The sequence below is a fragment of the Callorhinus ursinus genome, unplaced genomic scaffold (genome assembly GCF_003265705.2).
Source record: "Callorhinus ursinus isolate GAN/ISIS: 27379988/994484 unplaced genomic scaffold, GSC_fseal_2.0 scaffold4, whole genome shotgun sequence".
Taxonomy (NCBI): Eukaryota; Metazoa; Chordata; class Mammalia; order Carnivora; family Otariidae; genus Callorhinus; species Callorhinus ursinus.
The window spans coordinates 122910300-122976714 of record NW_027397066.1 but is presented as its reverse complement, the minus strand read 5'-3'; the positions used below and the strand labels follow the sequence as shown (position 1 = coordinate 122976714).

Sequence of the window (66415 nt, the reverse complement as noted above, 5' to 3'; positions counted from 1 at the left end):
TAAAGATTTATTTATTTATTTTGAGAGAGTGAGAATGAGAGAGAGAGAGAGTACATGAGGGGGGGAGGGTTAGAGGGAGAAGCAGGCTCCTCGCTGAGCAGGGAGCCCGATGTGGGACTCGATCCCGAGACTCCAGGATCATGACCTGAGCCGAAGGCAGTCGCTTAACCAACTGAGCCACCCAGGCGCCCTCTTCTTCTTTTTTTTAAACATATAATGTATTATTTGTTTCAGAGGTACAGGTCTGTGATTCAACAGTCTTACACGATTCACAGCACTCATCATAGCACATACCCTCCCCAATGTCTATCACGCAGCCACCCCATCCCTCCCACCCCCCCCTACTCCAGCAACCCTCAGTTTGTTTCCTGAGATTAAGAATTCCTCATATCAGTGAGATCATATGATACTTGTCTTTCTCTGATTGACTTATTTTGCTCAGCATAATACCTTCCAGTTCCATCCATGTCATTGCAAATGGCAAGATTTCATTTCCTTTTGATGGCTGCATAATATTCCATTGTATGTATATATAATATATATATATATACACATATATATATATATATACACCACATCTTCTTTATCCGTTCATCTGTCGATGGACATCTTGGCTCTTTCCATAGTTTGGCTATTGTGGACATTGCTGATACAAACATCAGGGTGCATGTACCCCTTCAGATCACTACATTTGTATCTTTGGGGTAAATACCCAGTAGTGCAATTGCTGGGTCGTAGGGTGGCTCTATTTTCAAATTTTGAAGAACCTCCATACTGTTTTCCAGAGTGGCTGCACCAGCTTGCCTTCCCACCAACGGTATAGGAGGGTTCCCCTTTCTCCACATCCCCGCCAACATCTGTCATTTCCTGACTTGTTCATTTTAGCCATTCTGACTGGTGTGAGGTGGTATCTCATTGAGGTTTTGATTTGGATTTTCCTGATGCCGAGTGATGTTGAGCACTTTTTCATGTGTCTGTTGGCCATTTGGATGTCTTCTTTGGAAAAATGTCTGTTCATGTCTTCTGCCCATTTCTTGATTGGATCATTTGTTCTTTGGGTGTTGAGTTTGGTAAGTTCTTTATAGATTTTGGATACTAGCCCTTTATCTGATATGTCATTTGCAAATATCTTCTCCCATTCTGTCGGTTGTCTTTTGGTTTTGTTGACTGTTTCTTTTGCCGTGCAAAAGCTTTTTATCTTGATGAAGTCCCGATAGTTCATTTTTGCCCTTGCTTCCCTTGCCTTTGGCAATGTTTCTAGGAAGAAGTTGCTGCAGCTGAGGTCGAAGAGGTTGCTGCCTGTGTTCTCCTTTAGGATTTTGATGGGCTCCTGTCTCACATTTAGTTTTTTCAACCATTTCGAGTCTATTTTTGTGTGTGATGTGAGGATTATTCACCACGACCAAGTGGGATTTATTCCTGGGCTGCAAGGTTGGTTCCACATCCGCAAATGAATCAATGTGATACATTACATTAATAAAAGAAAGAACAAGAACCATATGATCCTCTCAATAGATGCAGAAAAAGCATTTGACAAAGTACAGCATCCTTTCTTGATCAAAACTCTTCAGCGTATAGGGATAGAGGGTACATACCTCAATATCATGAAAGCCATCTATGAAAAACCCACAGCGAATATCATTCGCAATGGGGAAAAACTGAGAGCTTTCCCCCTAAGGTCAGGACGGCAGAGATGTCCACTCTCACCACTGCTCTTCAACATAGTACTAGAAGTCCTAGCCACAGCAATCAGACAACAAAAAGAAATAAAAGGCATCCGAATTGGCAAAGAAGTCAAACTCTCACTCTTTGCAGATGATATGATAACTTTATGTGGAAAACCCAAAAGACTCCACCCCAAAACTGCTAGAACTCATACAGGAATTCAGTAAAGTGGCAGGATATAAAATCAATGCACAGAAATCAGTGGCATTCCTATACACCAACAAGAAAACAGAAGAAAAAGAAATTAAGGAATCGATTCCATTTACAATTGCACCCAAAACCATAAGATACCTGGAATACATCTAACCAAAGAGGCAAAGAATCTGTACTCAGAAAAGTATAAGATACTCATGAAAGAAACTGAGGAAGACACAAAGAAATGGAAAAACGTTCCATGCTCATGGATTGGAAGAACAAATATTGTGGAGATGTCAATGCTACCTAGAGCAATCTACACATTTACTGCAATCCCTATCAAAATACTATGCACTTTTTTCAAAGAAATGGAACAAATAATCCTAAAATTTGTATGGAGCCAGAAAAGACCCCAAATAGGCAGAGGAGTGTTGAAAAAGAAAAGCAAAGCTGGCGGCATCACAATTCCAGACTTCAAGCTCTATTACAAAGCTGTCATCATCAAGACAGTATGGTACTGGCACAAAAACAGACACATAGATCAATGGAACAGAATAGAGAGCCCAGAAATGGACCCTCAACTCTATGGTCAACTAATCTTTGACAAAGCAGGAAAGAATGTCCAATGGCAAAAAGACAGTCTCTTCAACAAATGGTGTTGGGAAAATTGGACAGCCACATGCAGAAGGATGAAACTGGACCATTTCCTTACACCACACACAAAAATAGACTCTTCTCAAACCCTTTACCCTACCTCTTCTCCTGTCACTCTTGGCAACACATCTTGCCAGTACATCATAGAGAAAAGAGAAGCAAGGAGAGAATTTTTTCAGTTCCTAAAACATTTAAAACGTGATCTATATTCACATCCATCATTTCTCTTTCCTCCTGTTCCAGTGGAAGATGTGTCTATCCTCCAAGGCTGCTTCCCCCGTCTGTGCTCTGGATCACATTCCTTATGTCCTCAAGAACTGCTTTACTGATGGTCTCCTCTCTTCTCTATCTTCCACGTAGATGTAACATGTTCCATTTTCTTCCTTTCTGCCAAACAGTTCCTGCCTGGGCTTCTGACCTCGCTGCTCTGAGCACTTTCATCTCATATCTGGGCTACTATAGTTCATATTTTCCTATGATTTACTTTTAGTTTGTTGTCAGTGTTCTAAAACAGAAATCTATTTTCATGGTTCCCCTGTTTAAAAACCTCCAAAGTCTCTCACTGCTGTCAGGATAAAATTCAAAATATTTAATATGGCTCGTAGGGTCCTTTACAACGTCTGTCTTGCTTACATCTCTGGCAACCTGAGCACCATCCCCATCTTCTACACTCCATCCCACCTCCACCCCTACTCCCCCGTGACCTCCCACCAATGTACATAGTCACACACTTGTAATTTCTGGAATGTATCTCTCATCTCTAGGGTTTTGAAAATACGTCTAAGTCCTGATTAGAACATTCTTCTCTGTGTTCTTTACTTGGATAAATTCTTTTCATCCTTTATGTTTCAGTGTTGATGTTTCCCTCAAAAACCTTTCCTGACACCCCCAAGACCTTGTCCAATATCGTGCCCTCATAGTTCCTAGTACTCATCCTCTGTCACAGCCTTTAGCATACTCCTGGGACTCCCTGTTTACTTGTACTCACTAGGACATCCATGCCTCAAGACAGGGTCAGTGGGGCCTTGCTTGTCTTTCTCTTTCTTTCTTTTTTTTTTTTTAAGATTTTATTTATTTATTTGACAGAGAGACAGCGAGAGAGGGAACACAAGCAGGGGGAGTGGGAGAGGGAGAAGCAGGCTTCCCGCTGAGCAGGGAGCCTGATGCAGGGCTCAATCCCAGGACCCTGGGATCATGACCTGAGCCGGAGGCAGACGCTTAATGCTGAGCCACTGAGGTGCCCCAGTCTTTCTCTTTCTATTGCTTAGTTCAGTAGCTTGCACAAAGTGGATGTACGCAGTAAATGTTTATTGAACGAATGAGTGAATGAGCAGATCCATGTGAAAAAAGGATGATATAATGTCGGCAAAGAAATTAACAGAAATGTTAAAGTTTAAAAAGTGAATATATGTCCAGGAAACAGATTCAAATGCAGGGAAAATGCATCCAAGTTGGTGGGCAGAGGCTACCTGTTGAATATAGCAATACTAGTAACTAAGGGAAACCATCTCATTTGGGAGGATCGTGTTGTGGAGACAATGAGGATGGAGAATAGAGAGAGGACATTGCTTAGATACTATTTTAAAGCCCTATTTGGAAGTTTCTTTCTTTATCTTTACAGATTAAAACACCTGTTCAGAAAATAAAACAAGATGAATCAGAGAGGGAGACGAACCAAAAGAGACTCTTAACCATAGGAAACAAACTGAGGGTTGCTGAGGGGAGAGGGGTGGGAGGATGGGCCAACTGGGTGATGGGCATGAAGGAGGGCATGTGATGTAATGAGCACTGGGTGTTATGTAAGACTGATGAGTCACTGACCTCTACCTCTGAAACTAATACATTATATGTTAATTAATTGAATTTAAAATAAAAAAAAAAAAACCCGTTCAGAAAAAGGATAAAATAAGTTCCACGTTAGCAGCATTCATTGAACTGTAATAGAGTGATGAGTGGGACTTAAGTCCTTAACATGTTCATATTTCTCCTGTCCTACCAAACAGTCCCTTCCTTGGCATGACACCACGTCCCCATCTGCTTGTGTATGGGTTACTGTGGTCCACATGTTCCTGAGATCTATTTTCAGGATATGTAACTTATTTATCTTTATGTCTGCAGTGCCCGATGCAGTACTTGCACAAGTACTTGTTAATCAACAAATGAAAGAGAGTAATAGCCTCTTTGATCCAGGCCTGTAATTTTTCTTTTCATGTTATTCTTCATAAGGAATTGCAATCCTTTTCCTTATCATATACTTCCTCTTGTAAGCTTTTGGAAATATCTAGATGCTTATCATTATTATCACCTTGTATTTTTGTACATTTCTATTGTATGGTCAGTGGTAATAGATCATTTTTATGAGAAACTCTGCTGGATACTAATATTATCAGATTCAGGGTTTTTTTTCTACCTCTAGAGAAGCATTGATCTCAGAAAATGGTGCCTCCTGTAAGCTCTGTTATTATCATTTTTAAATGTTTTTATCAAAATACATTTGACGTACAACATTTTGTAAGCTTAAGGTGTACCACATGTTGATTTGATATATTTCTGTATTGTAATATGATTGCTATCATAGCATTCATTAGCATCTCTCTCATATCACATAATTACCATTTTTGTTTTGTGGTGGAAATAATTAAGATCTCTTAGTAAGTTCAGTGATTATAATACACTATTGCCATCTGTATCCCCCATGCTCTGCATTAGATCTCCAGGGTTTATTTGTGTACTGGTTGCAAGTTTGTGCCCTTAAATAGCATCTCTCCTATTCTTCCAACCCTCCCCCCTCCTTGGTAACCACCACTCTACTCTCTGTTTTTATGAGTTTCATTTTTTTTATGTTCTGCATATAAGTAACATCATACAGTATTTGCCTCTCTTTGTTTGACTTAGCACAGTATCCTCAAGGTCCATCTATGTTGTCAGAAATGATGGGTTTCCTTCTTTCTCATGGCTGAATAATACTCCATTGTGTATCTATACCACATCTTAATCCACTGACGGACAGTTAGGTTGTTTCTATATTGCGGCCATTGTGAATAACAGTGTAGTAAACAATGGGAGTGCAGATGCCTCTTCAGTATCCTGTTTTTATTTCCTTTTGAGTATACACTCAAGAGTGAAATTCTGTAAGCTCAATTATTTATGAAATTGGAGCCAGTCAACTTCCTTGCTTTTTCCTTTATCAATAAATTTGACATTATCTGCATTTTCCCAGAAGTGACCTTACCATGATTTTTCCCTCTTATCTCCACGAAACGTATTTCGGTGTGTTTGCTCACCCAGGCTCCTTTCCCAGTTTTCTTCCTCTCCCATTGACTGATCATGAGAGCAAAATCGCATAAGGCTGAAACAAGCCTAGCTCCCAGAGCTGCTGACCAAAAGCAGCTCACAGCCCCGGAGACATCTTCTCCCCAGTGCTCAAACCTCACATTCCATTCTGGTCATGCTTTCCCTTGTTAATCCTGGCTCCACATGAAACCTGACTTCTAAGCCAAAGATTTGTTAAGCACTTTTCCAGTGACCAACTTTGGCTCTGATCTTTGATTGCAGATATAATTTTCAACCTATGTATATGAGTCATCTAAGTTGGCTGTTTGTCGAAAAGTAAGGACACGATGTTACTTTACTTAACAGTTATTCATGAATTCCTTATAAAGTCATGACTATCTAGCAGGAAGCTCTCAGTCATTTAATACATTAAGTAAAAATTATTTATTCTCTACTTAAGGAAATTTCTTAAGAGTTTGCCTAGAAAAGTAGCTAAAACTATACTGAATATGTCAAAGACACAAACAGCCATTTGGAGAAGTTCATTTCCCTACAAGTAAAGACAAGCATAGCTCTCTCTGTCAGTAACTGTGCTTTCCCTGGTGAAGTTCATAAAGGCTCATAGCACACCCAGAAACATCTATCAGGATGCCCAACCCCAGATACACCCTTACCTGAAAGTGCCTGCCAGCTAGTCTTGTTACATCTTCCCATGGCTGGGCCACAGGGGCTGAGCTTAGTGCTCAGTTTTCTGTTTTTGTGCTGTTCATGGATTCATTCAATACCATATTTATTTTTTTCTTGCTAGGTCGTAATTACTACTATAGGTTCTGGAGATACAGCAGTAAACTAGTAAATTCCTGCTCATGACAAGTGGAAGGAATTGGAAGAGAGGAAATTAATCAATAGATAGAGAAAATGCCAGATAGGGAAAGTGCCATGCAGCATGTGTTAAAAGGGGATCTGATAGACAATAACGGAAGGTCTGGGGAGGAGGGTTCTTGGGTTGTGTGGTTGCAGAAGGCTGTCCTAAGCAGACACTTCAGCTGAGAGCTAAAGACCAGGAGGAGTCAGCCACCGGGAAGATGGGGGAGGGCATGCCCCACCCTGGCCCCGAGGCGAGGTGTAAATTTGGTGTGTTTTTTAGGAAAGAAAGAAGGCCCCTGAGTGTCAGGAATGTGCTAGGAAAGGAGGAGGTGGCTTAAGATGAGGAGAGGTTTTAAGAAGGGCATATCAGGCGGGATAAGAAGATTGTTTTTATTCCAAGGCTCTAGAGACCCTATGACCTGCTGGCTTGGGGGAGATTGGAGGCAAGAGGAAGAAGGGAGGCCACTTAGGAAAGCACTGTGGGGGTCCCGGCGAGAGGGTGGTGGCGGTCAGGATGGAGAGAATAAGCAAACTTGGGGAACATTTTAGCGGAGATGTCAAGAACACTTACTCCACTTACTCTCAGGTAGGGTGTGGGGAGTTGGGAGGGGGTCAGAGATGATTTCTAGAAATGTACCTCCTTTCCCTTCAGTATCCATGTTGACTGTGGGCAAGAGAGGCACGAAGCATCCTGTCCAGGAGTCAACAGGCATCCAGTGTTCCAGGAATTAAGCAGAGGGAGGCTTTTAAATGTAGAGGCCTGGGAGCTGGTGTTTATCTTTCCCTCCAGACTGGGGAGGTAGCAACTTATTTTTATTCATTGACATTCATTTCAGGAAAGCTTTTTCGTTAACATAGAAATTATTACAAGCAATTAATAACAGCTTCATTTTTAAAGTTAGGTTTTTATGGAAAGCTTCTAGCATTTTAAAACAGACTAAATCGGTTCTCTGTCCTCAGCTCTTTTTGATTAAGGAGAGGAGTGTGGTTAACATTTGTTTGGTTGGGGGTTTTAGCACTACTATGGTTACAATGTGATGGTTGAAAATGTTCTGTCCAGCACATTATTAGTTATTCCATTTCTTGATAAAACAGACATTTAAGAACAAGGCAGAGTCTGGAAGTGCAGTGGGGGTGGGGGAACCCAAACTCTGTGAAATGTTTAACCTTTTAACATAGTTCAACAAAGTTTAGATTTCTGGCAAAACGCCTAGACTTCATAAGGCTGTGCATGGTTGCAAAACCCGACAAGACTTTAGCACTTAAATTATTCTGGCTCAAAGTTGAGACAATGTGAAGAGAGCAAAGGGGAAAAAACCCACACCCTGATAGTTACAGCTGGGCTCATGGCACAGAGTGATTTGGGAAAAGGATGCTGGGGGTGGTGATTACAACCTACGGTCCCTCGGTTCCTCGAAGCTGTATCAAATGCTTCTGCTGAGAGAGCAAACTGTCCCCAAAAGGAAAGCAAGCTTGGCATTAAAGGTAAAGAAGGATCTTAAGAACACATGACAAACCAAATATGTCATAGATTAGCAAGAATTGTCTGTTTCACAGAATCACAGCAATTGCCCTTAGAGAGATCAGTGCAATGACTAATCAAAATACTGTCTCTCAGGCATGGAGTCTGGAACAAGTTTCTCCATCTAGAAATGCACATGCAGGTTACCATTGGTGCCAGGATCCCGGGCCGCATCTTCTAGGCAAAGAAAATGGGGGAATTTGTAACTAGCCAGAAGTAATTGAGAATTTCATTACCACCCGCCTTTGTTTGGTATGTATTGACATAGCTGTTGATTTAAATTCCCTGAAGTTTCTCTAAATTTTTTTGGAACATATGGGTTGTTTGCAAATAAGAAAACATAAAACAATGATTGTTAAAATAGTTATGGATACAGGTAGTACACAGTGTTTCCTACGTATGGTCCTCAGAACCCTAATTCTGAGAGGTGGACAGTAAGTAGGTAAAGGGAGTGCTTGAAAAATCAGTTCAGTGGCCCCAATGAGATTGGGACGCGTCTGAATGATACCCCAATGGCTTTATTATAATTGTTCTTTTTTTCAAAGGCTGCAGTAGTCTTGTGTATATTGCAAAGCTCTAGAAGGGGAATAGAGTATCCAGTTTTCCAATATATTTAATCGTAAAATCAGCCTATCCTCTGCCCCGTCCTCTTTTTTTTTTAATGAAATATATCATCAAACACATATTCTGATCACATTCACTAGTAAACACTGATTATAGAATATATATGTCTGCAAAATGGACCTATTTTCACACATGTGGCTAAGAATAGTGGATCAGACAAAGAGAAAAATGTCAAAGAGAATCAGACAAAGAGGAAAAGAATCAGAAAAAGAGAATCAGATGGAGAAAAAAACCGAATCAGACAAAGAGAAAAGCAAATGAAGGAATAGACCGAGGTAACAGAGTTTGGCAATAAGAGATAAGTTTGGTTGTAAGAGATAAGAGTGCTATAACCTACAGAAAAATTCAACCATGTTGACTTAAGTAAGAAAACTGAAGGTAGGTGGTTTCTGGTTTTATTTCAGCTTATATCCAAGATTCCTGCATTTTTCTTGGCTATTCCCTCATACTTGCAGTGTGCCTGCTGTGACTCCGACTCTCACGTTGGCATCCCAGACAGGAAAAGCAGCAAAGGTTTAATCAAGAAGATAGAGACGTTTTTAGGAATACCACTGCACAGTTGTGAATATGTCTAATTGCATGGGACCGTGTCGCATAGCAAAGAGCTGTGAGAGAGATAATTAGAATTTTATATTGATCGATTAGGAATTTTTTGGTGACTTAGGCAGTTACAGAATGGAAGTAAGCAAAGACGTTTGGAATGATTTATGTATTTTGAGCTGTAGAAATCTAGAGGTAAAATGTGTTATTTTAGACACATTCCTTTAGGCAAGTCCTTTGAATTACCCAGATCCTTCTGGGGAAAAAAAAAAAGGCAAAATATCCCACCTTCTTTTGCCTTTTTGGGAATAGTTTACTCTCTTAAATTCACACACACACACACACACACACACACACAGCTTTAAAGTTCGGTTGAGAGCAGACATGCCCCCCGTCCCTGGGGACACCATGGGAAAAAGACCAGAATACTGTCTTGCCATCCTGGTCTAAGACAGTCATTAGCCAGAGGACAAAATGTTCTGGGGCTTTTTCTCAGGTAACAGCAGGCTTTGTTTCTTTTACTCCATTGGATCTTTTAGGACCTAATCCAGCCAATGGCTTAAGGCATGAAAGCATTTAGAGAGCTCTAAAATAATTACCATGTTTTTTCACTCTCTGGGCTCTTAATGGGGATAAATATACACCAGGAAACAAATTGGTTCAGTTTGCTTTTGAAGTTTTCTTTGGTAGCGAGACACAGGCATGTTGGTACAACACGTTCTCCGTGGAATGGAATTTATTAAAAGAAAAGCCCATGATGAAACCCATAGGAGGGGCTATCAATTTTTATTCTATAAACTACACAAAGAAACATTTGCTATAAAATGGTTTCTTCTAAAAAATAGAAATTATGTGGACCTCAAATTCATGTAATAACAAAGTCCTTCTGATATTCCTTTGGTATAGAAACTCAAAGTATGTTTCTTATTATGTTTTATTATTACTTTTTTCATTAGAAAAGTAATATAAACCTCAATGTTGTTTTGAAAAAAATGGAAAAACTACTACTGTAAGTCCAATAGTGTTGAACATTATTGTGAAGTCTTCTCTTTTTAATAATTTTCATTAAATATATCGTTGAACTTGTAGCATTATACAGCATCTCCCTTCTTTACTCACTGCTTTATTCTAAGCATTGTTTTAGTGATACAACATACTTTCACACCACTATATGAACAATTAGGCTGTTTCTGCCTTTTTCTCAAAGTGATTTTTTTTAAAAAAGATTTTATTTATTTATTTATTTATTTATTTATTTATTTATTTATTTATGAGAGAGAGAGTGTGTGCATGTGCACATGTGTGTGCTAATGGGGGGAGGGACAGAGGGAAAGGGAGACAGAGAATCTCAAGCAGGCTCCATGCCCAACACAGGGCTCGATCTCACGACCTGAGATCATAACCTGAGCTGAAATCAACAGTCAGATGCTTAACTGACTGAGCCACCCAGGCACCCCTTTCAAAGTGCTTTTGAACTCATATTATCATTTCTCATATAGTAATAATGTTCTTACCCATAGACACAAAAATTTTCAGTTGATATATCTAATCCTTCAACTAGAATATTGATTACTTACGTATGTTCAAGAAACCATGGGGAATACAAAAGAACAATAGTGGTTTTAACTTCAGGAATATATGGGTGAAAGTTATACCTAGGTATGTCCAAATGGATTTCACAAAACTAGCCATTTACAGGAGGCACTTATAAACGATAATAGGGGCTTCAGGGCTCGGGAGGAGTCGGGGGGATACAGAGACTGGAAATGGGAGTGCCGTGCAGCCTGTGTATGATGTGGGTGTAAGAGGTGTGGATGAATGGGCTGGAGTGTGTTCCATGTACAGGTGGATAAAGGTGGGAAATCATCAAGTGTGGGTGAGAAGTGGTTACATTTATCCCCGGACTATGTAGGGGAGTTTATTTTCATTTCTATTTCCTGTATTTCCAGAGGAAAATGGTCTGGAGACTATCTGCTGAAAATGTCCTCACTTATATGTACAAACTTGATCAAGGAGTGTGTGTGTTCGACAGCATATAGACACAAGTTGTCCTTTTTCCTAGTGTGAGCTGCTTTTCCCAGACTCACACACTTTGCTGTCATGTCTTGAAAAATCTGAGAAAAAAAGGAAGCTTCATTTTGAAGAGAAAAATCAAAGTTGTTTGTACCTTTGCATACTGAGCCTTACTGGAATTTTCATAGCAAGTCATATTTTGGGTAAAAGCTAGAGTTATTATTTAATCTGAAAATATCTGCATTTTACTTTGTGAGAACATATTAAAATGTAAATACATGTTGGGGAAGTTTCAGAATCAAAGTGTTAAATCTGGAGAGGCCTCATCACAGATCACTCAGATCACCTAGCCGGTGTTTTTCAACACTACATTTTTTGTTTTTGTTTTTTAGGTGTTATATTTTCCTATTAAATGGAAGCCTTACTTTTAAGTCCAAATGCAAATTGTATAAAACTGGATCCTCTTCTTTAAGCACAATATCTGAGTCCCTAAATTTTCTTAGAAACCAGATTGAGAAACATTTGCTTTATCTGTCTGCTCAGTCATTTTACAGATGGGAAAATTGAGTGCTAGAAAAACAAGTTCCCTGGACGATCTCATGCCTTGAGCTCCATCATGAAAGCAGGTTTATTTGGAATTCAGAGTCTTGGTGGGCTCTTAGCCTTTAAGCCAGAGGTGAGTGCCTTGGGCTGAGCCATAGTTAGGGCCTCTGCTCTTATTCTCCTCCTCTCCCTACTCCAAGGGGGGGAAAAATGATCTTTTCTAGGTCTAGGAAGCAGGGACAGCAAGAAAGTCACTCCCAAGTCATCAGCCCTGTCCTCTACTTTAGTTCCTCCCCAAACAGCCTCAAGAGAGCCAGGATCCTGGGGGACAGCGAGGCCCCTGGTTCAGGGAGGTGTTGTGGTTCAAAGAGCACCAACCAAGCCTGGGATCCAGGGCAGTAATTCTCATTCTTAAAGAAATATTGGCATTGGAAAAAAGAATCAATGTTTATTTTCTGAAAAGCTACTTGTTCCCAGTGCTAAGCCTTGAAATCCTTCTAGTGACTTGGTTTTATTACACATAGACAATTATAAAAACAATATTCAAAATGAACTGGCTAGAAAAGACTTTCCCCGTCGGTATTTGTACTGTTAGCTAATGTGCCCTGATACTTCGCAGGCAAGGATGTTACAGGATAGGATCACCTTTCCGGTCATGCTGATGGTTTTTTGCTTAATACCCACAGGACAAATGGCCACGTTTATGACACGACTGACCTATGTTAGGTATGTCTTGCCTGGACCACACATTGGTGAGCTGTGAGCCCAATGTGGCCCACAGATTTGCCTGGTGTGGCCTATGTGATGTTATGAAATTTTCGAATAAGTTGCCAAAACTGAAAAATTAAGAGACTTCATATAAAAACTCAGATGCCCAGCTTCTCTCGAAGAATCTAAGGATTGAACAATACTGTGTTCACAGTGTCCTTGCAGGATGACTGACATGTTAACATTGGCCTGAGCCCCTTGGTGTCTGCCCCCTTTATTTATTTATTTATTTATTTATTTATTTTTAAGATTTTATTTATTTATATGACAGAGACACAGCGAGAGAGGGAACACAAGCAGGGGGAGGGGCAGAGGGAGAAGCAGGCTTCCCGCCGAGCAGGGAGCCCGATGTGGGGCTCGATCCCAAGACCCTGGGATCATGACCTGAGCCGAAGGTGGACGCTTAACGACTGAGCCACCCAGGCGCCCAGTGTCTGCCCCCTTTAGATGGGACACGCGTTCTGTAGTTTGCAACCATTTCTGATTGTGGAACTGGGTGTTTTTCTCATGGTAGACACTATTCCTTTGTATCCACATCTCTATTAAAAGTGAGGCAGGAAACATTTGACAGAGGGCATGTGCTTTTTATATAAAACTGGACCCATGTGCAGAGTTTAATTGGCTCTGTGGGCCTTTGGGTTTGCTACCCCTAGAGTGTATGAGCACATTATACAGGGCTCTGCTAATTCTAAGAAACATTTTCCCACGTATCTTCCCATCCCTCAAATCTAGAGACTTCGCAGAATTGCTGCCAGCCAGGCAGCAGTCAGAGGGAAGGGGACGCTGCCGGCCAGCTTGGTCATAATTGTTCATGTTAGTGCTGTGCCGCTCGGGTTTGTGTGTGATGGGGGAAGATGTGTGTCGAGTGTGATTGCCACTTTAGAAGTTTCCAGCAAGAAACCCGTTAATTCAGCCCGGACCTGAAAAGGGGCTGTGTACGCACAAAGACAGCAGCTGGCCATGAACAGGATGCTAGCAAAGCAAATGTTCTTTGTCGGAGAGGTGACTGCAATGCCTTCTTTCCTTGGAAGGAGCAGCCAAGTGCTTGAAGAGACCTGGAAGGGAAAAGCCTACAGGTCCATGAGGCTTTGTTACATTTTGTTACTGAGATAAGTGCAAAAGAATTCTTACTCCAGGCCAAGCAGTGCAAGAGAAGGCAAGAGAAAATGGCAAATAATCTGGAATAGATAAGGGAAGTTTGCGGGCAAAGAAGGCTGTGTGGCCCACCCAGACTTCAGGCAGAACTATCATTAAGGTGTATCACAGATTGGCTGAAAGTATATTCCTTTTTGTATTGGTACATAAAATGGTGACTCGTACAATCAGCGCTGTCTTAAATGAACTAAAATATGGTAAAGCGAAGCCAGACAAAAGGGATGACTTACCGTCTGTGCTAGCCGTCGGCACGGTCCCTTCACCTACAAACTCTGCCTCTTTCGGGATTGCTTCTTCTCTCTTTCTGACTACCATGTGAGAGAGAAATGTTGGCAAGTGAATAAATGGCATAGCTCTTACGAAATAGGAAATGCTGGGGCGCCTGGGTGGTTCAGTGGGTTAAGCGTCTTCCTTCGGCTCAGGTCATGTTCCCGGAGTCCCAGGATCAAGCTCCCCATCAGGCTCCCTGCTCAGCAGGGAATCTGCTTCTCCTTCTGCCCCTCCCCCCCACTCATGCTTTCTCTTTCTCTCTCTCTCAAATAAATAAACCTTTAAAAAAGAAAGAAAGAAAGAAAAAGAAAGAAAGAAAGAAAGAAAAAGAAAGAAAGAAATAGGAAATGCTGACGAAGCATTACATAGAACCTGAAATTTGTGCTCGCTTGTGTTAAGTAACAACAGCCCAAGCTGCCTCGGAAACTTTAAAGGAAGACCAACTGAGACCAAAACATCAGAGAATTGTCTTCCCAAGTCTTTCCTAGTTTAAAAAGGGCATTTTTAACCCTAACAGTTTCATAGGAAGCCACAGCTGAAGGGCTAGGTGAACTTGCCCTCCTGCCTTGAAAGGCACCGAAAGCTGCCATTCGGGACAATGACACATCCATCCCCTGTCATGTGTTATTACTTACAGTACATGTCACGGGACAAATGTTTGTTATTAGCAGAAGTTTCATGGACAAGTTTTATCATCCGTTTTTCTGGTCCACTCCAATTTAACAACAATTTTATATTTTGCCTGAGGGCTAGAAAGCTGAGTTTATGCCAAAGACATTTCTATTTTAGCTGTCATGGCCCCAAATGAACATTTTGTTTTTAAAAGGATCTGGAAAAATACATTCGAGAAGGAAAATCTAATTTATTTTTTGACGTTTTCTAAAATAATTTAAAGTAATTCCAATCAACAAATAGCCGTTTGGTTCAGTTATCTTTCCAGACAGTGAGTTACTGACTTTGGTTTGATTAGAAATAACAGGAAGGGAAAAATGAAGTGGGGGAAATCGGAGGGGGAGACGAACCATGAGAGATTATGGAAAACAAACTGAGGGTTCTAGAGGGGAGGGGGGTGGGGGGAATGGGTTAGCCTGGTGATGGGTATTAAAGAGGGCACGTTCTGCATGGAGCACTGGGTGTTATACGCAAACAATGAATCATGGAACACTACATCAAAAACTAATGATGTAATGTATGGTGATTAACATAACATAAAAAAAAAGAAATGACTCTAGTTCACTCTGCAAAGATCTGTCTTGTTAATGTACATATTTGAGGGGGAAGAGCGGTTGTTCAGTTTTATCTTTGTTCTCAAAGATACTGTGAAACAGCCGTGGAAGGTATGCATTTACTTGATATTTTCTGTTTCTCGCATTTTTAAGCCGTGGTATCCATCAAGTAAATTGCTAATTGGGAATGAGCTCATCATTTTTCTTTTAGTAAAATCCTTGACTTCTAGGCTTAATTAGCACATCTTTTATTTGTAAAATGAGATGGAAATGGCTGTTCACAAAAATTAACGACACATTTCAGAAGTTCACAAAAATTAACTACACATTTCAGAAGTTAAATAAGATTTCAAGGTAAAGATTACTTTTTCTAGCGAATTTCTGCTTTCACTTTTAAATTGCTAAATAATTTTGCCTTTGGGTTGACATTTTTCATACCTTTTACAATTTTCTAATGGTGAAGTTTTGGTGATTGAGTTGTGAAAGTGTCATTGCAACTTATTGAAAGCCCATTGAAAACAGCTACTGTTCATTGCTAAAAATTTTGCATTTGAATAGCATTAGAGCCAGAAGGTGTCAGAAGCTTAGTTGGGTTGGAACACATCAACATAATTTTAATGTTTTAAATTCAGGGGGTTTCCAGCATTCCCAGATCAATAAGACACACTTACCAGATCAGGAATAGTTGGTGTTTGATACAGAGTAAGCACTTAGTATTTGTTGAATGAACCCTATAGCATATATGTGCACAAAAGCTGGTATGTAAGCTCTACCTAGTATCTTTCAATAAAATTCAAAATTAGGACATGTCCTACAAGTGAAATATTTATGATTACTCAACAGATAAACTCATTAATGATAGCCATGATAATAATGACAATTTTTATTATAAGTGAGTTATTATTAATAATAAATATTATTATTACTAGCTATCAAGTTCATTTTCCTCTTCAGCTGTCATCTCCAGCTCAAATGCTCACTTCCAGACCTCAGTAAACTGTAGGGAGATGAGAAGTCTCTAAAGCAGGGCGCCTGGGTGGCTCAGTCGGTTAAGCATCAATCAGCCTTCGGCTCAGGTCATGATCCCAGGGTCCTGGGATCGAGTCCCGCATCGGGCTCCCTTCTCAGCGGGGAGTCTGCTTCTCCCTCTCCCTCACCCAGTTTCCTCCCTTCCCCACTGGCTCGTTTTCTCTCTCCCTCTTAAATAAATAAATAAATCTTTAAAAAATAAATAAATAAAAGAAGTCTCTAGAGAAATCCTCAGGCCCAAACAAAGCATGTCGGGTCACAGAGAGCAGTGTCTTCATCCTCTGCGAGAACGGGGACCAGGAAGGACCCTTGCCCCGTTTTACCTGGTCAGGAGGAGAAGAACACGAAGACAGACTGCTCATTATTCATTGATATATTCCAGATACTTATGCAGAAAGGGAAAATTATATAAAACTGCAGGCGATGGAAGAAAGCCATTGACATAGGTACCAGAGCATCCTATTTCAGTTACACTTAGAAATCCTCAAGAAATTCTCAGTGAATTAAATTTATTTCGATTTGGGAGGAATTGGAAAACTCTAAGGGTCTAAATCATATTGACAGGAGGAGTCAATATGCGGCAAGCCAGCTACAGGACAAGTGTAGTTAGCCAGAAGAGGCTAACAATGAGGTGGCTAAGCTGACTTATTTAGATGTAAATATTATCAGAGCTTTCTTACAGACTGTGATTTAAATTGCTCAGTTATTAACTCTATATTAAATTCCAAGTCAATCTAAAGTATATAGAGATGGTAGCCTATGATAGTTAATAATGGATAGTTAAGACTCTATTCACAGGTTTAAATTTCAGGGAATGGAAAATTCTCTATTGGCCCATGGAATGTCAATAATAATAATAATAACTGCTATCCTTTGTAGTTCTGTATATTTTATTTTACGCATTTATCTGTTGGTTTCAACAAACGGTTGAAGAAGTCCCTGACACAAAAATGTTTTTAAAAAACTGAAAGCCTGGATTCAGTTTATTAAGATAACTTTTAAAAATAAAGTAAATCAGGAAGCCAGCATTCTACATGCCTTCGCTTGGTAGAACTTTGAACTGATGGTCAGATCAGTGACTTCCTTTCAAGACCACATTGGATGAGATAAGTTGAAGCATGAAACAAGTTAGTGTGATATAAATCTGGAATGGGAATTATGGGATTTGCTGTCCAGGACTCCACCTAGAGCAGTTTTACAATAAACCATAACCTCATTGATTTTCAAGAAAGCTCAAATTTGGACATGAAAGGGAAATTGCCAAAGCTATTAAATTTAGCTCCTGGAGAATAAATGTCTCAATCATGCCTTGTAGTACAATGCCATGGGTCCTGTTAATTAATTGGGGGAAAATGGTTTGCTTATTTGGGGACCAAGGATCTAACTGTTACACATATTCACAATTGGATGCATAAGAAGAGAAAGGAGATAATGTGAGCTCTTCATTTTTTGTTGTTGCTGTTGGCTGACTGAATATTGGATTGTTCACTTTATTGAGCAACTATTTGGCCAGGCACTGTGCTAGCTTCTGAGGAGGCTATAAAGATAAAGGAGACAATTTCTTTGAATGAGTACATCACTTGGACACAGACACAGGTCATTATTTCTTTAGAACATGGATATTTTGCTAAATGGCATTGTTATGACTTTAAACAGTTAATTCTACTTCCACTAAAATTTCTTACCATCAGGAAACAATTGGATTAACTAGCTTTCCTTTCTCCTAGAATTTCCCAAACTGTTTAATATTTCCTGTCATACCAAGCACCAAATGTGAACTCCCTGAGGAGGGCAACACAGAGAAAGGGCTAGATGAGTGGATTAAGTCATTAGCTATCTGTGATGCCTGGCCTAGGGGACCTGGAGGACTCTCTTGACCCAAAAGATCTCTCCTAGATTGCCTACGATAGTTTGCTTCATATTGCTGTGTAGCTCTGCATCAAGGAATCATTGGATTAATAAGCACTGATTATACTTCCTGCTGGTTCATTGAAACCACCTTCCCTGAGACAGCAGAAGTTTTGACAAGGTTAGGGATGGATAAATAAGACACTAGAGGAGGTGCAGTTAAAGCAGATGGAGATGGGTGTCACTGCCTGTAGCATGCATCATGGAGGCTGGAGGGAAACCTACCACCTACCTGAGGAAAAATTTGACCCATTCCCAAGAGTGACCTTGGAGAGAGACTGCCACGGAAGTGACAATGAGGCAGCTGCCTTCTGACCCCACCCTGTCCCGCAGAAAGTCTTCTTATATGTGTAATTGGGTGCAGGGGGGAGGGGGGAGTCAAACTCATAGAAACAGAGAGTAGAATGGTGAATGCCAGGAGCTGATGGGGGTGAGACATAAGGAGAGATTGTTAAAAGGATACACATTTTCAGTTATAAGTCAAATAATATCTGAGGGTATAGTGTGTAACATAGTGACTAGAGTTGATAATACTGTATTGTACAATTAAAATTTTCCAAGAGAATAGAACTTAAGTGTTCTCACACACACAAAGGTAAATTTGTGAGGCGATGGATGTGGTAATAACTCACTGGAGGACACTTTCCAAGGTATATGTATATCATATCATTATGTTGTACACTTTAAATATATTATAGTTTTGTCAGATATGCTTCACTAAAGTTGAGGGGAAAAGGGGAATAACAACTTTTTCTTCAAGTTATGGTCTAGCAGCTCCAGTCTAGCTGCTCATGGAGGGAAGAGGCCATCCTTCCTCCTTCACCTGAAAGCATCCTCTGGCACTTCCAGTCCCATCTAGGTTCATCGAGGTCTCGAGCACAAAAGGAATCCTGGAGAGAAAAGAGTAATCACTCTTGTAGACTGTAACCTTCTTGATGGCAGAGAACACATCTGTGCTGCTTAGATTCCTTCACTGAACAGTTGTTCATTGAGCTCCCACCCTATGGCAGATGCTTGGGATACATGAAGAAACCTAAGAACCATCAAAACAAAACAAAACCAAAAACCCCCACTGTCATGAAGCAGCAAACAGCCAATAACAAAACCTAATAAGTAAGTTTTGATAGATTGAAGGAAGTGCCATGGAGAAAAATAATCAAGTTAAGAGAGGTTGAAAATGGCAGCAGGGAGTTTGCGTGTTTGGGCTGTCTCTGCAATACAAAATGGAGTAGCTTGAGGAGGCCTCACAGAGAAGGAGGTCTGGGAATTGACCATGTGAATATATGGGGGCAGTTTTCCAGGCAGAGGAATGAGCCAGTGCCTAGAGGTGGTAGCATGCCCAGTTTATCAGAGAAAGGGTGCAGAGGCCAGTGTGGCTTGAGGAGCGTGGGCTAGGAGGGGGAGGATGTGGGATGAGGTCAGGTAACCCAGGGCACGTGGTCATGGGCGCCTTGAGGCCACAGTAAGGACTTCAGCTTTTCTAGAGTGAAATGCAGAATCACTGGAGGGTTTTGTGCTGAGGTGTGGCATTGATTTGGACTTAATTTTTATCAGAATGGTTTGGGTTGTTGTACTGAGAATAGACTACAGGGAAGCAAGGTGAAAGCTGAAGAACTGGTTTGGAAGGTGTCATGATATTCCCGTCGCGACAACAGGATCCTACCAGGATGAGCTCAGAGGAGGTAGGAGAAGGGGCCAGACTCTGGATGTACTTTGAAGGTAGAGCCAATGGAATTTACACTGAATATGGAGTGAATAAAAAAGAAGAGGAATCAGGTCTTCAGGTTGAAGCCACTGGAAACAGAGTTGCCATCAGCTGATGTGAGGGAAGGAGCATATTTAGCTGTGGACACATGGAACTGAAGATGCTGTTTAGATATCCAGATGGAAACTCTGAGTAGGGTGTGGATTATGTTTTTTTTTTTTAATTTTATTTATTTGAGAGAGAGAGATGGTGAGTGAGGGAGAGAACACAAGCCAGGCCAGGGACGGGGGGAGAGGCAGAGGGAGAAGCAGACTCCCCGCTGAACAAGGAGCCCGATGTGGGACTCGATCCCAGGACCCTGGGATCATGACCTGAGCCAAAGGCAGATGCTTAACCCACTGAGCCACCCAGGCGCCCTGTGGATTATGGTCTTGAAGGAGTTCAGAACATGCAACTCCAAAATATGCCACACTGGCATATTGGTTATTTTGGGTTAAGGGCACTTGAATGACAGCAAAAAGAAAACACTTTGTCTTTATTTTTCTTAAAAACAGAACATGAAATTCCTATATGAAAGATGCCCTCCCTATACCAGAAGGAAAGTCACACTCTTATCAACGATGAGAAGTTGAGACAGAAGAATTCTACACAAATGGGCCTTGTGAAAATATATATATTTTTTTATTCAGAACCCTCCCCATAGTATAGTCACTTTTCCAGAATTGTTTCTCTGTTCAACCTAATATAAAAAAGCAAATAGGTTTTGCCATTTCTTTGTAACTTCATTCCTTACGAAGGCTTCCACATCCTGTAAAACTTGCATCATTTAATGAATTTGTATGTCTTTCTCTTATTGATTTGTCAATTTGAGTCTCAGGTCCCGCCAAAAAGAACCCTACGAAGGTGAGGTAAAATTTTGCCTCCCCCGTCAGTCTCTAGTTTGGGCAATGGTTCAGGCTGGAGAACACTGCTAGGTGTGCAGCATGCACTCAATAAATATTCATCGAATGAAAGAATGAATACATTTAGGGCCTGTCTTCCAAGGTCCAGTTTTCTATCGAAGGACTTTTCTCTTTCCAGGTAATTATCACAGAAACATTCATTCTTTTCAGCAGAGACATTAATCTTTATGACATCACAAGACAATACTGTCAAAATAGAGCAGAGTAAGTCTACCATGTACAAAAATACAAATTTATATTTATATATAAATTGGTTGGGTGTGGATGGCTGTGTTGATTGGATGGGTGCCTGTTCTAATTTTTACAAGGCCGTTGCACAAGAGGTTAGGGTAGAGCCAAGGAAAATGACATGGGTATTCTCACACATACAGGGGATACTTCAAAATTTTGCTCAGAATTGCCTTGGAGCAGATTGAGAGACTTACAAGCCAGTATCATGAAACCAAAGACCTCTGAGAGGGCCCATAAATTACTGTTTGGCCTGAAAATGTTCCCAATAATTCAGAGAAGGCAGAGGTGAACCTCTGGGTTTTAGACCCTAAAATCCAAACTTTCTTCTTTTCTAGTTTGCTTCATCTACTTTTCTAGAAAATTTGTCCCTGTAGGAGATTAGCTATTGGAAGAACTCACTTCAATAAACTGTAGTAATACTGTAACACATTTTTAGTTTTTAAAAATGAAAATTCTCTATCCAGTTAGGAATCATGTAGGCTCTTCCCTACACAATACATTTCTACAAAAGTAGTTAAAAAACATGAAAGAATCACCAATTTGGTGGAGGGTCTTTTTAAAAAGCCCCACTAGTTTGTTTATAAATGTGATTTTCTAGAGTTATGCTTAGAATTCTTTGCAAATAAATATTTGCATGATATTTTTGTAGAAAGAGTAATTTCTCCTGGGATAAAATGAATTTTTAGAAATGTTTTTGTGCTTTGCTTCATACTGCCTTTCAGTCGTATTAGGAATTTATAGAAATATTTCTATTAAATGGAAATTAGTATAGTTGAGTGTTGTTATTTTGGTGAACTTGATTTAAAATGTGGGCCACATGCAAACTGTGGAGTGTGCTGCTTTAATAATTCACAGTAGAGATAGAGGAAGACAAAAATACATCTAGACTGCAGTCAGTAGCTTAGCTGACCATTTTAAGAAATCAGTCTCACTAGTAGCTAAACCACCTGCTTTATGAGATGATAATTTCTGAAGCACAAATCCCGAGTTCTAGTGCATGCATCTGGGAGTGGCTGTCCATCTGGGACATTTGTTTTTCTTTTCCTTTGGAACAGTTTTAAAAAGATAATTCATCTTTTTCTAAAAAGAAACACAAAAGTAGTTGTTGGACAAGGCTATTTGTACACAAAATATTGTTTTCTCACCTTACCAGGAAAGACTTTAAAATTTTGCATCGGAACCTCTCTGACCTGACCTATCCTTTTGTTTTCATCAGAGTTATCATCGATAAGTGTTTTTTTTACTTGGCCTGATGCTTTATATTATTTTAAATACTTTACATTATGTTTATTTCCAGACATCCTTATTTATTGTTACATCACGGGTTTTTTGTTTGTTTGTTTTTACTCTATGTTGAATTGAATGTTGTCATGAGGGAAATAAAAAGAACACTGAGTAAGTCTCAGGATGATAATTATCAAGTACAGCAACTAGAAAAAGGAATTCAGGTAGTAGGGGATGAGATTTGAACTTTAACATTATTTTAAATATTTATGATTGTGGCTTTAATCTACAGAAGTTTTAACTTCCTAAAATATAGGACTCTGTAAATACGATCTGGCATCCTGAATAGGAAGACCATATTACTACGCACATACACACACAAAGATGCTAAGGTAAGGTCCAAATTCTGGCAGAGTTTAGTGGAACCTGAACAGTATTAAAATTACAAAGTTCATCCTAGCTTAAAAACGAGTTCAAGAGAGTATATTTTTAAAAAGAAAACCAGGGGGGCGCCTGGGTGGCTCAGTCGGTTAAGCATCTGCCTTCGGCTCAGGTCATGATCCCACCAGGGTCCTGGGATTGAGCCCCTCATTGGGCTCCCTGCTCAGCGGGGAGCCTGCTTCTCCTTCTCCCCCTGCTTGTGTTCCTGCTCTTGCTTTCTCTCTCTCAAATAAATAAATAAAATCTTAAAAAAAAAAAAAAAAAAGAAAGAAAAGAAAACCAGGTCTACGGAATGGTTTCTCACCATGGATTATAAGCTTAATTAAGCTTGGCTTTCTTCCTAGAACTTGAGGAGAGTGCTCCTTAACAACATCCTGACTGGTTTTGGGGGTCAGACCACTCCAGGCTTCTCCTTTAGGCCACTTTGGCATCATGCACCCTCGCCGGCTCCCATAGTTCTGGGTTCATGGTCACTGAGGGGGAGTTCTCTAATGACTCAGATTGCTCATTTAGCAATTCCGTGATCATAATGTATCTTTCCAGATTGTTCTTTTCTCAACCAGAAGAAAGAAAAACTGCCACGAGGACCAGAAAATTGAACCACTTCCCCTTCCCCCAACTCTTCTCCTTTCCTTTTCCGTTTTACTTCAGGTAAGGCACAACAAGTACCTATGGGGAGGGGAGAATGAAAACCTAAAGCAAAATCTGGACATACTTCCTGTCCCTTGAACACTATGCTACCTGCAAGCTCCATCTCCTTCGGGGGTGTTGCTTCAGATGACGGGGCTCAGATCCTGCTCCCTGTTTCGATCTTACATCCCCGCACATAATATTTTGAGCAATGTGTTTAAAAAACAGAAAATCGAATGTTTGAGGACTTCAAACAAAGGCATATTTGCTTGTTTGTTTGAGGGCAGGTTGAAAGAAATAATTTATTTTACACATTTCTTTAGTGTTCTGGGCATATTTACCCAAGTATGTGCTAGCAGCCCACTGAACTGGCAACGTAAGGTAGTCTTACTGTGTCTTAGGGCATGAGTGATTTACTAGTTGAGAATACCTCTATGTTATTCCTTTGGTTACTGAAATTACAACTAATTTCTTTAAGCTCCATGCTTTATGAGGACAAAAAGACCTGTTCAGTCAGCAGGCGTTGAGGGTTTTCTGGCTAGCAAGGCAAGCTCAAGTCCGAAGAATGGGGAGGCAACCTCGTTGGAGATGTTATACATGGCTCGGTTCTTACCAGTGACCATATTCCTTATTTTAAGGATCAGCAAAGACCAACAACCTCTTCAGTTTCCCTGCTCCCTGAGTGGAAGTGGTGCTGGAAAGGGAGGGGAGGATGCTGGGTGGGGATGAATTAGCTGAATGGTGAAACTCTTCAGCCATGGTAAGGCTGCAAGGAGAGGAGACCCGGGTAGTGGGAATTCCCTGGTGGTGGCCTTCACCTCCTGGCTTGTTCTGGCCTCATGCCCAACACCTGGATGAGACAGCGAGGAGTCTGTGCTGGGATGGCTGTGTTCCGCTACGAACCTCCCACGGACCAGACCAAATATCTTGACTCTACTCTCGCATTTACAGCATCATGAGAACACAAGTTACTCTCAGAGAGCAGAGAGTACTTGTCAGTGGGAAGTGTTCCCTTACAATTTATCAGAAAGTGAGACAATGGTCGTAACATTGTAATAAGGGGACAGAGGAAACTGTTTACTTCTGCCAAGTTTCCTAATTTGTTACTTAATGTACCTACTCCGATTTTCATTCATTCTCTTTATGTAGGCAGAGTTTAGAGTTTTTTCTCTGCAGACAATGCCTTATTGTGCCCACGGCTTTGGAACACTTTCACCTTTTCAGTTGTTCATGTGGACTGCTTGCCGGCCTTTTGGCTGAGATTAAGTGTAGTATCTGTTCTGATCAATTTAATACCTGAAGACAATATATTAAATGCATTTTTGGAGCAGGGCGATGAAATAGGAGCTTCCTCCATCCACTGCACGCATTGACCTGGTATTGCATTAGCAGGAATGGTGCACCCTCTCGGGGGCATTCCCTGGGTGTCTAAAGTCAGCTTGAGCTGAGGTGGGGGGTGGTGGGTGTTCAGCTGAGACTGCTGGATGCTTCTGCCTTCGAGTGTCTGGATGGGTGGCATGTGCCTGGCCTCCCGGAGGTGAGGCTTGTCGCCATCAGTGACAGCGAGCTCTGGGTGTGCTGAGGTGGTTGCTGGAGGCCCTTAGAGTATCTCCGGGCTGTGTGCCTTCGCTATGCAGGTGCAACTAGAGTCAGCAAAAGACGGTCTAGACGGCAATGAGGAAACGTGTGGAAGGCACTCTCGGTCTTTATCTCAAACACTATGAACATGAATGTGAGTGTAATTATGCCAGTGGTGAAAAAAAAATTGTTCATGTGGATTGTGAAAGTGAAATTTGGTGATAGACCTTGCCAAAATGAGTATTCAGTTATTTCCTCCACCGCCCTCATCCTGATCTGATCCTGCAGGGGAGTAAGACCAGCTCCCTGTGTTCAGGAGGCATGTTCCCCAAATTAACATACTTTCTGAAAACAGGTTTCCTTGGAAACTCTGATCTTCGTAATGACCAATGGCTAAAATACATTGGCAAAGGAAGGAAAAGTCATATGGATATAAATGCGGAGATAAGTACATGTCAGATTTTATGTAGTATTTGTTAATTTTAAGAAAATAAAACACTCATTTCATCTGTATTCATGCCTTATCTTTTAGAATACCCACTAGCTTAAGGTACCTTACAATATTTTATTTTCAATTGACCTTGTCTTTCAGGAAACTTCTTCGATGAGGGAAGGAAAGAACAGGAACGGGAGAGGAAAAACCCTCCTAACATAAATGTCATAAATCCCAGAGCTGGCGCCACCTGTCAGGTCAGAGCTTATGTTTCACTTTGAATCTTTCCTCTGGCCCTTCTTCGGGCGGAATGTGACTTTGGGCCACCACCACTTAATTGGCGGTGCTATTAGAAGCAGTGCCCGAAGAAGGCGGGGTGGGGGGCATAACACAGAAGGAAAAATGCGAAGTCAGGGCGTGGACTAGAGCGTCACTTAGCACACGTGTGTAAGACGAATGAAGGGACAAACAGTGCCGAGCATCTAAGTCTGGAGTGAGGACAGTGCTCTGCAGAGGTTGACCCGGGGAAGATTATGTGACGGCGGTGGTGGGGCCGGCAGGTGCTGAGGCACGGCCAAGTGACCTGAAAGCAGAACAACATGGGAGGTGCTCCTATTAAAAATTTAGGGCAAAAAGAGGCCAAATCCTTCTCTGCCTTTACGCAGATGACCAGTGTATAATATGTCACAAGCATGTAAAAGTCCTTCCCCACACTTCCTATTCATTTGTATCCATACTCCAACCAACAGCAGGGTTCCTGTGGGCAGCAGAGAGGCCCCATATTTAAAAATACATATTATTTGTATCTTTTTACCATAAATCTAATTTTTAGGATAAAATTTTGGAATATTATTTTTTAATAAAGAGAATCAGGTTTCAGCCAGATTGCTTCCATTGTACAGTGACTTCCTCTCTGTTTTGTCAGTGGCCATCGAGAGATGAAGCTTGAGTTCTGTGTGAGTTTTCCAGGTGTATTTTGATGTTGTTATCCAGCAGATCACTTGAAAGGAGCAGGAGAAGAAGCAATCACCATGGGGAGAAGCGAGGAAGGTTACCCTCCCAGATACCTGGGATTTGCTGAGCGTGACAAGAAATGTATTACCATTTCCTTGAAATGAACACTGGAAAGGGACACAGAGTTTTACTTTAAAACGCGATTCTTTTCTAAAATAGGAAGTAATGAGAGTATTTACCCGATTATATGGGGTCAGTATTAAGTTACTACCATGACCAGGTCTGAAAAGAAACCTAAGGATCTGGAATGAGAAAGTGGAAAACAAAGAAGGAGTCATGGTGTTTTGACTTTGGGTTAAAGAAAGGAAACATCCACAATTAAGGTGTGATTCAGGGAGGTGAGGCATCAGAAAGCCACCAGCTAGAGAACTTACTTCTCTGTAGAACAGGAACTTGGCAGGAACTAATGGTGCAGTGGACATACTATCTTATCTTCCCCAGAGAAAGCCTCCGGCTCTGAGCTTAATTGTATTGGCAAGGATGAATCAGGAAGCTTACGAGTTTACAGCTTTGCTGGGCTGTTTCTGCACTTATTTGGAAGATAAACAACCCCAAAGCTCTCCACCACTCTTTAGCCTAAAGAAGGATTACTTTTCTCCAGATGGATGGGTATTGTTAAGCCAAAAATGAGAGCAAGAACACATCCACTATAGAAAGAGATAAGACTCAGCTTACTTAGACAGCAGAAGATACAGAGAAACTAAATCCCAGGCCAGAACATCACCCTGAGGAGCTTGGGGGGAAAATTTTTTTATGCAATGAGGGACTATAAGTGACTCCCTCAGCCAGTGGAATTCCTGGGAAATGATACTAAAACACAACGCATGCAGTTGTCTTGGACTTAGTATCTTTAACATCTACTAGTTGGTTAACCATGCATATGGCACAACATTAAGTAGCTTTGAAAGGGATGTGTCCAAACTAAAGATAACGTTTCTGAAGAAATATGGCCTGGTATGGCAGAATGAGCATGGCTTTGGGGGCCAAAAATGTGTGTTTGAATCTGAAATCTTTATGTTGCTTCCTTTGTTATCTTCCACAAGTTACTTACCCTCTCTGATCTCCAGTTTTTTTCATCTGGGGGTAATGACAACCTGTGTTCTGTTTTGTGGTGAGCAATAAATGAGATACTGCTATGACTGTCCCAGGCTCAGAAGAGATATCTGATAAATGGTAGCTTCTGACACGATTTGGAGGAGCTTGGACCATAATCCCAAGCCCCAAATTCTCAGGTGTTCTGAAAGATTTCTTTTTTTTCTTCTTAGGTATAGAACTGGGAGGTAGGGACAAGAAAAAGTAATGGGCACTGTGTCCCTTGCTTTAGAGGATTATCTTAAGATAAAAATAAAGTATCGAAGTCTGGATTTAAAAATAAAGTTCAAGAATGTGTTCTCGGACATCCTTGACATTAGCTTGTTTGGCTTCGGTGTATGCATCTCTAAAATGGGACCATTGTTACAGTTATGAATTGTTTACAGTGGAGAACAATGCCTTCTCAATGTCACAAGATCCTTTTATTTCAAACTCTTCTATATTTATCTCAAACTCTCAAGAACGTGAAGCATTTCAAAATATCCCACTTAAAAGCCCAGGGTTTCTCCTGCTACAGAAATGTGAGACAAGGTATATTCAAGTGGTAAATCAGTGACACCCAGTGGCAGCTGCTTTTATATTTCCCTTTTTTATTTTCAGTTTAACTTTGTCAGGCTCTCTCCCAGCACCAGTTAAGATGATGAGAATACAGAAGTCAGAGTTACTTTTGAAGAAGAGTTTCTCAGCAGTGACCTGAGTTTTCCAGGACATGGGAACAACCTAACAGCAACACCAAATATAGAGAGGTGCTGGAAGGTAGGGAAACAGTTCTGGGAATTTCCTGACCCATCATTTTGCATTTTATTAAAGAACATACTCAAATTTTCCTGTCATTGTTGGGTTTTGCAAGAAACAGTCCCCTCATTGAAGTGACCTGCCAACTGCCCAGATTCCAGCTACATTCAAATCTGTTGGGTACAGCTGGGGACATTCCCTAGAAATTAGATTTCTGAGGTGTTTAAAACCTAACTGGAGGTTTAATCCAAAGCCCTCACCACCACCACCCCCCCAAGCTCCTCTATGACACAGTAATTGTGGTGGGGTTAAAGATCCCCACACACTCGCGGTTGAGTAGAAGCAAGCATAATGGTACATGGCTGGGCTCCCTTCCCAGCTGGTACACTTGGTTATTGGATGCTCGGGGGCCACGTACAACTTCATAGGGCCCTTATGTTTTTATCTGTGCAGTGCGGGTGATGACGCCTAACACGTAGGTTTTCGTAAGGGTTTTAGTGAAAGAACATACCTAACGTGATGGACATATAGCAGGCACTTGATGAATAGCAATCAACCTTGTCATTTTTATCAGCTGAGGTTCTCTGTCCACCTAGGTGCAAGACAACTGGCAAAAACCCTTCTCTGAAACTGGATGAGTATTTTTTAGGTGCTCCATGATCTGACTGTCCTTAGAGAGGGTGAAGATGAACTCCTTGTCATTCTTTGTTATTAGGGGCTAGGACTATTTTTCATATAGGACTGATGCTGCTAAAGTACTTTGGGTTTCTTGGGTGAGCGTCTCTCTTCTATCACATTATAAAACTGTTAGATTCTCTCACATTATAAAATACTAATCCTTTTAGTATTTTCCCCACATGAAGTGTTCAGGAGGTCATCACAGCACAGAGATATGATAAGGCAATTAGATAGCACTGTTCATAAAGGATTCCACAGAGGGTTCGTTAAAACAGAAGACTCTAGTTCGCGGTTGCTTCTCCTTTTAACTGCCTGATAGATATTTTCGAAGGATGGGTTATTAAACTATGTAAACAGAAATGTAGTTGTAAATAAAATTTACAGAAGATGATCTTTTTTCATTTTCTGTATATTTGTTAAATTATGTGGAACAGTTAAGATGCCAGGTCTTGGAGTGGAGTAGACGAATTTGAATCCCAGCTTTTCTACTTCCTGGTTTACTTAGATTATCTGAGTTTCAGTAGCATCATCTATAGAACAAGGATGATAACGTCTGCCTCGTGGGGTAGTTGAGAAGAGTACTGGAGAGCGAGTCTGGAAAACATTTAGCACGTGGCACATACTAAGTGCTCAGTACAGAAAGGGAGGTTGGGGGGATGCCCAGAGCAGCCCTCTCTAGATAACAAATATTCCCTCTTTACCTTCTTAAAGTGGAATTTTAGAGCTAATAGAAGCTACCTACCGCATTCTTCGAATAGCAGTGTAGTGTTCTAATTGAAACAGAAAGGAAAACTAGAAAGGAGAATCGGACTGATGGTGAAGTAATACGCATTTCTTTCTAACGCTCAGGCTCAAGGACACCGTGGCTGCTGAGCCCCCACCAGACCACCCAGAACTGGTTAGCTGTGTCACTTCTGTGCCACGGGTAGTACTGCTCTTGGCGACCTTTTGAAATAGTGAGAAACTCCCGTAACATTTCAAACAAGGCAGAGAATGATCTCTCCTCACTTAGGTATTAGTTGCATTACTGGGAATTTTATGTTGGTTTATACAAACTAAATATGTGGTTTATATTTAAACCAAGCAGAAACACTTTCTTCGAGTTAGGTTTTAAGCGCAGAAAATTATAAACAGGTTTTTCACATATACACACTTGGGACAGAATGATTTTTCATTATGAGACTGCCTCCTTCATTACAGGGTGATGATCATCTTTGACCTCTTTCTACTAAATGCTAATAACGCTCACCTCCCCAATTTCTGTGACAACGTAAATAACCCCACAGTTTTCCAAATGCCTCCTGGTGGGCTGTGCTACCTTTGCTAAGAACCAGTGGCCTGGAGGGGCTTAAAGCTCAAGGCTAATTTTCTTAACTTCTTGGGCAAGCCGAAGGTTTTTTCAACCAGGTGGTGAGGAGCTCAAGACTGAGGAAGGGGTGAGGGGTCTCTCTGGGGCTTCTTTTTAGAAGGGCCCTAAACTCATTCATAAGGGCTCCACCCTCATGACCTAAGGAACTCCCAAAGGCCCCGCCTCTTCACCATCACCTTGGGAGTTAGGATTCTGGTATATAGACTTGGGCGGGGGGGGGGGGGCGGTAGAGTGCGGGAACACAAACATTTAGTCTCCAGAAAACCCCACAGGCCAGGAGCCAGTGAATGGGCCACGGGGCCACAGTGGGCACAAGGGTCAAAGTGATGAGCCCACAAGAGAGTGGACCCAGCCTGGCCGAAGGAAGACAAGGATGAGGCAGAAACTCCAGCAGGTCTGCAGCACATGTGCTAGGCAAACTGAAGCCTGGGCGAGAGGGCAGCCCCACAGAATCCCAAGTGTGAAGCCTGGAAATACTACAGTTTTCCAACAGCAGATGCCGCAAGAAGCCCAGAGATGAATTCTTCACACCCCGGTGTTTACATCCAGCCTGAAAAAGTCACTATACCTAACGGGCCCATGAAGATCCAGAGGATGCCACCTCAGTCCATGGACCACCTGGGACCTCTGTCACCATACGATCATGTAGGCCACATCCTTGCTAATAAAACCAGAGATGATCTAGAGTGACATTTGAGAGGCTGAACTTGGCCTAAGAAGAGGAAACATTTACTTAAGGGGTAGTTTTAATTACTGTGCCAGACTAAGTTGATTAAGTCCCCCCCCCCCCAGTTATCCAGCAGATAGAGGTCTATAGAGTCAGTGAAAGGGGGAAGTGGAAATCTGTAATTTCTTTACATATGATTGTAGTGTGAATAAATCTGTGATCCTTCTATGCTATTAACCTGGAGTTTAGCCCCAGGACCTAGATATTACACATTCATAGTGCTGTTTTGGTGGGTGATGGCTCTGCTTACATATCATAGTTGCTTGATTTGCAGCATCGAGCCCAACTCATTTTTAGGTTTAGTATTTACCTTGTGAACCAACAAAAGGAGTTCAGTAATTTCCAGAAAAGTAAAAAATATTCCTGTTATCATCACTTCACTGTAGTGAAAGAAAGAAAGGAAAGAAAGAAAGAGAGAGAGAGAGAGAGAGAGAGAAAGAAAGAAGAAAAAAAGAAAGGAAGGAAGGAAGGAAGAAAGAAAGAAAGAAGGAAGGAAGGAAGGAAGGAAGAAGGAAGGAAGGAAGGAAGGAAGGAAATGTTTATAGGAACCTACCTCTATGTGGTGAGATTACAAGTGATTTTAACTGTTTTATTTTCTTCACTTTCAAAATATTCTTTAATGGGCATCTGTAAGTTTCATAATACGAAAAAAATATTTTAAAACCACCAGCTATTTTTTTTGTTTCCTTTTTCATATCAGCTAATATGTAATTTTTTTCTAAAATGATAAGAGATGAGTCCTGCTGCCGGCAGATGGAGGGTGCAACGTAGGCAGAGGGAATGAGGAAAAAAAAGAAAAGAGTGCTTTCATAAGCAAATGAATTTATGCTGTTATCTTAGACATAAAAGTGCTTTACTTGAATTGCCTGAAACTTCTCACTTACAAAGATGGGGTATAAGCTGTGATGAACACTGGCCAAGCTTTGACAACCCGAAATGCATTTTGCCTTTCTAATAACAGTCAATTTTTTTTTTTGTCAGAAGTGACCTTTTACCCAGTCTAGCTCAACTGCTATCAAGAGTCCCACCCTTCCTGAGACAGGGGGCAGGGGCAAGTTTAGCTATTGGAAGCTCCCCTTCCCCATACATTTGAATTTTGAAATGAGCAAAGGGACAGGAAAATTGGCTGGAACTCCATTAGGTCCTGGCAACATCTTGTCATTCCTGCTCCCTTCCCTGGGAACTGCCTTGTTAAATGTCTGTGCTCAAATGCAATTCTCTTGCCTCCAAGTAAATTCCTCTTTGCTTAAGTTAATCAGAATCAGCTTCTTTTGCTTGCAACCAAAGCACCTGTGTTGTAAAGTTATTTTATAGCTGGACTGAAGCAGCCATATGCTGTTTCCATGGATGGCTGGATGGGTAGCTTTGACTCTTGGCCAATTTAAGGTTAACGGGCTAGCCAACCAGCTAACTAATGATTTATGATGCTCTGTATATAGTCCAAAACTCCCCTGGTTAAACCCTAGGCCAGATTGTTTTTCAGTAGATTTCACCCGATGTAACCAGTTGGTCTGGCATGATTAATAGGACCTGGGGGCATTAAAGACCCTACTGGGGACTTCTACCTGGAGGTCTTGGGAAGCCAAGATACAGAGTACAAATCTTAGTGGTTTAATCTGGAGACGAAGCACGTCCTTCAGCAAATAAGAATAATCCTGGAGAGTTTTGCCTGGAAGTCTTGACTCCCAGTGCTGGCATGCTCACTGCCCCCCGCCCCCACCCCGCCTCGGTGCACCATAGCTTTTGCCTTTATTTTAAGCCTTAGGAGAGCATGCTCCTTGAGGTCTTGTGCATCTTTTAACCTAACCTAATCTGAGTCATCTTTATGGGACCCCCAACTGCCATAGAAGCAACTAGCAGTTACAAAGTGACAGAAGACCCTCAGGGGTGAGAAGAGCCTGGGACAAAGAGTAGGTGGAGAGAGGGGCTGGGGTGGCTAGCAGTCTTTAATAACCGCTCTGGTGAGGGGAAACGTGTGGTTTGTTCAGGACTGAGTGAAAAACTAAGGGGCACTCTAGATAATTTTTATGAGATACTGTAGATCAGAATGAAGTCAGGAGAAACTTTAACCTTCTTCTGAATATGATATAAAACCCCTTGTGTTACTAGAATGATGTCAAAGCCATGGCTTAATGGAAGAGCTAATAAGCATGTTTTAGTTGTTGTTCTTGGGTGCTTCTTCTTGCTCTTGCTTCCTCCACATAATTGCATTCTCTGGTTGCATCCTTTGTGCCTCTCTATAGTACTGTGGTTGCTTGGTGAATTTTAAGCTAAGATCTAGTGTGTTTTTTGTGAGTCAGTGAATTATGTGTTCCAAAAATGCTCTTTATCCATTGTAGTCAAGTTGAGGACTAGTTCTGGGCCACAGAGAATTACAGGATTCACAAGACCCATGGCTCTGTGCCTGTCCTTTAGAAAGAATCACTACGTCATTGTAAGATCACAGTTAGTTTTTTTAATAAAGATTTCATTTCTTTGTTTGAGAGAGAGCGAGAGTGAGCGAGTGAACATGCGTGCACAAGAGAGCACAAGTGAGATGAGGTGTAGAGGGGAGAAGCAGTCTCTCTACTAAGCAGGAAGTCTAATGCGGGGCTCAATCCTGAGACTCTCTGATCATGACCTGAGCAGAAGGCAGATGCTTAACCAACTGAGCCACCCAGGTGCCCCAATCACAGTTATTTTTACATCTTCTTTTAATCTCCCCGACTGCCTGTGAGCATCTTGATTGCAGTGACTTCCCATCCCCAGCAGCATCAAGGAAATGCCCTGCATGTAGTAGGTGCTCAAAAAGCATTTACAGAATAAGCATATATGTGTATGTATTTATATATTTGATGGCCAAACTACCAAAAGTCCAAAGAAGCCAGGTTTTTTCTCCTGCTGCAATGTCATAATTTTGAGAGTGGCAAAAAGGCAGTGCAATAAATGGATACAAGAAAGGAACTTTAAAATACAGTTTCTAATGTTTGGAGTAGATTGATTTTTGATCACGGATGTCATCTGCTGGTTATTAGTGTTGGTCCAGACACAGCCTAATGTTGTTGTGATTCATCTGGCTTAGTACTTTGTGATGAGGACCAGCATTCTCGATGAGGAGCCAGAGGGACTCTAGATCCACCAAAGCCTTTAAAATAATCCAGGAAAATTTATTGTTGCATATAATTTGGTTGAGTTTTATTGAATTGTAGTTCTTTGAGAAGGGCTGAGGTTCCATAGATGAAGGTGGTTTTGTATGGCAGTTAGAAGTGTGGACTCTGGAGATTGATTGCCTGGAATCAAATTACATTCCTATGATTGCTGGCCATGTGACCTTGGACGTGTCACTGAATCCTCCTATGCCTTAATTTCCTCAATGGGGATAATTGAAGCACCTACCTCCTAGGTTGTTCTGAGGATTAAAGGAGTTTATTTATCTAAAGAGCAAAGAAGAGTATCTGACACATAACAATCTCTCTCTCGTTCTTTAATGTAATTACTCATTAAACTTCATATCTAAGGCCTCACTGGCCAGGACTTTGTAGTATCATCTGGAAGACTACTATTAACCTAGTATTCTCTACCACTTTTCTCTGGGTTATCTTTACATATTCTCTCCAGGCACGTCTTCCTGTGTGTGCACATACTGGAATGAGCTTGTCGTTCTGTCCCTACTGGTCAGGCACCTTTTCATTTTCAAAGGACTGGATAACAAAGAATCTGTATGCCTAAGTCAATCAGGAAGAAGGAAATCTTGAGTGGGAATGCCTTTTAGCCAAGTAAAGATAGATGTGTGTGCTGTTAAATGAAAAAAAACAAAAACCAAAAAACAAAGAACAGGTGACTCTCAGAAGTAACCCGGATGTCCCTCTAAGAAGCTCGCTAGGGAACTCTACTATAGGATAGTCCCATCTATCCTTCCCTAGGAGACCCTATTTCAGTGTATAAGACAGACTATTTTGGGTGCCTGGGTGGCTCAGTTGGTTAAGCGACTGCCTTCAGCTCAGGTCATGATCCTGGAGTCCCAGGATCGAGTCCCGCATCGGGCTCCCTGCTCGGTGGAGAGCCTGCTTCTGCCTCTCCCTCTGCCTGCCTCTCTGCCTACTTGTGCTCTCTCTCTATCTCTGTCAAATAAATAAATAAAATCTTTAAAAAAAAAAAGACTATTTTATAGCTCTTTGAAAGACAGTGTTATACCCTTCACCTTTTAAAGACAGATACACTGGCTGCCCCCAAACAGTCTTGTAGCTCTCAGAAATAAAAAAATTAAGTTAGAGTTACATTAAACTTTAAGAAATACTATGATCTAATCGGGATCACTTAGATCAAGCCAAATATTTAAAATGAAAATAACTAAAATTGCCACATAGTGTTTTTTCTTTGAATGATGTCCATTTCCTCCTTCGTGATCATATGTGTGCTCACTTCCTTGAACCATGTACACGCACCTGTGGACGTGGAAGGCGCCCTCATCCACGTGACCTGGGAAACCAGCTCCTTCCCATGACTGCATGCTTTGAATGTGGGAGGGCTCAGGCAAGGAAAGCTTCTAGAGGAGATACCTCAGGAACAGTGTGAGCTTCTCTAAGCTGTCAGAGGTGGAGAATGGCCATGGGTTCAGGCAGCTCGAGCAATTGGAGGAAAACCATGGGCTTGCCATGGTTGTGAAGGATGGTGTCCCTGATGGCTTGAGAAACTCCCAATATTAAAATTCACCTTCGAACCTACACAAAGACACTGACCTGAGCAAGTTTACAATGTTATTTTTAAAAAGCCAAATGGGGGCGCCTGGGTGGCTCAGTCAGTTGAGCATCCGAGACTCTTGGTTTGACTCTCGGTTTGGACTCAGGTCATAATCTCACGGGTGGTAAGATTAAGCCCCAGATGGGGCTCTGCGCTCTGCAGGGAGTCTGCTTGAAGATTCTCTCCCTTTGCCCCTCCCCCCACTCGCGTGCGCCCTTGCTCTCTCTCTAAAATAAATAAGTAAATCTTATTAAAAAAAACAAAACAAACCAACCCAAAAGCCAAATGAAGCAGCTCTGCTGTCATTTGACCATTACTTGTGATTCTAGGACTAGAAGCTGACACAGGGTTTCAGAGAGCCTGGTGGTAGAATCCATAGTTTAGAGGAGTTCTCTCAGTCCTGAAGTCTTTGCTCTTGAAATTTGTTCACGGTCTTGAGGGTTCATTTCCTCCAACATGGCATTTCACAAGACAGCCTGCTTCTTTAATGTCCCCAGTTGACCACTAGATGGCAACGTTGCTCTTTTGTGTTACAGCTTTGACGCCAATAAACACTAGATTTATTTTTCTAACAGCCAAAGTAAAATAAATAAATAAATGAATGAATGAATGAATGAATGAATGAATGAATGAATGAATGAAAAGTAAAGGCTAGTAATTTAAATGCATCACTTTGTATAATAGGAATAAGATAGAGCATATTAAATTACAAATTTGTGATTTACTTACCTGGAAAGAAACTTGACAATATTCTGTTTGTTTGCATCTTGGGAGAACACATTTGTGCCTGGTGCTTATAGACCATACATAGTGTGGCCTCGGTTCGTCTGGCGTTTGTGGCTGCCGGGAACTGCCCAGATGTTGGATGGTTTTTTTATTCAAATCATTTAACTCTCTCGATTCCAAACCCAGAGGCATAATAGTAAATAAGTACAAGATTCCAGGGACTCTCCCCCATGGATTCCGATTCAGTACATATAAAGTGGGGCATGGGTGTCTGGATTTTTAAAAGCACCTCCACATGCTTTTGATTATCAATAAGTTTGGAATTGGACCTCATGTCCTTAATTTCTCCAGCAACAGAATCCTCAAAACAAAATGAATTTTAACTCAGTTTAACTTAAAATTGCCATATACACTTTTTAAAGAGAAAAAGTCTTAATTAAAAATACTCAAGCCAAATACCATATGATTTCACTCATGTGTGGGTTTTAAGAAACAAAACAGAGGATCATAGGGGAAGGGAAGGAAAAATAAAATAAGATGAAAACGGAGAGGGAGACAAACCATAAGAGACTCTTAACTATAGGGAACAAACTGAGGGCTGCTGGAGGGGAGGTGGGTGGGGGAATGGGGTAACTGGGTGATGGGCATGAAGGAGGGCACGTGATAGTAATGAGCACTGGGTGTTGTGTGCAACTGATGAATCACTAAATTCTACCTCTGAAACTAATAATATAGTATATGTTAACTAAATTGAATTTAAATAAAATTTTTAATAACAAAAATAAAAATACTCAAGCATTATGAAAAATTATGAAATTATGAAAAAGTTGAAATCACTGTAATAATAATAGAGCGCTAGTAACTGAAATATTTATTCACCTTAAATATCTAAAACAAAGGTTATCAGATCTGTGTATGGGCTGGAATTGATGTGATGAGAAAGATAACTTGTTCATAGTTTTGCCTCTCCTGTGTGTTTCTCATATTGGAACATTCTCAAACTGGCGTGTGGTGGATTGGTATAGAAATAATTTCAGATATTCCAGAATAATGTCCCTCTATTGTCACATTATGTATTAAGATGTATATCTTAAAAAATCATTAATTACCACTTTTGAAAAATTTGAGGGTCCCATTAGCTGTATGAAATATATGAAATACTAATTTTCTTTGTCATTTGTCATTTTCTTCTTTTCTCCTCTATTTCTCTTTCTCTGTGTGTCTCTGTCTCAGTCTCTCATTATTTGCTCTGGGTCTCTCTCTCTCTCTTTTTTTTTTTTTTTTTTGCTCTGGGTCTTTATTTACTTTTTGGTTTAATGTTATAGTTTGAGACCAGCTAATCACTGTTTATATATTATTTGCCTTGACCTATTTGAATCAACTGACCTCATGAGTTTTTTCCTTTATCCAATATCATCTTTTTTTTTTTTGGACATTAAAAATATCATGGTGACTAGGATTAGAAAAGAACACCATCCTTTTCTGGTGTTAATTCATGGGTTTATATAAAGGTCCTCATGATAACGATTTGAAAAGGATGGTGCTTTCTAGAATGTGTTTAAAATTAAAGTACAGATACTTTTTAAAACCACTATAGAACAATTTTGTTTTCATAGAAAAAAGAACACTAAGATGCCATAACATGATTCACCAGTTTCAAAGTGTCAAATATACTGCTCACCAAACTGTACTTATGTGACTTTTTGTTGCTAGAAGGCAAGTTTCTGGGAATCTTACTGCTTTGTTAAATTCCTCTGTCTCTTTTTGTTTCTCTCGTGAAGAAATCCTTGAATTTAAAGACAAAAAGATCCGCATATATTAGAAGTCACTTCTAATTTTTAAAATACAATGGCAAGAAAAAAAGACCAGTCGGAAAGTGGCACATGAATTGAACTATGCATTGGTTTCAGAGTAGATACACAACTTAGAGGAATCCTCCTTTGGGCGGATGCTTGTTTTTCTTGTCCTAAGTGGTGTCCACACTTAACCACTCCCTGCATGCCAGTGCTGGTCCTTGGCAGAGGAACAGAGTAAACAGAACATTCTCCCTGTAAGTTTTAACTTAGAGGCTGAGGACTCTGGACCTGTACTTCCAGAGGAAGCGCCTCCTGAGCTGGGCCAGCAGAGGGATCTGGAGCGCTGCTCGTCCATCTAGGCCCAGCCCGAGGCATCTGTGGGTCCGAATAAACATTTATTTTCCGAGAATTTTATTCCCTGTTTCTCTCCTTTAAAAAATGCAAGAGGATTATCTGTAGGAAAATATTCAGATTTACATCAAAACAGAAAAAGGAAGCAGTGCTCTCTCTTCCCTCCTGAAAAATTGTCAGTGATTTTGATTAGCACGAATCACTGACACTACAAATCAATCCTGTTTTAATTTTTAAAAGACACTTGAGGTGTGTTTCACAGCACCTTGTTTCTGTGCAAACTGAAAAATTAAAATAAATTTTTTAAAAATATTTTAAACCAAAAAAAAAAGAGAGAGAGAGAGAGAGAGGGAGGGAGGGCTCTAAATTTAGAAGGTGCCAGATCCTAAGTACCAGAAAAGCCTGTCCTTGTTTCCATATGTTTACCTCTCTGAGGAGCTGGCCCACAGCGTACCTTCTCTCTTCAAAAGGAAATCCTGGCACCTGGAAGATTGGGCTGACAGTGAGTATTAAAATGACTTGTTTAATGAGCAGCGTGATTGAACCACGTAGGGAACGCTGAGGAGTTTTTTCGAAGGACTAGGTTTGGTGTTTGCATTTTGTTATGTTGTATGCTTCCACTGTCCCTTATTTTGACAAGCTATCGAAAACTTTTGGGATGAGCGTGGACAATTTTTCTTTTTGTTTTTAAACCTGGTTGCTAAAAAAAAAAATAAAATGGTGCCTCACCTTACCTGCCTCTAATGGAAGAGGGGCTGTGCCGCTTAAGTGAGACGCTTGGCATTAATTTAGCACCAAAGATTCTTGAGGTCTGTATGTACCGATGAGCAAGGACCATGAGAGACGTGCATATCCTTTTCAAGCACTAGGCCACCCTCCACTAAGTAAGGGCTATTTACTAAATGTCGGGCGAATTGCCAGTCCATAGGCCTGGCAGGAACTGATCTTCAGAAATCCTTAACTGCATTTCTCCATTTTGGAGGCCTGCTTCCTCCCTTCCCAAGATGACAATCTACTGACTTTCAGTTCCCCCCATAGACTGCACACATATTGCCTTTCAAACACATAAGATCACTTGAATTTCCCTTCACAAATTTAAGGTGACTACTTTTTCTTTCTTACTAGAAAAATATAAAACGCCCCTTTTCTTTGTCAAGACAAATACACCAAAATCCTTTTTTTACATGTTTATCATTTTGCTTTTGAAGTTTGGACTTATTTCTCAACTAGTTCAGTTTTTTCTTTTGAATGGTTTTGAGCTTTTTACCATTTCCCTCATCTATGGAGGACTTAACTGGAAATAAGAGGATATTAGATACCTAGTAAGTGTTGAGTTAAAAGAAATTCAGAATAAAATACTGAAAATCATACATAGAAATATAGTATAAACCTACTGTTGTAGAATTGTAAATATCGTGGCTAACAGGAAGAATAAAATTGCATGTCCTATAAGTAGACAGCTTTATTCTCTCCCAATTGATAGAATTAGACTCATTTACTTACAAAATCCCTCAAAAACAAACAAGCAGGTTGGAAATAGTCTAAAGATTCCAGCCTCTCTTATCCTAGAATTTTCAGATTTTCATGTATGTTTTTTTTTTTTTCCGTCATGTCTCCATGGGAAAAGGGAGTCTGTTTGTTCAGAGACTTTCTACTGTTTACCCATTTCAGAGCCATTTTATGAGGGTAATGTAAAGGTTGGGAATAACTGCAAATGTGTGCAAGACAAGAAGTGTGTATTTTTAAAACCAGATGCGTAGATGCATGGCTTTAAGAGGAAAAGACACATATATAACAGACTTTGTTGAGATGTTACAATGTTGTGATTAAAGAGAAAATGTGCTCTCCTTTACGGACTTCTCTCTTCACAGAATCTTAAGATTTCCATTCACAATGCTGTAGAGTAGTTGCAGTAAAACAACTGTAACTGGGTTTTAGGGGGAAATGCTTCCGAGGGAGGGAAGGACAGAGCAGTAATCATGGGTAAAGGCACAGTTGTTTCAGAGAGACTGGCAGACACAGAAAGCTAGGGTGCAAATGGCACTGGATGCCCAAGTGGACAGTTATACCCATCAGAAAAGGGGTGTGTGTGTGTGTGTGTGTGTGTGTGTGTGTGTGTGTGTGTGTGTGATTTTCTGTGGCTGAGGGCTTCTCACCTCCGTGGCAGCAGACAGTAAGGAGCAGGGAGCCAGAATTGCTTGGTTAGTTCTTTCTGAGCTTTGATGACCAAGACCCAAACATATCCAAGCTCTTAGAGGGGCAGTGGGCTTTTAACTTCTACACAAAACCACAGACCATGGCACCTTCCGAGGGGAGTGGCCACCCACAACGGAGGGAACGTGAGAGCAGAGAGGACCCGCGGTAGCGGAGTGTCCAGGTCACCGAAGAGGAAGCTGGACCCAGATGCTCGTTTTCTCAGAGATCCCGCAGCCAGAGCCAAGCAGGCCAAGCCAGTTTCCCTGCGCACGCATCATTACTGTGCCAGGTCACAGAGGGTTCCCAGCCCTTGCCTTCCTTTCCCACCAGCTGTCCGCTTCCTCTCTCTTCTCAAGGGGAAAATGATCTTGAAGTAACAACATGAATATCTGCTGAGTTTGACTTTGGTGAATTAACTAACCCGTTGGTTTAAGCCAGATCAGCAGAGAACTGTGTAGTCTGCCTGGTGGAGAACAGAATCTCGTATTTTTTTTTTTTAAGATTGATTGATTGATTGATTTGAGAGAGTGAGAGCAAGAGAGATCACAGTGGGAGAGGGAGAAGCAGGCTTTCCACGGAGCAGGGAGCCAGATGCGGGGATCAATCCCAGGACCCTGGGACCATGACCCGAGCCGAAGGCAGACGCTTAACCCACTGAGCCACCCAGGCGCCCTGTCAATAGGCTTTTATATGGTGCCACTGGCATGTACTGAGGGACCTTCTAGGAAGAGGCTCCAGAAAATCTGCTCTTCTGTTCCCTGAAGGGATTCCCAGGCTGCCATCCACAAAAAATTTCCCAGTGGAAATGCCTTGATATAACCCAAGCAAGAAATATTTTAAGTTTCAGAAGCTAGGAAAAACCATGATTTTCCCCAAAAGTTGGTGCATGTTTTTTGGGTTATTTTTCAGATGCTATGAATCTTGTAACTGAGCATTGTTCCTTCTTTGCTTAGGCCATAAGGAAGTATCATTTATCTTTAGAAAGGCAGTATAAGATAGTGGTTAGAGCTCAAACCTGAGAATCAGGCTGGTAGCTTAGGACCCACGGTTACACGAGAAACCTCGGTTTCCTCACTTGTAAAATGAAGATGGTCATAATCTGCTTTACTGTGAAGAATAGTTTTTTTCTCATAAAGATAATGAAAGTAAAACATTGGGCATTTTTGTGGCCCCTGGTAAATGCTTAATAGATGTGAGTTATTGTTACTATTATTTATTCATGCAATGAACAATAACATACAGTTAAACGGTAATAATACGTCAGGCACTCTGCTAGATTCTGGGAATAAAACACAGAGCAACCTAGACCCAGTTCCTATTGTCAGAGGGTGTTACCGGCCAGCAAAAACAAGCTCTTTTAGTCAAGTGTGACAGATGCCATGATGAGGGAGGAGGGGTGGGGGCATGTTTCAGGAGCATGTGAACTGGAGATGAACCCAGAACTGGAGGAAGTTTAAGTGCAAGTTCACCCAGTGGAGAGGCCAAGCTGTGCAGGGAAGGGCACGTCGGAGTTGGTGAGGGAGGTTTGGTGTGGCCGGAGAGCAGAGTGGCAGGGGGCCCTGAGACAGGGCTGAGAGCAGTGAGGGGCCAGGTCACGAGGGCCACGTATGCTACAGGGAGGAATTCCGACCTGACCCTAAATACAGCAGGAAGCCATCACCGTGCTGTGAGTGGGAATGAGGCTCGATCTGATTTACTTTTTAGAGGCATCACTCGGGGGCGTAGAGAGTGGGCTGAGAGGAGGCGAGGCTGCGGGACGGAACCCTCACCGGGCGATGGCAGGCCCTGGACTAGGTCCGCCATCTATAAAGCAAGCTTGTACCTTCCACCTTCCAGAAGCCACCCAGGAGGGAATACTTCAGTCAGCATTTGCTCTTTCACCCGCTTCCCCCTTTGCGCCAATTTCAATGACTTATTGTATCCTTTTGTATTGTGTGGGTCTTTGGGTGAGTCTCCTGAAACATACTTTATAGGATGAAGTAGGAAAGAGAGAGGATACTTAGGAACTAGGACTCCTTTCTTGAAATACATGTATTTCAAAGTAGCTGTATGGTTTTTTTCCTGGGTCTGACCTGGTTTGGGAGAAAGGCTTTATCACAGACTCTGTGTGTGTCTTCACTAGCAAATGCCTTGAATCCTTGTCGAGGACGTGACCCAGACGGCCTTACCATTTCGGGACTGGCTTTTTCCTCCTCAAACATCTGACCTTAATTCCGACTCCTGCGGATTTAAGACGGCGCCATCACATTACTGAGCTCGTCACCTCTCCCCCCGGCAAGGTGTGTGAAGATGGAAGATCTGTGTAGCCAGCTGATAAGAAATTGCTAATAGGTTAACCTGAGTCCTTTGAATTCAAACAAAAGAAGTTCTCAACCTAATTGGAATTAACCTGCCGTGACTTCTGCCTCATCTTCCCTGAAGCAAAGATGATACTGATCGGCAGGCAGAGAACCTGATGGGTGTTAATGGGGGGTTTTCAAGTTTGTCTTGCTTTTCTTAAACTGTTAAGAAAGAACAAAAAACATTATTTAGAATGAAATTAGTTTCCAGGAAGGGAAAGAAAGAAAGCCGAGAATTTATTATTAAAGAAAGAAATAGAGCCAAGGTGAAAAAAAAGACTTCTCACATCTCCTGGCCAGGTGCTCCGTGCATATAAATGTTTCAAGTTAAGCTTTAAGATCAAGGGAAAGTCTGTAGGGAGCCTTGTCTCCTGGAGATCTGCTTGCTAGAGCTGCTCCTGAATACAGGCTGCCCATTTTTATTTGGTTATTAAGGATTAAAGGGGCGACGATTCTGGAATGGTAGTTCCTTGGTTTCCATTAACTTTGTACAAGATAGTGAAAAGCACGCTTCCAAGGGAGGGTTTGCATATGTATTTTGTGCCATCAGCTGGCCTTCTTCCCTGTCATCTTGTGTGTATGGTTAACGTGAAATTGTTCTTCCTCTCATGCGCTCGAGCTAGAAGAAAGCCGCCTCGTTGCAACGGTTGAGAATCTCTGCACCTTTCAGAAATCCTCCTGGTTTTCACAGGAGTGTGGAGGGAAGATGAAAAGAATTTCACATTAGGTGGCTGGTTCCTCCAGATACAGAGGCTTAGCAATTGCCTTGGAAAGCTACTTGCCTTTGCCCAAGTTGGCTGGGCTTTCAGCGTCTGAGTACGGGAGCTGGGAGGCATTCCATCACTCCACGTCCATATTTAAAATTTTGCTTATTTATTGATCGTGCCACAGCTTGTCCTCAAAACTAAGGTGTGTCTGAAGTTACTTTCATCAAGTGCCTAAGAAAGCTTAGTGATAACATACACCTGAAGAGAACGCTTTATCCATGTGGTGGGTAATTGTGTTGCAATGATCTCATAGTTTGGGGTCACGAATGCCTGTTTGGATAAAGTCATTAAAATAAAAGTATGTATGAAGAGCTCAGCCTTCAAAAAGAGCAAAAGTAAAAGCCAGTTTCCTGATTCAATCCATTTCTTGCAAACCATGCTTTAAAAACAGAATGGGAATGCAGAGTTTATAAAAATTTACACTCTCTATCATAACATTTTTCGACCCCACACCAACCCACAAAGTGCAATGTATACCAACAGACTGGATCTAAGAGAGCAGAGTCTGGTGGAAGTTGGAGCAGAACCTACATATTTTGACTTCAGTTCTTGTGATTTCAGTACTACACATTTCTCTTCAATTACTCCCAGGTTTTGTTAGGCTGAATAGTATGAATGGTGAAAGATCAACTAGAGAAATAGAGTTCTGGGCCAGTATCTCTTATTGTATGTTTTTAATCGAAATGCTTATATGCTCTGAGCCTAACTTATTTTATATTATAACCTCACAGTTTCATCATCATGGCTGCTCAATATCATGGTTCTTTCAAAAGTCATGATCGTTACTTACACGTCCCTAGTTGTTACGACCTAATGAGGAACACAGTTAAAGATTACAGAGTTGTAGTTTCACTTAGTGGTTATAGCAAACTTTTGTTAAAACATGAACTTCTTCTGTTTGAGATGGGATAATAGCTTAGAAATAGAGATTTGACAATATTTTAGTGCTCTCTGTAGTAATTTGTAGACCTCTGCAAAGTACCTGCTCCTTTCTGCATTTGAAAATGTTGCTGAACACTGCTGTTCCATAGTGTGTGGTACAGAGGTCATAGAGAAACCTCATCCTTGAGAACAGCATCATTCAGGGCAGATGACATTCCATTTTATTTACTCTTTGTTTCTTAGAAAAAAAAAATCGTCGCATTTAGTGGGCACAGGAATCTGGGGATGTTGAGTTTAGTCATGACCAGATGTGGGATTTGACTCTCTCTCTTGCCTCCACCAGCAGTGCCTTAGTCTGTGGGTTTTTCTTAAAAAAGATTTTATTTATTTGAGAGAGAGAGAGAGCATGAGCAGGGGGATAGGGCAGAGAGAGAATCAGGCTCCCTGCTGAGCAGCAAGGAGCCCAACGCAGGATTCCACACAGGGTTCGATCCTAGGACCCGGAGATCATGACCTGAGTCGAAGGCAGTTGCTTAACCAACTGAGCCACCCAGGTGCCCAGTCTGTGGGCCTTTGAGGAGAAGAGATGTGTCATCCTCCCTCACTCATGCAGCAAGTTTCTACCGCATTCCTACTGCACTTGAGAAAGTGATCTGGATCCCAGAAGTCAGAGGGAGGAGGTCACTGACCTCAAGGAGCTTAGAGTGAGCAGATCCACAGTAAGGCGCAGGGGCTGGTGGGAAGGCAGGCTGAGGATCAATGAGGACCCCATGGAAACACTGAGTGGAAGTGTAAAGTGAAGAAGCAGTGTTGTCTCAGCATAACCACCACTGTCATATAAACTAATGTGACAACAGTAAACTATTTTCTACTGAAATTCTTGTTGCCAGTGTGCATGGTGAAAATTTAAAATACCATTGTTTTGTGCCAGATTTTTTTCCTAAACATTATTTGTTACTGGAAGACAACTCTGCTCTAGGGTTGATTGGGGCTAAAAATAGAGAAAACAGCATAAGGAGAATTATGCTAACAAACCAACAAAATCAAAGTTGCAATGTGGATGATCTGCAGAAAGCCGGTCTGCTAATTCTACCAGGGCTTTTCATAGATTCCTATGAAGTTGTCATTTTTTCAGGAACTTGTTTTAGTGTTATGGCAACAACTTAGATTCTGTAGTACTAGGTAGTTTATAGAGTTCATTCCCATGCATTTTTATTACAAGATCTTTAAACAAATCTATGGCTATGACCTAGTCAGAGCAGATTTTTTTTATCCCCATTATACAGAGCAGTAAACTGAGGCTTAGGGCTGCATTAAGGATAATCAATTAGCAGTAGAAATTAGAACCTAACTCTGACTCCGATTATCTTTCTATTACTATCTACCTTCCTACTCAGAATTCTAAATCAGGTATTTAAAAAATTTGAATATGATCAGCAGTTATATGCAGAATTTAAAACACCCAACATGTTTAGGTAAGTAGCTATTTTGGAGAGATAAGTGACCTTTAGATCCCCCACTCTGCCAAGCAACTGAGAGTGCATTTAGAAGTTTTTCCCAGCTCCAGAATATTTTCCTTTGGGAAAATAATTTTAATGGTTGTGGATCACCAATTTGACTGTTTTTTGTTTTGTTTTGTTTTTTTAAACCAAACCATCTGGCAGCTGTGTCTTATTTCTTCCTGCTGCCAATGGCTGGACCCACACACATTCAGACCTCACACAAAAATGCCAATGTCTGCACATTTTCGCTACGAAAAGGCATTTTCAGTCAAAGCAGAGAGCAATGAGGCTCTGCCTGTCTGTTGCAATAACATTAATATTATCTCTGTACAGATGCTTTTAGATGTATGAAGTTAAAATGCAGAGCCCTGGAGATGCCTAGAAGCACACATGAGAGTAGCACAGCCATTCACGAAGACCTAAGAAACTGAAAATTTGCAGGATAAACTTTTCACCATGACAAAGTAAAGCCATGTTGCCTATTCCAATATGAGATTGACAGCAGGAAATAGTGACAATAAAATTAGTGTAGGATGCATTTAGGGTGCAGAGAGGCGGGAGAGGTATATATGTGTCGTTGGTCAGAATAAACCAGGATATTATTAACTACCAGTGTAAATTTGGCTTCAGAGAATAAAAATGCTGAAATCTGAGGGCGGCGAAGTCAGTCTGGCTATAGATAAGCCGAGGAAGAATAGACGTGAAATAAACAATCATTCCAGGCCCTTTGACAAGAGAGATGGTTTATATTAGTGGATAGCGTTTCAGAATTCAGAGGAGCCGAGGGTCGGCTTTGCAATGAGGGCTGCAAGTGCTGAATGGAAGGTGCTCAGTAAACCTGGCACGAGCTCTACCCAAGTGGTGGTAGGGCTGGGCTAACTCCTGGGCACACAGGAAAATGCTGCTATCTGGGGCCTGTTGACCCATTTCACTCATCCTTTCAACTATTTTGAAATTGAGGAAAGGACACACACACACACACACACACACATACACACACACACACGCAGATACATCTATATATGTGATCGCTTATTTACTTATTTATTAGACTTTATTTTTTAAGAGCAGTGTTAGGATCACAGCAAAATTGAGAGGAAGGTACAGAGATTTCCCATATGCCCCCTGCCCCCACACATGCATAGCTTCCCCTCATTATCAACATCCCCCAGCAGAGTGGGATATTTGTTGTCATTGATGAACCTCCACTGACACATCACACAATCACTCATGGTTTACATTACATTCTTGGTGCTGTGTATTCATCCTGTGGGTTTGGACAAACGTATAAGGGCATGTATCTGTTATTATAGTACCATACAGAGAAGTTTCATTGCCCTAAAAATCCACAGTGTGCTGCCTATTCATCTCTCCCCACCCCTAACCCCTGGTCTTCTTACTGTCAATGGAATAGTCTTGCCTATTTCAGAATGTAGGAATCCCACAGTATGTAGCCTTTTCAGGCTAGCTTCTTTCATTTAGTAATAATGTATTTAAGGTTCTCCCAAGTCTTTTCATGGCTTGTATCCAAGTTTTGGTAATTATGAAGAAAGCTGTTGTAAACATCTATGTGCAGGTTTTTGTGTGGACGTAAGTTTTCAACCCCTTTAGATAAATGCCAAGAAGCACAATTGATGAATGGCATGGTAAGAGTATATTTTGTTTTATAAGAAGCAACCAAATTACCTTTCAGAGTGGCTGTACCATTTTGCATTCCAACCAGCAATAAGTGAAAATTTCTGTTTCTCCATGTCCTTACCAGCATTTGGTGTTGTTGGTATTCGGGATTTTGGTCATTCTAATAGGCGTGTGGTGGTATCTTGTTGTTTTAATTTGCTTTTCCTTGATGACATATGATGTGGAATATTTTTTCATATGTTAATTTGTCATCTGTGTATCTTCTTTGGGGAGGTGTCTGTGAAGGTCTTTGGCCCATCTTTAAATCAGGTTATTTTGTTATTGTTGAGTTGTAAGAGTTCTTTGTATATCTTGAGTAACAGTCTTTTATCGGATGTGTCTTTTGCAAATATTTTCTCCCAGTCTGTGGCTTATCTTCCCATTCTCTTGACATTGTCTTTCACAGAACAGAAGTTTTTAATTTTAATGAGTCCATCTTATCAATTTTTTTTTCATGGATTATACCTTTGGTGTTGTACCTGAGAAGTTATTGCCATACCCAAGTCGTCTAGGTTTTCTTCTGTGTTATATTTTAGGGGTTTTATAGTGTTGCATCTTCTAGCTAGGTCTGTCATCCACTTTGAATTAATTTTTGTGAAGGGTATGAGGTCTGTGTCTAAATCAATTGTTTTATATTTGCTCCTTTGTCAAAGATCAGTGGACTATTTATGGGGGACCTGTTTCTGGGCCTTCTTCTGTCCCATGGATCTATTTGTCTGTTCTTTGATCAGTACCATGCTGTCTTGATTCCTACAGCTTTATAGTGAATCTTGAAGTTGGGTAATGTCAGTCCTCCAACTTTGTTCTTTAATATTGTTATGGCTGTTCTAGGCCTTTTACCTCTCCATACAAACTTTAGAATCAGTTTGTTGGTAATCCACAAAATAATTTGCTGGGATCGCATTGAATCTATAGATCAGTTTGGGAAGAACTGACGTCTTGACAATATTGAGTCTTCCTATCAATGAACATAGGGTATCTCTCCATGTATTTAGTTCTTTGATTTTATTCATCAGAGTTTTATAGTTTTCCCTGTAGAGATCTTGTTCAGATTTTGTTAGCTTTATATACTTAAGTGTTTTTGGGTGCGATTATAAATGGTATTTATTTTTTAATTTCAAATTCCCCCTGTTCATTGCTGTTATGCCAGAGACAGGTTGCCTTTTGTATGTTAACCTTGTATCCTACAACCTTGCTATAATTGCTTGTTAGTTCCAGGAGGTTATTTTGTTGTTGTTTATTCTTACATTTTTCTTTACACAGATGATCATCTGTGAACAAAGACAGTTTTATTTCTTCCTTCCCAAACTGTATACCCTTCCTTTCTGTTCCCTTTTTTCTCTTCTTGTCTTATTAGCTAGAACTTCCAGTACAATGGTGAAAGGGAAGGGTAAGGGGAGTTCCTTGCCTTGCTCTTGATCTTAGTGAGAAAGCTTCTAATTTCTCACCATTAAGTACTGTTCTTTATCAAGTTGAGGAAGTTTCCTTCTAAGTTTACTGAGAGTTTTTATCATGAATAGGTGTTGGATTTTTTCAAATGCTTTTCTGCATTTATTGATGTGCTCATGTGACTTTTCATTTATAGCCTGTTAATATGATAATTAACATACAGTGTTATATTAATTTCAGGTGTACAATATAGTGATTTGACAATTCTGTATATTACTCAGCGCTCATCACAAGTGTATTCTTAATCCTCTTCACCTGTTTCACCCCCACCCCATCTACCCCCTCTCTGGTAGCCATCTGTTTGTTTTCTAGAGTTAAGAGTCTGTTTCTTGGTTTTTCTCTTTTTTTTTATTCATTTGTTTTGTTTCTTAAATTGTACATATGAGTGAAATCATATGGTATTTGTTTTTCCTTGACTGACTTATTTCACTTAGCATTATACCCTCTAGGTCCATCCAGGTTGTTGCAAATAGCAAGATTTTCTTCTTTTTTAAGGCTGAGTAATATTCCATTGTGTGTGTATATATTCACACCTTCTTTATCCATTTATCTATCTATGGATTGCTTCCATATCTTGGCTATTGTAAATAATGCTACAATAAACATAGGGGTGCATGTATTCCTTTGAATTAGTGTTTCTGTATTCTTTGGGTAAATACCTAGTAGTGGAATTACTGGATCAAATGGTAACTCCATTTTTAATTTTTTGAAGAACCTCCATACTGTTTTCCACAATGGCTGTACCAGTTTGCATTCCCACCAACAGCGCATGGGGGTTCTTTTTCTCCACATCTTCACCAACACTTGTTGTTTCTTATAATTTGGTTTTAGCCATTCTGACAGGTGCAAGGTGATATCTCATTGTGGTTTTTATTTGCATTTCTCTGATGATGAGTTATATTGAACATCTTCTCATGTGTCTATTGGCCATCTGAATGTCTTCTTTGAAAAAATGTTCATGTCTTCTGCCTATTTTTAATTGGATTATTTGTGGGACTTTTTTCTGGCATTGAGTTGTATAAGTTCTTTATATATTTTGGATAGTAACCCTTTATCAAATATGTCATTTGCAAATATCTTTTTCCATTCAGTAGGTTGTCTTTTAGTTTTGATTTTTTTTTTTTTTTGCTGTGCAGAAGCTTTTTATTTTTATGTAGTCGCTATAGTTTATTTTTGCTTTTGTTTTCCTTGCCTCAGAAGATATATCTAGAAAAATATTTCTATGACTGATGTCAGAAAAATTAATGCCTGTGCTCTCTTCTAGAGTTTTTATAGACTTAGGTCTCACATTAAGGTCCTTAATTCATTTTCAGTTTATTTTTTTATATGGTATTTATTTATTTTAGAGAGAGAGAATGAGAGAGAGCACAAGAGGGAAGAGGGTCAGAGGGAGGAGCAGACTCCCCGCTGAGCAGGGAGCCCGATGCAGGACTCAATCCTGGGACTCCAGGATCATGATCTGAGCCGAAGGCAGTCGCTTAACCAACTGAGCCACCCAGGCGCCCTATTTTTTTGTATGGTATAAGGAAGCAGTCCCATTTAGTTCTTTTGCAGGTGGCTGTCCAGTTTTCCCAACACCATTGTTGAAGAGACTTTTTCCCATTGCATATTCATGCCTTTGTTGAAGATTAATTGATCACTTAATCATGGGTTTATTTCTGGGCTTTATATTCTGTTCCACTGATCTTTGTGTCTATTTTTTTTAAGATTTCATTTATTTATTTCAGAGAGAGAGTGAGAGAGAGAGAGCACGAGAGGGAGGAGGGTCAGAGGGAGAAGCAGACTCCCTGCTGAGCAGGGAGCCTGATATGGGACTCCATCCCAGGACCTTGGGATCATGACCTGAGCCAAAGGAGATGCCTAACCAACTGAGCCACCCAGGTGCCCCTTTGTGTCTATTTTTATGCCAGTACCATACTGTTTTGATTACTACAACTTTGTCATATATCTTGAAATCTGGGATTGTGATACCTCCAGTTTTGTTCTTCTTTTTCAAGATTGCTTTGGTTATTCAGGGTCTTTTGTGGTTCTATACAAATTTTAGGAGTATTTGTTCTGGTTCTGTGAAAAAAGCTGTTGGTATTTTGATGGGGATTGCATTAAATCTATAGACTGCTTTGGGTAGTGTGGACATTTTCATAATATTTGTTCTCCCAACCCAGGAGCGTGGAATATCTTTTCGTTTGTTTGTGTCATCTTCAATTTCTTTCATTAGCGTTTTATAGTTTACAGAGTACTGGTCTTTCAGCTCTTTGGTTAAGGTTTATTCCTAGGTTTTTTATTATTTTTGGTGCAATTCTAAATGGGACTGTTTTCTTAATTTCTCTTTCTGCTACTTAATTAGTGTATAGAAATGCATGGATTTCTGTATATTGATTTTGTAACTTGTGATTTTACTGAATTCGTTTATCAGTTCCTAGTAGTTTTTTGGTGGAGTCTTTAGGGTTTTCTATATATAGTATCATGTAATCTGCAAGTTAAACAGTCTTGCATACCTTGCAGACCTGGGATAAATTCCACTTGGTTATGTAATATACAGTATATAATACTTTTTCCATATTATTGGCATGCATATTTATTTAACTTCCTATTTACCTTTCTAACTTTATGAATTGGAAGAGAAAATTTCCTAGATATTTAAAAAGATCTAAATACGTGCAACTGTTGGTTCATGTCCTGGACTGAATATGAAGTTTGCATTTTTCACATTAATTTTTATCCCTTTATTGAATTGGGCAGATAACAAAGCTGGAGGTTTTCTCTTTGAAGAAGATGATGGTGGTGATCAGACTCTGCAGTCTTGTCCTTACCTAAAATTTTATGTTATGGTCAAAAGTTATATTCATCTTATTTTAAAGGATTTTTAGGATTGTGATTTTAGGATTGCAAATATGTGCCATTTGTAAATATTTCAGTACCCAACGATCCATGTCTTTCCTTTTATTTTTTATGCAAATAGGACCAAGATGCTTTTATTCCCAAATTAGGGACTTAGAGACTGAAGTCTAGAAATTAGGAAAGCTGAGGATGAGTCTTGATTTGGTACCTTAGTCACTTTTAACTTATTTCATTTTATAGTTGAATCATTTCTGTTGTAAAGTGGAGACAGCAGGATCACCCACACATTAAGTAATTTGTTCAAAATCTATTGAGTGCCAACTATATACCAGGAACTATGATAAATATTAGGGATGCAAAGATGAATAAGATGAGGCATCTGTCTTAGAGGAGCTCACAGTTAAATGAAGAAGGTGAGTAATCTGATAAACAATAATGCAAGTGCTATGAGACATGACTAGAGGTTTCTGGAAATTTAGAGGACAAAGAAACTCTGCCTTAGGGAGTTGACATCTGACTTGGGTCGCGAGGGTCCTTTTTAAAGAATCTTATCAGTTCTCTTCAGAAAAATAAAGCAAAGATCGCTCTGTCTTCATGCATCTCATGGACCCTCTCCCAAAGTGACTGAGATTTGCTTAAAACTAACTGTCACTACATAATAATATGTATTTTTTGTTTTTCAGTGTACAGAGTGTTTTCTTATAGAAGTCTCAGCAAGATGTCTGTAGCATGGATATAATTCTTCCCACTTCACATGTGAGAAAGAAAGCTGAGTACAGAAAAGTAAGTAACTTGCACCAGGGCCCACTCAGTGGCATGGCCTGGATTCAACACTTGCCTTCTTCTGATTCCAAAACTAAAATTTTTCCTCTTGTTCAACTCTGATTACATAAATAATAGTGTCCAACAGCAGCATTTCGTCAAGCTTCCTGTCTAAAATGGAACATTTTTCATTTATGCTCCCATTGAAGAGATGAATGTTCCTCCGGTGCAGATACCCATTAGTTAAAAGGAATTTAAGAACTGCTCTGCCAGGCAAGCCCAGTGTTCTGTACAACCCAACATTGTGTTGACAACAGAGGCCTCAAGGGATTTGCCAGGAAAGGACATAGTTTTCCTCTCCGACATTAACCTTAAAGGTTAGGTGTACTCTCAGTAGCCATTTATGACTCTGACATTCATAAATTTGGTCAAACCTTTATGAGTCCATTTATATTCCTTGCCTGTACTTCTTTTGTGCTAAGAGCTCCACGTGTTTATTATTTTCTGAGCAATGTAATACTTCGTTTTATTTGTTCTTAACTCACCTCACTCAATTCGAGGGAGTCCTCCTCCTCAAGTGAGGAATTGAGAATTATGAGAATAAGTGTACTTGAGTTGACTTTACACATGATCTCCAGAATTCTCTAGGTGTGTTTTCTTTTTTCTTGAACAGAATAAATAAAATTGTACATTATATTTCTGTGGCAGAGGGACTAATATTTTATTTAGAGATTAGAATTCTCTCTCCTGGCATATTTCCTGTATACGTTTTGATGAACTTACTCTAGAGTTCCCTTAGAATAACCTCATTTTGGTATTTTTAATTCATATTTGCATGTTGAAGGCAGCTCTCATCTGGCCCTGGGGAAGCTTGAGGTAATTTTCATTCTAATCTATAACTACTTGTGGAGAGTAGGTATATAGTAGAATATGTTATGTATATTTCATAACTGATCCTAACTAACTGATGTGTTAGAGAACATAAAGTAGGAGAAGAATGCTGGCCTGGGTGTCAAGAATCGGGTGTTCTAGAACCATCCCTGGACTATAGTTTCCAAGTGTGTAAGATTAGGGATTTGAATTGGGTAATTTTTGAGATCTCGTCGTACTTTAATTCTGAGTCCCTGATTTCCTTGGTGATTTAACTGAATATAACCAGTTCTAGTTTTCCTAAGCCCCAATAGACCTCCCCCAATTCCATCCTGATTCATTTGCTCTCATTTGAAGGCTTTAGATGGATCACATACACTGTTTTCTTTTATTCATATTGCCTATTTCCCACCGCAGAGATTTCAAGCAAATGAAATCATTATAATTTCTTCACATCACACCCTTACAGAAATAATGACTGAATTTCCCATAGGTTATTCCTAAGTGATGGGTTTATTTTAGGTTCCACAAGCCTATCCCGTTTGGCGTAGGTCATGAAGGCCTCCCGTGTGTTCCCTTTGTTCTAAGTGGTCACCTTGTAATTGAGTATTATCATCCTTTAAGAGTTATTAAGAAGTAAATATTGACCAAAGGCTCTCCATTTGCATCTTTGAATTTTCTCAGAATCTCAGGGTCAATCTTATCTGTCCCAGCTACATTTGTTTGTTGACTTGGATAAAAAAAAAGTTTTAGCATTGGCCACTTACTGGTTTTGCCATGAGGAACATGCATTTGGTAAGAATTGCTTTCTTTGCTCTTTATCAAATAGCAAATGGAGGGCTGTAAAGTTCACAGTCATTTATATACAACATCACTCTGTTCAGCAAGTGAACACTCATCATACCTCCGACTTCCATTTGCAACCAGGTGTCTGCCACCTCTACTCAGAGGCCCTGGTGCTTCAAGCACACCATTCATGGTGTGGTGAAAGCACATGAACTCACAGGTCAAACAATCCCTTCTGTAAAATAGAGCCAATGACACATCATGGGGTCGTGCTGGGGACTACATGATGGATGTAGCACACCTCTGACACAGAGAGGGTATTTAAGTTTATGAGTGTTGGTTCCGCACTCTTGCACTCTGGTTCTCTAATTAAGCCAGCCAACAACGCAAATAGGAATAGACCATGGCAGCAGGGGAATATGGAAGCAATAGAACACCAAACTCCAGGAGAAAGGGTCTTCACAAATAGAGAGGTGCTGCAGTCTATGAAAATATAAGTGAACTCAATGTGACTTATGAAGCTGACCAGACTGATGGTCATTGTTTTTAGAAAAGTTGCTTTTTATGTTCAAACTGGCTCTAGTCGTCATCAGTTGCTATGTTCTTTTTACCTTGCTGTGTGGTTCATATTAACTGCAATGATCTGGGTCTTTCTCTTGGATAGCCTACCTTATTAGGCCATAAAGCTTTATGTGTCCAGGTTTGAAATCAGGGCCGCTGCTCCTTAAATGGTTTTCTTTGACAGGTGAGTACTTCTCTCAACCTCTTTGTGCTGTCAGAGAGTTACTGTCATGATTGACTTACTGTCATTGATTTCTGCCACCTGCCCTAGCATAGCCCTTACAAGACCTGCTTTCTCTGTTCACCGCCCAGGACCTGTATCCTCTCTCTGTATTACTAAATAGAGGAATAAGGGGGCAGGAAAGGGAGAAAAAAGGAAAAGTCCTTTGAAAATCCTAACTTGACATAGGGTGATAGCTCATAAAATTACTCTCTTTTGATATCTCTAAAATTAAAACAAAAATGTAACAATTAAAAAATGTTAATTAGAAAAGAATGAACAGAGGTGCCCAGCTGGCTAAGTCTGAAGAGTGTGTAAGTGTGTGACTCTTGATCTCACGGTGGTGAGTTCAAGCCCTACATTGGGTGTAGCAATTTAGTTAAAAAAAAAAAAAAAAGAAGAAGAAGAGGAAAACAATGAATGGCTTCATTTTAGAAAGAATAGGCTGTATATTTATTCATAAAGATACTCCTTTAATGCTATTGGATTCAGAATGTTGATTTTTTTTAAAAAAGTCCAAATCTCTCTTTAAGGTACTTAGTAGAAAGCACCTGGTAGAGATTATAGTGATGAAGAAAACACAGGTTTGCCTTCATTCCATTTAGCGTCTGAGCGAGGAAGCCGGATGTATACTTATACATACAAATTAAGATAACATTCAGCGGGATAATAAGATAACATACTATCGTGGCACAACAAAGTGGGAGACCAACTGTCATGGGGGGATTTGGGAAATGGGAGTGTTAAAACTGGGCCCTACAGAAGGGGTAAGATTTAGACTAGCATGCTGTGGGGAGAACAGTACCAGAAGAAATAACTGAGCAAGGATGAGAGAAAGAGCCCTGTGTTTGGGGAAAGGCAAGCACCCTTGCTTGGAAGATCTGGAGACTGCAGGGGAAGCATGTGGTGGAGACAGGCATGGACAAGCCACCCAGGTCTCTACGCATCTATTCTAGTTACTTCTTATGAATGCCATTGTCTTGTCTAGTGTGCATCTTGTCAGGACTTTAGGTCTCACATTCTAATTTGGAGAAGACAAAGCTTTTTCTGAAGCCATCTTGTGGTCTGCTAACCTGAACATCACTTGGAGGTTCAGGTAATAGAATGATTGCTCAAAAAATTCCCTACTGAAATGTTCCTTACTGGATGTGAAGAAAGAGAGGTGGGCTTTGCGGGCCTGCAGGAGGAAGCTGGGATGTTTGGGCAGTGGCGGCGGTGGTGGTGTTTTGACTGCCCAGGTTTGAATCCTGGTTTCCACACTCAGTGTCTCAGTTTCTTCAGCTCTAAAATGGGGGCAATAAGAGAACCTATCTGGTATGTACTGGTGTTTCACAGAACAAGAAATGTAGAGGGAAGGCGCTTTCAGGGTTAACTCAGCAGTTAACACTCCCACTGGGAAACCCGCCTTTCTACTTTCTCTTCTTTTCTCTGCCATACTTAGCAGTTTGGTTTGGGTGCGTAGGCTTCTTCTAATGGTTCCAAGATGACAGCTTCAGTTACTGGCATGACATGGCCACTTCCCCCTGTGTGCTTCTCTTGACGAGTAAAGGAAGTCTTTCCCAGAAATTCCCAATACATTACCACTTATTTCTCCTCATTTACAGCTTCTCAAGGAAGACTCTGCCTACCTGGAATCAGCGGCTGACAAAGGAGATGATAGACAGTGACTGGTCATGATTGTTCCTCTGGGCTGGGGATGGAATAGACTTCTCTGAGCTCTTGGTAAGAGGGTGGTAAACACAGTAAAAAATATTGGGGCTCAGACAGCAAGAAAGAAGGAGAAGCGATTGCCTTGGGACTGGCAGCTGAGTATCTGCCTTACTTCCTCTGTATTTTTCCAAGAATTGAATAAAAAGACCCAGAAAAAATTACTTAGCAAAGTACCTGACAAATGATTCGTCCACAACAGAAGTTAGTGGTTATTGTTATTTTTATTCATATTGGTATTTAATATTATTTCATTTAAGTGCACTTTTTTCTCTGATGTGGGCAGAATCACCTTTCCCTTCATATGGCTGATTTTATCTTATAGTGTAGTAACTTTGATGTTCTCTCAAAGGTGAAAATAGGAGTTCATCTGTTTCCCAGCGTATGTAGAATGGCAATGGTTTTTTCCTTCAAGGCACATATTCTTCAGGATGTGTACTCTGTTGGCTCAGAAAGTCCAAACCTTATAGCCATCTGCTACTTATTAGCTGGGTAACCTTGGCTAAGTTAGTTACTCTGTGTCTGTGTTCCCTCATCTTTAAAAGGAATATGATCTTGGGACTTACCTCAGAGGTTCTTACCAACACTAAGTGAGTTAATTCATTTAAAGCAGCACTGAAAGAGTGCTTAGAACATAGTAAGCATTCAGTAAGTGCTAGCTCTCTGAAAGCCAGGCATCCAAGGACTGGGACCTAGATTTTTCAGCCTGTCGTCTGGAATCAACTTGAGCTATCATGTCATTGTTGGCTTAGATTAATGCTTAATGCCAGGCAGATTTTGGACTAACCACACTGTATCCCGATGGATTTTGGGTGAAAGTGCACAGGGAAGAGAGTAGGGGTGTACCAAGCCCATTTCCTTTGATAGTGAGTTGATGGGAGTATAAACACGGCTGTTTTCATTGTAAGTGCTTTTGGCGGCAAACAACAGAACAGTTGTCTACCAGGTCTGGAGAAAGAGATTTCTTTTTCTCACTTGGCGGAATGGTGGGGCTGCCTACTGATGGAAGAGGTGCTTCCCAGTCTTCAGAGGGTGACTGCAGCTCTAGGAACATGTGCACATTTAAAGTGGGAAGAAGGGGAAGGGGGCAGCACAAGAAACACCTGTCTTTTTTTTTTTTTTTTTTTTTTTTGAAACCCCTGTCTTTTATATCAGGAAGGCCAGCACTTTCCTTGAATCTCCCAGCAGAATTCTTCTTAGGTCCTATTGGGCAAAAAGACCTGGCATGTCCATGCAAGCTTCAAGAGAAGCTGGGAGAGTGAGTATGCAGTGTTTCCAGCTTCTTAGAGGCAGAACAAGGGGGAAGGGAGTCAGAAAGGAGTTGGAGGTGGAAATTGGGATAGCCGACCTGCGTTGTCTGCCATGACAGTTTTAAACATAAGAGCATAAAATCAACACTTTGTATTTTCACAAAGGCCAAGGCTGAGAAAGCAAAAGGCAAACAGAACTGGATGAAGATAGCCCTGCTCTGTGACATTGGCCCATCAGCTGCTGGTGAAGGATTTAGCTTCTCTCCTAATGTGTACAGTTGTTTTAAGGGGGAAAAAAAAGTAATCTCCATTTGGTTTTACCATGCTGAGTTTTCCAGAGTCTCTTTGTCTTTCCATAATTTACTATGCAAACAGAAGGATGTGAGGCCTGCCATTTGGCAGGTGGGAGAAAAGCCGTTAAGTTACCTTCTGTTTTAAATATAAAATAATCTTCTTTGAGTCCTGCCCTGGGGTGCTGGGAAGTCTGAACCCTTCCCACATGCACCAAACTGGACTCATAAGGTTTTCCTAGAAGTAGTCCATTTCCCATCTCCGGTATTTATAACCCTCTCTTAGAGAAGAAAACGGACTGTAGTAGGAAGTCATATTAAGAGAGAAGGGGGATTTAGGCCACCTCAGTAGTAAAAGGTAAAGACATAATTTAAATTCATTTGGTTGAAAAGATAAATGCAGATAAAAGCCCAGTAAACAGGAGCCAAATGCCCTGGCTCAGGAATCAGGCAGCGGACTTGGCAGTCATCCACTGGAGCCATTCACCTTGGCTGAAGGCTGGCTTCTGAGCAGCTGCGTGTGCCTAGTGAGGGGCTCTGCCCCGCTGCTGTGTGTGTAGGGCAATGGAGAGACTGCTGGGGAGGTAGGGACTGGCAGAAGGGGCTTCAAGAAGGAGAGGAAACTGATGAGCAGGAAGTGAGCCCGGAAGGTGTTAAGAGCTACACAGTTAAAACTAGCCTTCGGCCGCGGTGCTCAGAAAACTTTTCACATGTGCCCTTTGCTTTTAGAAAAAAACAACAGAATTCGTTTGTCTTTCTTAGTAGTGAAACATCATGTTTAACTAGAAAATATCTTTATTTGGAAATCACTGAGGGATGCTATGGACACTGCCTGGGCAGTCTGTGGCATTTTGCTAGAGCAGTGTCATACTTTCTGTGCTTCAGATCACTTCACTTCACATTGCCTGAATGTATGTTGTGAGCCAGGTACTATGTTAGTTTCTGAGTTTAATAAGATGAAAAAGACAAGGTACAGCCCCAGAGGGGGTTACACTATAACTGGGCCAGTGTTGTCCTCCAGGGGATATTTGACAATATCTGGAGACATTTTTGGTTGTCAAAACTTAGAGAGATGCTATTGGAATCTAGGGGGGCAGAAGCCAGGGATGCTACTAAGCATTTGCCAATATGTAGTACAGCCAAGCACAACTGAGACTTAACTGGTCCAAAATATCCATAGTGCTGAGGTTGAGAAACTGTACTATAATAAAGATACATGGGGGAAAAATAAAAATTAGAATCAGTACAGTTGTAGAAGAATGTGCAAAATGAAGAAGTGTTTTTAAAGATAGGACTTGTAAATTCTATCCAAAGGAATCTGCAAATGATAGGAAAGTGGTATCAGAGCTTCAGTGAGTTTTGAAGAAGCTTAGCAGTTCACCAGAGTTGGGGGTGGAGGGACTTCCTTAAGGGATTACACAAAGAAGGCAAGATAAGGCTGCAAGCAGAAGCATATCTGAAAGTAGAAAGCTTTCAAACTGTACTATGTGAGAGATGGGAAGTGCTGGGAAATGATTCTAGAGGGGTAGACAAGATCCAATTATTACCAGCCCAGGAAGACAGTCTAAAAACTTGAACTCAGTTCTGTAATTGCTGGAGAACAATTGAAGAGCAGCAAGCAAATAAGTGCTATGCCACAAATTTTAAGTGAGGTAAGTAACTATTACTCTGAAATAAACTGAAAACTATTAAAAGTGGCCCAATTACCTGAGCCATTAGCGTTCTACCAATTCTCACTCCTTCTCTCCCTTTGTCTCTTTCTGTCTCTCTTTCACACACATCTTTGTTGGTATATCCCAAGAACCATCTGTACCCTCATATTGTGCCTTTGTGGAAGAGAGACTGTCAGTGATCAATGAAGAGGTCTGTGCCAGGTGGGAGAGGAAAGCCAGGGAGGGTCTCATCATCTGGACAATTGTGGAGGCACACAGAGCTGAGAGATCTTTATGAAGCCAAGAGAAGAGAGACAATTTGGGCAGGAAAGAGACCACGAGAAAAATGAAGGCTAAGAGGTTATGGGATATTGGGATTTAAGGGTTTGTGTGTAGAGCAGATCAAGGTCAGACAAGGCACCTAAGGCTCAGTGAGTGAAGTGGAAGGCAGTGGCCACTGGGTCTGAAGAGGGCAATCAGTAGCAGTGAGTTCTTAGGTTAAGGACTTTGGGGTCTCATGCGTGTGGCCCTCAAAGATGGCTGAGATGAGGACAGGACTTGGGGTAGAGATGAAGAGTTTGAAGCAGGTGTCAAATTTATATATGAATGTGATGGAATGGTTGGGAAATAATAGTGATGGGGGGTGGGTAGGGGATATCCAATGGCTTCATCTGCAGAGCGAGAAGGAGTTTTACAATATATGAGGGCAACTATCCCTGGGACTAGCAACCAAGAGCCAGAGAATGCCAGCTCAGTACTGGATGAGTAGTACTTGAGAGAGCCACATGTAAAGCACCATCCTCAAGAGAATGCCGGAAGTGGAGAGATTGTTTGGGGAGGAAAATAATGATGTCAGGAAGCTTATTGAACATGAAATGAGGGTTCCAGGGGTAACAGCTAAACTTCTTTATGAGAATGGCAGCAATAGATGGGGTGTATTAGTTTGCTAGGGCTGCATAACCAAATACTACAAACTGGGGGGGCTTAAACAACAGAAATGTATTGTCTCATGGTTCTGGAGGCTGGAAGTCCAAAATCAAGGTGTCAGTAGGATTGGTTCCTTCTGGGGGCTATGAGGAAGAATCTGTTCCATGCCTCTTCCCCAGCTTCAGGTGTTTGCTGGCAATCCTTGCTGTTACTTGGCTTGTAGACATATCTCCCTAATCTCTTCTTACTTTCACATGCTGTTCACTCCATGTCTCTTGTCTGTTCACAAGGTTTTTTGTTTTTTGTTTTTTAAAGATTTTATTTATTTATTTGAGAGAGAGAGAATGAGAGAGAGAGTACATGAGAGGGAAGAGGGTCAGAGGGAGAAGCAGACTCCCCGCCGAGCAGGGAGCCCGATGTGGGACTCGATCCCGGGACTCCAGGATCATGACCTGAGCCGAAGGCAGTTGCTTAACCAACTGAGCCACCCAGGCGCCCCTTTGTTTTTTGTTTTTTTAAATAAAGACACCAGTCATATTGAATTAGGGCCCACTCTACTTTCTCTCTCATTTCAACTAAGTACATTAGCAGCAACTCTTATTTCTAAACAAGGCCACATATAAGGTACTGGGGTTAGGACTGAAACATAACCTTTTATTTTTTTGTGGGCGGGGTCACCATTCAACCCACAGCATGGGGGTAAAAAAAAAAGGTAGAAAAGACTAAGGGACAGGAAAGAGCATAAGAGAGACATTCACTTTAGCCACAGATCAAGAATGACAGTAGTGTGAGAGTCAGAGAAATAAATTGGTCATAAGTTTCCAAATGTATCTCTGGTGGCACAGTGAGGTACAGCTGGGATGGACCGGTGCCTACCCCAAGGCATTTAGGCTGGGTACTGTCCAACTCTAAGGGGTATACCAGTTACATAAATAGTCACATCATTTACAGTGTGATTTGCCTTCTCTGCTAGCAGATTCTGGGACTGTAAGTCACTGACTGGGCCTCAGAACGTGGTTGAAGAAGTTTGCGATGGACTCCATAGGCCTCTGAATTGGGAAAAAAAAATCTTAGCACTTGTTATGGTGCATACTAGTATGAAGGCTTTCAAGAGGTTTTCCTCTAAGCTAAAGCCAGAGAATAGAAGCTGTTATCTCTTTGTATCCATTTCCTCAGTGTCTTAAAGTCTGATACAAAGTTAGCATTCGATAAATAAATGAAGAACTAATTCCAAATGCCAATAACATCGTTATAATTAATTAACAGTGAATTCAGAGGGAAATACTATGAATTCAAAGATTGAATTCTTGGAAAACAGCATAATATGTTTGAGAATATGGGAGGCATTTCTGAAGGATGTAATGTGTCTATGATTTAAATTTTTGTATGTCTTTGTAACACATTCTTTTCTCTTATAAAGTTAACTTCCAGAAGCATTTTCTACTTGAATGTTTCTAAAAGGTTCAAACACTTTTATTAGAAAGATACTTAAAGACAAGTATCTGGAAAACAAGGTTTGGGGTATTTTTCTGTGTATAGGGGGGTTTCTTTTGTTGTTGTTTTCATCAACAACAATTAACAACTAAGCGTCTGCCTTCGGCTCAGGTCATGATCCCAGGGTCCTGGGATAGAGCCCTGCATCGGGCTCCCTGCTCGGCAGGAAGCCTGCTTCTCCCTCTCCCACTCCCCCTGCTTGTGTTCTCTCTCTCACTGTGTCTCTCTCTGTCAAATGAATAAAATCTTTAAAAAAAAACAACAAATGTTATAATTCATTTTTGCCTAGTTGCACAAGAAACATGTTTTTGCATCAGCTGCATGGAGGGTATTCAAACGCCTATAATAATGGATCGTGGTAGGTAGGTAAATGATGTGATTAATATTACCAAGTTAGTCCTAAAAGTCATAAATCGCTTAGCTGAATTTATCCAGATTGTATGAGATATGAGAGAAGAAGAAAAAGTGTTCTTAGATGGTGTTTTCCAGAATTTAAAATGTCACAATTTTCTAGAAGGTTAGAATTATGCATCAGTTAGGATACTTTCTCTTTTTTTTAAGATTTTATTTATTTATTTGACAGAGAGAGACACAGCGAGAGAGGGAACACAAGCAGGGGGAGTGGGAGAGGGAGAAGCAGGCTTCCCGCCGAGCAGGGAGCCCGATGCGGGGCTCGATCCCAGGACTCTGGGATCATGACCTGAGCCGAAGGCAGACGCTTAACGACTGAGCCACCGAGGTGCCCCAGTTAGGATACTTTCAGCTACAAGGAAGCAGCAAGTCCAAATCAAAATGACTTTAACAATGTATTTTCTCACATGGCAGGTAGGAGGTAGGGCTGCGCTTGACTGAAGAATCCCACAGCTCAAGGACCTCACAGTAGATCTGGGATCTTTCTGCTCCACCTCCCACCACATGTCAAGAAATTCCTTTAGGGTCACAGGGTGGCTATAGTAGCTCTAGGCAGAACATTAATTCATTTATTCAATAGTTATTTATCTAGGGAATATTATGTGCCAAGGTTCTAGGTAATGGGAACATAATGGGACTATGTGGACACAGTGGAATGATTTGGCCATAAATTTCCAAATAGATTTTCTACTATAGTATTAGGTAAGAGACAAATTCTTTGCCTTCGTCAAGTTTACATTCTAATGGGAGCAGAGATCAACAAAAGGGATGGGAAGAAATAAATATGTAATATTTCAAGTAGTTGAAAGTGCCATGAAGAACCGTGAAGTGGCCTGTGGTAATAGAGAAGTGTGGCGGGGCTGCTTTATGTATGGTTGTCCAGAAAGTCTTTGGTTCCAAGCAAGGGCCTGAATGAAGTGGCATGGCGTGCCATGAGAACATGTCAGGGGGAGGGCTTCTGAGTAAGCTAAAGCCCTTCACGTAAGGGCATGGTTGGTGTGTTTGAGAAACAACACAGAGACCACTGGGGCTGGGAAGGCGTGAGCAAGGAGAAGATTTATAGGCAATAGGACTTCCAAGATAGCAAATGTCCGATCATAAGGGCCTTTATGGGCCATGGTTAGAATTTTGAATTTTATCATAAGGTGGGAAGTTTTTGGAGCGTTTTGAGCTGGTAGGTGACATGATTTATGTTTGTAAAGCAGACACTCTGTTTCTATTATGGGGAACTGACTGTAAAGGGTGAGAGTGGAAATAGGTAGTATGCTTAGCAGGCTACAGAAGTAGCCCAGGTTACAGTAGTGCAGGGAGGAGGAGGTAGTCAGATTCAGGATATATGTTGACAGCCCCATTCATCGATATCCTGAGATAGGAACGATGAAAACATTCCTCCAGTGTCTCTTTTTAAGATTGAGAAAAGGTTTTCCAGAAACCTCCCAGCTTGCTTCTTGGTTCTTATTTGTGTGAATGGCATCTTAAACCTAGCCCTACACCAATTTACTGGCAGGTGGAATGAGACACAACATGTGGACAGACAAAAACCACTTTGAGCTACAGAAGGGCCAGACTCTCCAAGAGGACTTGGCCACTTGGAGGAGGGAGAATAAATTTGAGGATCTGTGGAGCTCAGCACAAAATGAAAATGTGGGGCCCCTTGTTTGAAAATTATTAAAAATTTGAAGATGAAGACAACGGAGCATTAAACCTAGTGCAGGGTCTTTCTATGCCTGGGTTCCCGGGGGACTGCTGATGAAACCAGCCCTTTCTGTTATCAAAGAGGTGGCTATTGAGTGCCATCCAAAGTTTTTGTCCCACACAAATTATATTCTGGGAGAATTTACACAGTTTTGGAGGCAGCATCAAGGTTTTTAGATCACTGAGTTCTTGCTTAGTGTCCTGCCAGCTAGAAGGAGAAGGTAAGGCTTACTGGACTTATAGGAGGTAATTCCTTCTCATTCTTATCCTCGTTTCACTGTTGTATTGAGGGAAATCCCCCTTTGTCCATACTCTCATAGGTGAATTTCAGATGCGAATTCATCTACCCATTTCCTGACTGACTTCGCATCCTTCTAAATCCTGACCATTTGACTCCCTTCATGTCTTGCTTCTTTGCTTGATCTGAAAGGGGCTGCCATTTCTCCTTCCATCTCTTCTGGGATTTGTAGTCGTGCTTTGACTATGCCTTTTGGGGTTTTACAGGATATTTACTTCTAAGGGAATACCTGGCCCCTGACATTATGACCATTGTTCCTGTAGGGTTTCCCTTACTGTACCCACGCATTCTCTTTCCAGGCAATTTTGGTTTGGGTTTCTGTTGGTGACCCCATTAGTAAGATGCCATTGAAGTACACACCACCTAACTCCTCAGAGGAATTCTTGACAGTTGTCTCTGAATCTGTTAGTTACCTACATAGCTTTACCACTTTCCTGGATTTTATATATTGTCATCACATTTCACCACTGGTGGGGACAAGAAGAGGAGGGGAAAAACATCTCAAGTGTCATATTGCTACTTTAGAATAAGCAATTGTTTTGGGGGGAAAAGAGTATATAAGTACTTGCCAATATGAGGAACAAAAGAAAGTGCACTTTAAGTAGGCAAAATTTGTTTTGTGTGTGTGTGTTTTTTTTTTTTTGTAAAAGAACTTCTTGCTTTATAGGGCATGATGTTTTTGAATCTCTTCAAGCAGAAAAACAATCAACTGCCCTGATGATTTATTAATTTTTTTATTGTTATGTTAATCACCATATATTACATCATTAGTTTTTGGTGCAGTGTTCCATGATTCATTGTTTGTTCATACCACCCAGTGCTCCATGCAGAACGTGACCTCCTCAATACCCATCACCAGGCTAACCCATCCCCCTACCCCCTCCCCTCTAGAACCCTCAGTTTGTTTTTCAGAGTCCATCATCTCTCATGGTTCGTCTCCCCCTCTGACATACTCCCCTTTTCTTCCTCTCCTGTTATCTTCTTCTTTTCCTTTTTTCTTAAAATATGTTGCGTTATTTGTTTCAGAAGTACAGATCTGTGATTCAACAGTCTTGCACAATTCACAGCGCTCACCGTAGCACATACCCTCCCCAATGTCTATCACCCAGCCACCCCATCCCTCCTACCCCCAACCACTCCAGTAACACTCAGTTAGTTTCCTGAGATTAAGAATTCCTC

At 40.9% G+C, this 66415-nt stretch overlaps 1 long non-coding RNA gene and 1 pseudogene across 2 annotated transcripts; both read left to right on the top strand.

Annotated features, from left to right (window-relative positions):
• Nucleotides 1–23356: 23356 nt before the first annotated feature.
• Nucleotides 23357–57367, top strand: LOC141372656 (uncharacterized). 2 transcript variants are annotated; one of them, XR_012378045.1, is made up of 4 exons: nucleotides 23357–23466; nucleotides 25616–25713; nucleotides 52997–53096; nucleotides 57117–57367. It is a non-coding gene; the product is annotated as an uncharacterized lncRNA (long non-coding RNA). The 2 variants fall into 2 exon arrangements; XR_012378044.1 differs by lacking the exons at nucleotides 23357–23466; nucleotides 25616–25713 and adding exons at nucleotides 42370–42525; nucleotides 42982–43138.
• LOC112826258 (U2 spliceosomal RNA) lies at nucleotides 24682–24853 on the top strand (annotated as a pseudogene).
• Nucleotides 57368–66415: the final 9048 nt, after the last annotated feature.